Source organism: Aulonocara sp. 'chitande type north' Nkhata Bay, linkage group LG16, assembly GCF_057382095.1.
Source record: "Aulonocara sp. 'chitande type north' Nkhata Bay isolate Kocher_YH1m ecotype deep benthic linkage group LG16, A_spYH_male_GT1.1, whole genome shotgun sequence".
NCBI classification, from domain to species: domain Eukaryota; kingdom Metazoa; phylum Chordata; class Actinopteri; order Cichliformes; family Cichlidae; genus Aulonocara; species Aulonocara sp. 'chitande type north' Nkhata Bay.
This window is the reverse complement of record NC_141359.1, coordinates 29,324,487-29,376,119: the sequence shown is the minus strand read 5'-3', so window position 1 is coordinate 29,376,119 and position 51,633 is coordinate 29,324,487. Positions and strand designations below refer to the sequence as shown.

Sequence of the window (51,633 nt, the reverse complement as noted above, 5' to 3'; positions counted from 1 at the left end):
TATAGTTAGAAGAAGCTCTGTTCATAACCAACAGATGTGGCCTTTGTCTTTTTGTGAAAAGCACTTCAAATGCCTTTGTCTGTATGGACATGGGGTACGTTATTGCAGCCTACAAGTCTACAAGTTTAATGTGGAAACTGTTGAAATAAATTGGGCAAACCTGCGACAGGTTCTGTTTGAGGAAAATGCTATAGTGCTTGTAAGTGAATACAACTGGCGGGACTGACAATTGGAATGCCCTGATGTTCTACTGGGACACCCACTTGCAGTGTAACGTAGTCCATCTGGCAGGAATTCTAGCTTTATCAGCTCTCCCAGTGAGACAGTGCAACTCCTCACTGACTGACACACACACACACACACACACACACACACACACACACACCGGAACATAAATGCATGTAATTTTGAAGAAACAAGTGCGAAAAGATGCCATTTAAACATGTTCTTTCCTATGCTTAGGCAACATTTAAACATGGTCTTCATCATGACATGAACAGTGTTTATGATGTAAGTAAAAACATTATCCACAAACATTTGACACAGAGAGAACTTGCACAGCAATGCTTATTTCTATTTACTTTTATTTGTTTGACCGATGAGAGTAAGTGAGCAGTATTTTCAGATTCATGAATCTTGTTGCTGTAGCATTGAAAGACAGTACTAACCAATCAGAGTGTCTTTCTTCTTGCCACAAGGGGGCACCATCAAATCAAAATATGGAAAATATCCACTCTATTCACATTAAACAGTAAGCAGACTGATGTAATATAGCATAATAACATTAATTTACACATACAGCTTATCATTGGTATTCCTGCTACCATTTTCTCCATACATACAGGGAATATGGTGATACTCTCTCCTTAAACAATTACTTAACTCGGAGAAGAACAGGAACAAATATTTCAGCTGTGGACCATTTATTATTGATTATTTAGGCAGTGAAAAACAAAGGAAGAAACAGCAGACTGGTCATACTGTCAGAGATCTATATACGTTTATGGAATGCCTTATATTATCTCATTGGTATACAGTACACCCTCACACTTGACTCATCCACATCCATCAACATATCATGTGCCCTCTTGAAACCAATAAAGAAATAGTAGTTCTATTCCAAGTACTTGAGTGGGAGTAGTATAATGAGGATTTCTCCACCAGTGACTCTCACCTTCAATTAATCTAATGCTAGCTATGGTGTGGGAGTGAAGCTAGATGGGGTGTTGGTTCCACTAGATAAATAATATATAAATACCATAGGAAATAATCAAATGATGTTGAAAAAAAATCAATAAAAGTGGCAGTGCTTTGTATAACTTGTAACAGTAGACCTTTTCAAAAGTCTTAGGGTCAAGTTTATGTTGGTACCCCAGTATTTTGTTGTTATTTATGGTATGACTTAGCCCTAGATGTTAAATTTTTTTTCTTTATATTAATTACATTTTACGCTGTTAATTGTAAACATTTAAAATATTATTTGTTAAGTTCAGGCATTGACATCTTATGAAAGTTAGACCATATCTTCCCATGTCTTTTTAGACTGTCAAGTAAATGAAGCCAGTACCTGTACCATTAACTTACAAGAAGGTCAAACCATCAATCAATGGAGGTTTAATATTTTTGGAATGTTTTGCAGGGCTAAATATATACTAGTTCTGCTAACAATCATTGCAACAGTCAGAAAACAAGTCACCTTTCATAACATCACAGCCACAAAAAGCAACAACTTGGTATACTGTGGTATTTTACACATGTCCAATATTTAAGCCAGCAGCGTGGACTCGGCAGAAGGGAGGTCATTAGATGAAACAGACATAATGGTCAGCTATTTCAAGACGTATAAATGGGGCTGATCACTAATGCTCAGAACTCAGGCCTCAAAAAAGGTCAGTGATGGCACATTTTCTCAGTGTCCCTTTACATACTCCAATTAACATCAATGAGGTCTCAGGCTCTTCTATAAATAGCAGGACTTGATTTTCAATTGGGAACTCGCACCATCTCATTGCTGAGTCGGTGCCATTTAGGCTGCTGAAGTGGCTGATGAAGTTTCTTTTCCAGTATCAATCCTTTTGCTCTTTTAAATTATTCTTTTTCAGACATAATAACTCAGTTATTCAGTCAGTATTTTTGACCTGAAGCCATTAATTTTGTTTCCTCTCATATATAGATGGTGTACAGGTTTGATCATGCATAAATAATCATCAGAGGTAATGACTGCACCTCACAAGTTTTTGGAAGGCTTTTTTGAAGTCTTCATTGAAGATGGTGTAGATCAGAGGGTTGATCAGAGAATTAAGGTAGCCCAACCATGTCAGGAAGTCAGCCATTTCCCCTGAAGTACTGCAAGAACCGCAGGTGTTGACAATCAATTCCTTGACAAAAAACGGCAACCAACAGACGACAAAGGCCCCTATTATCAACCCCAGCGTGGATGCCGCTTTGCGCTCTCGTGAGCCCGAGATTCGAGGTCCTTGGTATAACTGACTACGACGTGATTCACTGCGTGACTCGTGCCGTCGTGACTTGCACTTAAAGGCCTTTACAGACACACGGACCCGTTCACGTGGAGTTTCCTCTGTTGAGGGTTCAGAGAAAGACTTTTCCGGTGGGCTTACAGGCTCAGGACTTCGAGGCCCGCCATCGGCATCACCATCTCCAGCAGGATAGGTAGAGGGGATCATGCTGCCATTGGTCATGCATGAGTGACGGCTAGCCCGGCTAGCCTCCCTCCGCATATATAGGGTCTGAGCGGCCAGGTAGATTTTATAGTAGAGGATGAGGATGAGCAGCAGTGGAATATAAAATGCTCCGAGTGTTGAATAAAGGGTGAAGGCCATGTGAGGATGGATGATGATGCACTCATTTTCATGGTCATTATTGCCACTGTAGTGTTGCCACAGTAGAGGAGGGAGTGAGATGAGGATGGACAGGAGCCACACCACTGCCACCATTGCACCAGCTCTGGCTCCTGTACGTTTGCGAGAGTACTCCACTGCGTCTGTGATAGCCCGGTAACGGTCAATGGCGATTGCAGCAAGATGCAGAATGGAGCATGTGCAGCAGGTGACATCCACACTTAACCAGAAGGTACACACCACCTGACCCATGACCCAGCTCTTCTTTTGGATGTAGATGATACTGAAGGGCATGACCAGCACAGCCACCAGTAAGTCGGTCACTGCTAATGAGCAGATGAGGTAGTTGGCTGGGTGGTGCAACTTGCGAGTGACTGCAATAGCTGTTATCACCAGGCAGTTGAAAAATGTGGTGAGGATGGCCAGCACAGACAGAGTTATAGTAAGCAGGATTTCACTAGGGGGAAGTTCAGTGGTCTCCAGTGAGTCATTCCTGCTAACGTTGCTTGTGGCAAACACCCCTTCAGTGTAATTGGGGAAATCCATTCTGCAAGCAAAGAGAAAATGAAGAGAGTGAGACATCAAAGGGGCTTAGGGGAAATTGTATTTTACTAAATTCCTTTTCAAGAAAGGCTGCGCAAGTCTAAATTTATTTTTTGCCTGCATGTATTAATTGTTATTAAGCGATAGGGCTACAATCTCTGACGGAGTTTAAAGACTTGCACTATTATTTTTCTTTTGAACTATCAGTCAATTTTCTCGCTTTTTGGACTTCATAAATTAAAGATGTCAAAATGAATTAAGTCAGTTTTCTTTTAATTAAAAATATGCTTTTAAAGTCTGCTAGGGTCTTGAAACATTACTTGGCTGAGAAAGCTTGGAGAAACAGCTGCCTTGCCCACAAAAGTCTGGCCAAATCTTTCATTACATATATATTACTCCAGTCCTACCTGTCTATGCTGTAACGTGTTGCATCCAGGTGGTTCACTGTGCAGCAGACAGTCTGCTCTGATCTGTCTAACCTGGCAGACCTGCTATCACATCACTTCTGTCAGTCATCAACTCATCAACACCTGGGACACAAAGAGAGGGAGATGGAAATGTGAAAAAGGTGAATATTGAGAGAGAGAGAGAGAAAAAGACCCCAAAACAGTAGAGATGCATTTCAAGACACTGCACTTTTTTGCACTTTTTAAAAGTACAGTGAATTACACTTTAATATAATCATGTACAAAATATCTGTAGGTTCTCAGTCATCCAGGATACAGTAGTTCTCAGTACCTAACAATCAATTCCTAAGCATTTCAACCCCCCATTTACATCTTTCCTATCTTAATAGCTCACATGATGGTGGACTGGAACAATAATGATGATGGGAATGACCCAAATTTTTTTTCACACCTTAGCTCATGTGGCAATTCACGCGATTAATACTAGGTCAGAAACTCTCAGGACCCCCTCTAGGGGAACACCCCCGACTAGGGTTTAAATACCTGCGACTCTAGGCTATTTGTTTTAAAACTGAACAAGCCTCATGGATAAGAAGCGAACCTTCACAAACCTAAAAAAATTAAGTTGCCTTCTTATCAAGCACTCATAATCATGTACAAACATGCAACAACAGTACCACCAATGATTACTACAGTAATATGGTTCAGTTCATTGGTTGTTAATATGATTAATTTATGTTTCATGTTATGATTTGTTAGTGTATATGTTGTTATCAAGGCTTTTTAAAATTAATGTGATTAAAAAGTTTTATAAAACATAAAAAAGCACCAGCAGCATGATCAGAGAGTTGTAACCACGATCAGCAACTTCAGTCCAAATGGAGGCCTATTTGCAGGTATGACCATTACACCCAATGTGTAATGGTCTGCCATTAATTTAGCAACAGCCACTGTGATTAAATTAAAAAGCATAGATTTGGCTGCCATTGCAGCTCTCCTCCACCAATTGCTCAGTATCCCAAAGACGAGAGTGGAAACTGTTGCTATAGAAACACAAGAAGTACAGTACTTTCACTTAATGTGGTAATCAGCAGAGGCAGCCAAACTCTGACTGTCAGGTCTCTATTGAGACTGTTCGATTCCCAGGCGGTATGTCCGGGGCTCTGTGGGTGGGTGAGTGGGGTGGCAAGACTATATAATGAGTAAATGAGATAAGAGATTTCAGTTCACAATACCTCAGTCTTACTGACTTAGCACAAAATATTTTCAAATGTGTCTTTACCTTGTCCATAGTTAGCTCTTACTGGTGCCATACTGTAATGTAATCTAGGTGAAATCCCCATAAAGATATAATATGTAGGTGAAATTCACTAAGAACAGTGCAGAGGCAGGCTTGTGCGATGAGTATTCTTCAACTGCAGCATCCTCCAAGGTGTGGGCACTGGCCATCCCTTAGTCAGACTGTGCCACTGCTGCTTAGTGTTATTGTTTTACTGCATAAGATAAGTACAGATTTCTATTGATAAAGCACACTGACACAAACCCCTTGTGAACTATAGTTATTTTATGACAAATTGTGTACACCTCATTTTTGGTGGAACAGAGTTTGAGAAAACAAATTTTGCCACACTGACTGAAAGTAAATCCTGATTAACTATGGACAGATTTTGTCCAACGAAACTGTCACAACTGTGTAAGACACAGTCATGAAACTTTACAGGTGTGTAGCTGATATCAAAAATGATGGGTGGGCGATTTGACTCCTTAATATAGAGTAGCTAATACCCCCAGGCACTAGTACGAACCTTAATTCATCCTCTGTCCTCTTGATACTTTTCCTATCAACTAGATTTGTCTAGTAAATCAACATACAGTGATGAGAAAAACAACATTTTCGCAGGAATCTATGCAGTCAAGAGGTTATACCATACCATAACGTGAAGTAGTCTTTTAATCAATCATTGTGGAAGAATTTTGGCTCACTCCCCTTTGCTAATTAATTAATTAATCATTTGATTGTCAGTCTGGCTGCTACTTCTCTTCTTAATTCCTATGGAAGCATTAAGAGTATTCTTAATTTTTCACAGGACTGCGTAGGGTCTTGTGGAAACATTCTTATTCACATGACTGTATATTTTTTTTAATGGTGGTCTAAAAACTCACTTGCATCGCAGCTGGTATAATCCCATTACAAGATGGTCTCTACTTCCTTCACACCTTTGATATCAGTCTTTAATGGCAATGAAATTTCCTTCCTCTGCTTAATGATGCAATTGTACACTCCTTCCCATTTACCCACGGATGAGTTTGCAAGAAACCCTAACAGTACTTAATATGCAGATTACTCAGTTAGATAAATGATAATTACCGCTGCACTTCTGTCGCACTCTGTGTTACAGCACTGCCATATTTTCAGCTGTGCATCTGAAAATAGTTTATTTTTTTCAGTGTCTTTGCAAAAATGTATATTTAGACATAGAGTATGGGCATTTCTGTGTGCATGCACAATGGTTGACGTATGCAAAAGCAGTGTCAGCCAGTTATTATATGCAACAAAGAAAACATCTGCTTTTGCCTTGAAATGTTCTATAAGACAGGCTTTCAGTCCGAGGTCATCTGAAGATAAGCTCCAGTGAGCCAGCATGAATCTAGTCTGATCTGCTTTGTTAAAAAAAAAAAAAAATACCAGTCCCTTTGCTTGAATTTGGCAAACTGTAGAAATAGCAAACTGCAGAAAGAACTTAATTTACTGTATCACAGCCACATTGTTTCAAAATTACATAGTAACTTTTTAATCCATTGTTTGCCCTGTTGCTCCATTATTTTCGTTATTTACTTTCAGTCTATATATTATGAATAAGTTGCGATAAGATATAAGAGACCCAAACACTGCAAAGTTACTTTTAATGATCTTTACATTTGCTAATATTGGACGATTTACACAGCACCCAATTATTATATAAAACTGTGCTCCAAGATTATTGTACTCTTGCAGTCTACTACATTCAGGATGTAGATTGCTTTGTCACCTCGAGGCTGACAAAGCAGAAACGCGCTAAAATCGTTCTCCAACTTTCACAGATGATGTCATAGAGATCAGTATAATCCAATCTTAACCAGAGTCTTTCAGTAATACTTAAAGACATACGGTAAAAGCATTTACAAACCAAAACAGTCAGTGCAGTATACTATATGTATACACACAAACATCAACTTTTAAGGATGGCAATCAGTGAAAAAGGTGTCATTCCCCTGACATTCAATCCTTCTCTTCTCACTCTCTCTCTGTTTTCTTCTTACAGCTTCATGGAAGCTGCATTTACCATGTGGATTACAATCTCTAAAACACAGTTTGGCCCAGGCTGGACATCAAGCTGCCAAGTGTTGTTGTGAAGGATGAGAGTTGTGAAAAACCAGATTGTGTGACTGACAGCTCAGGAAAGATGCTAAATAAATCACTATGAGGGCAGAGCAGTATCTGTCTGTTTATTTATTTTCTTGTTCTGTATCTGTTTAATTTTGGGGTTGAGGTAAATGACAGAGTTAGCCAGAAGTAACGCTGCAAAGGAAACTGTTTAAGGAGGTTAATTACTGCTTTTATTGCTGTTTGTTTATTTGTTTCTAAGTTGAATAAAAGTACAATTAAAAGATTAATTCTGCATTCTGGGACAGAAAAATACTTTCCACTACAATATTATAATGATAAAGTAACTTACTAAGGTGTGGGACGGGGCTATCCCGGCAGACTTTGGACAGCATTGCTGGGCACAGCCTGTATAGCTTAGGGCATTGAACTAAACTAAACAGCTCTAGCCTTATTTTTAATCAAGTGACGAGACTTTTTTATTTAGATAAAGAATACCAGTAAAAAAAGTGTAACATTCAGGATAACAGTGACAAAGACTAAAGGACATTTTGTGCCAGCTACTAATGTGATCTAATTCATTGATTTTATTTTATTTATTTTTTTGAGTACACTAAATTACTGTCATCTCTATTTTACAGCAGTGTTCTCGCTCACTGACCTGTGTCCTCCACGTGTCTCGTGGGTTTCTGTACACAAGCGGATACACACCATGTCACCGGCAGCTCTCCCTACCTGCTTCATGGAGATAGATATATTACCTGGCAAGATGCCCACTGAGGACTTAATTTGATGGAACTGGTTCAGCACTCACCAGAGGCAAATATAGCTGCTGTAGTGCATTTGTTGCTGTTGTTTTCATTTCATTTGGCAGGTAATGCAGTATTGGTTATTTGGTGTTCACTGTTACAGATCACCTCCACACATTTTTTTTTTTAGAAACACAAACAAAATACACCGATAGGTACAATAATTTGTGATATTACCATCTTAAAGTACCTCATATATCTACTCCTTCTCCTTCATTGGACAATTCATGAACATATGACCTTGCAAATATAATTCACACACTCACGTCTAAGTGTATGTGTGAATATATATGTGATATGTGAAATATATTATGTGATCAGGTTCAACTTCTGAAGTGTTGGCTTGGAAGTTAAAGTGTATATTATGGACTTCCTTTTATATATACATTTTAGAATAACCCTGAAATACTTTGTTGAGCATCCATATCAAGTAAACATGGCAGCTTGGGGCCCATGTGGGGCCACTCGGTCTGCACACAGATGGTTAAATGTACTGCACATTCTAGCCCTACAATGGGGGGCACAGGCATGCTCCAAATTTCACAATTTGTTACCTACAGACTTTCCTTATAGGAACCCAAACAGGCAAAACTAGTTGTAGACTAGCCCCTACTTAAGCCATATACACTCTCTGCCCTAAAGGGCAAGATTGCTACCTAATCATAGGAACCTGAAGAAGTATTTGTAGCAATAAATGCCAACATTGTCTGCACTTAGTTAAAAATGAATGGGTCATTTCTACCTGTATCTGTCAGTTACAGTTTATTGTGAATGAAGGTAATCCATTTCAGGAGATTCAGTCCCTTTGAAGAACACATGGCTAGTAGCACGTTTTATTGGGGGTGACGAAAGTGCACAACAAATGTTTAAAATGTTTCTAGTATCTTCCGCTCACAAAGATACTACAAAACAACTACACAAACATCTGAGCGTGGGGGAGCGACACAAGGCCTCATGACAATTTACAGCATTTTCCTGTCAGCATCACTGAACATCCTGGCAACACAACCTTGTCTGCCCAACCCTCCTCTTTGGTGTCCTTATCCGAATTAGAATGCTACTGAAGGAGACAATTAGGTGAGTCTGTCACTGTTATTAGTTTATGAGGTAAAGCAAATACAGTGTATGACATACCTAAATTGAGCACTTCATTAATACAATGACAGGAAGTAAACAGGAGAGCAAGTGGGGGATAATACTTCTTTTCCTAGATTTAATGTCAGAAACTGAAGACTGACACTAGTATTTACTTCAGAGAAATCTAAACTTAATGGCGGCTTTGTTAGGTACGCCTGTTCAACTGCTCATTGATCAACTAATCATATGGCATCAACATTTTGGTATGTAGATACACTCAAGACGACCTGCAGAAGGTCAAATTGAGAATCAAAATGAGGAAGAATGGGGATTTTGAACATGGCATGGTTGTTGGTGTTAGTGCCAGTAGCGCTGCTCTGAGCATTTCAGAAAGTGCTAATCCACTAGGATTTTTTCCACACAACCATCTCTACAGTTCGCAGAGAATGGTGCAAAAAAAGAGATAATGTCCTGTGAGCTGCAGGCCAAAATGCCTTATTGACACCAGAGGTCGGAGAAGAATGGCCAGTCTGCTCCAAGATGACAGGAAGGCAACTGTAGCTCATTGTTAAAACCAAAATATGCAGAACATACAACACATCCACCCTCAAAGCAGATTTAATTCAGACGACACTGGGTGGCACGCATTACTATTGAGAACACAAAGCCTGAGGCTAAAATTTACATAGATTTACTAAAAATTTACAATGTAAGACAGAAAAAATGATGTCTGTTCTAATGTATCATGTGAAATTTGAATCTTAGAGTCAGAATTTAAGACACAAGCATGGATCCATCCTTCCTTGAATCAGTGGTTTAGGTTTGTGGTGGTGGAACAATGTGGGGAACATTTTCTTGCCACACTTCCTTCATACCAGCTGAGTATCAGTTAAATGCTACAGTCTACAGTTTTGTTGCTGACTGACGATATGCATGCCTTATTCTCCACATCATACCCATCTTCCAATGGCTGCTCTCAGCAGGAAAACTTGTGCAATTTCACAAAACTTGAATAAACTCAAAAGTTTTTTTTGGCCCACCATCAACAGATCAGAAATCTAAAAGAGCAACTTTGGGATGTGGTAGAACAGATTTGCATCGTGGATGTGGAGCCAATAATAATTTAATTGTTTAATAATTTAGGATCATTTTAGGACCTTTTGGGTTTTTGATCACTTGGATATGGTAAAACTGAAACTGTTATTTTTAAGTTAAGGTTAAAGGATTAAAAGTGAACTTGTCACGGTTTGCGAGGCAAGCCGTGTGGAGTTGTAGAAAAGGACCCAAAAGGCGGCAGCTCTGGTGCAGGTGAATATTTATTTACAACGGTGGGCACAAAACAGCACTGGTGGAAAAACAAGAAACCGGAAACCTAAACTGGGTAAGCTAATAACACAAACCAGAAACGAGGATGCAGGGAGGGCCGGGGAAATACACAAGAGACGCAGGGAGACCGAGGGGAAACAACACAGACGAACCAGCAACTACCATAACAGAAGACACAACTTAAATACACCCAGAGAACACAGGGAGATTACACACAGGTGGGGAACACAGGTGACACTGATAAACATAACGAGACAGGGCAGGAGTGAACACAACATTACGCATACTGACGAGAGACTGTCAAAGTAAAACAGGAAGTACACAGAGGTTCAGACAGGAGGAGAGAAAGCACGGGGAGAACACAGACATAACAGGCTGGGGGAAACATGGAATAAACACAAAGAGAGACGAGAGCTCATAAATAGACAGAGGGGCACAAGGGGGTAAGAGTCACAAAGGGAAAAAACACTTAGGGAACACCACAACAGGACACCTGAGAAAACCTGGCCTAAATAAGGAACGAAAATACAAGGAACCAAGAATACTGGGCCAGCATGGCCCAGGACCATGACAGAACTGAATCCTGTTTAGAAGATACAATGCCGGTTTTTCAAAGCTGTGAATAAATCTTAGAGGGAAAATTAGTGAGGGTTGAAGGAGTAGAACAGGTTTGATTTTTTTGATCTTTAGAAGAAGTGGTTATAATGTAGGCGTACACATACAGATATTACATAGGTTTATCTTTAGGATAAAGGGGAGAGCTTGTAAATAGAAATGATTTTTATACATATTGCATTTTGTGCTTTTAAAGGAGTTGTGGCTCAAATTTGTCTCTGGAGGGTCACGAGCCTTTGGCTAGCGCTATGATTAGCCAATCTACTGTGAGGATAATATGAGTTCATGAAGGATTGCACATGCTTACAGACACAGAGTTAAGAAACACACATGACAGTATTGATTCCAGGCAAAAGGCCTCAAATTCATTTAGCTTTTAACTGAACTTAAAGAAGGACCAAAGAGGAAGGAAAGCATATATTTTGGTTAAGTCTGATAAACTAGAATTAGGAGGTATTGTTACATTAAAGGAGCAAAATGAAATAAAGAGGCTATACCAAAAACAGGTGATAACATAGGAAATGTGAGGTTTTAAAATGAAGTTAGTGTTAACACACAGGAGTTGTTTCAAGGCAGCATTCAGCTATGATGAAATGTATACAGGAGTAATTGCTTATATGCTTAAACTTAATTGATTAAAGTGGTTGTTTTCTTTTGGATCTTTTAGAGTAGAGGAACTTGCAGCAGCGACAATTTGTGCACAGGATGTTGATGATCAGATAAGGGAAAAATAGAGCGAGCAACCGGACGTGAAAGCAGGGCTTAAAGAGTTTTAAAGGGATGAGTAACGTTGAAGAGTATACATAAATACAAGTCAATAAGTTAAGAAGATAATTAGGATCAGGCTTTTGATTAAAGAGTCCCAGATAGGATAAGTTAGGGAGGTGCAGGAAAAGGTGTTTTGTTTCCTTTACAGAAGATCTCGGCGACCACAGGAGGGACGAGGATCCTGGAGATCTCGAGGTCCGAGACCACCAGAGAGGGTCTGAGCGAGGACACAATGTATTGCGACCTCTGGTGTTCCAGAGGTCGAGAGAGGGAGTGTGGAGCAGGGAAATTATTTTACTGCTATTGTTAAATAATTGTCATCATTACCATTGCATTAATAATATAATCTGGAGTTTATATTGCATTCAGATGTTTAAACAGTGTGTGTCTTTCAGAAAGACTAAGTTGCAGGCTGACAGGAAGTTGCAGGTTTGCAGAGTGTGCCTTTTGCAGAACTGAAACCGAAAGCAGAGTCTAAGTGCAGGTTATTTTGAGGAGCATTTGAGGACGAGACACAGACAGTAGGTGAAGAGGTGACACAAAGAGCATGTGAGGTCAACACATACACACATATTAGTTAGACTTATTTAGAGGAGAGATCAGTTAGACAAGAAAGAGGAACAATTCACTTTGAGACAAGAACGGAAAGTACCAAGCCATGAAAATAGAAGATGATTTTCTGGGTGAAAAGTCATGATGATGTTGATCTGATCTATGTATAAAATGTACCGGTGACGCATGAAGGGGCGTCAGTAAACAAACCCTGATGCTATAAAATATCTGTTCATGCTTTGATTAAGTCGAGGACTACTGGCTGTCTGCGTACAGAGTGTCTTCCCACACGTGTGTTCATTAAAATCATCGTTTGACTTCACCCGGCCGGATCGGTGTGGTTATTCTTCGATCACCTCTTGTACCCTTCCTCAATATTGAACCTTAACAATCTGCAGCAACCGTGTGATGCTATGATGTCAATATGGACCAAAATCTTTGAGGAAAGTTTCCAGCACCTTGTTGAATATGTGCCCCAAAGGATTAATGCATTTCTGAAGACAAACAGGCATCCAGCACAGTGCTGGTGAGGTTCTAATGAAGTGGCCAGTGAGTGGATTTGCCTACAGCTACTGCCAGGAAACAAGAGTGCTTATCTCTCATCAATTTACAGCTGAAGAGCCAAATGTTATTTGAGCTGATGAGAGCATTGATTGAAAAAGTAAACATTACTGGTGAGTAGTTACGACAAAAAAGGAAAAAAGTTATTCTTATTTCACTTATCACGCTGTGGAGAAAAGCAAGATTAGAAAACTCTCAAAGAATATGCAAGCAGTTAAACTTTTTTTTTTTCTGGTTTAATTGCATTTAGAGTGGAAAGTACAGCACTGTGATTGTTAATGTTTAACTGATAACTGTGTGATAACTTTCGTCTCACCAGCTTTTGATCCTAAACATGATATGTGCTGATTATATTTACAAACTGCAGAAAACTTAGTACTACTTGGCTTCTTTGTACATTTAAAAAATACATATTATTATGATATTTTATTGCAGTACACAATTTTAAAATTTATGTGACTTAAATGACTTTTTTTTTTAGTTATTTAAGCCTTGAAAAAAATATTTTAAATGAAAGGCCAGATAAATTTAAAGTTAGTCAGCATGGTTAATAGGGCTGTTCGATATAACGATATATATCGGATGACGATATAAAAACATCTATCATTTCATATTACGCTACCGTTTGTTTCGTGGTGTTGCAAAATAAACTGTTTACGGCAATATTTTTTCATCGTTTTGATGGTCACTGTAGAATTTCTTGAAGTTCTCTCTTTTTCTTATATTTAATATAACCACACTACGGACGGACAAGCGACTGTTTTTATGCGTTGTCGTTAGCAACAATGACAGTAAATCCATTGCGTGGCTCCGCCGTCCGCATCTTTATTTTCCACATACCGGTAAACCTTTCACAATAGATTCTGTTGAGATTTTTCAAAATAAACGTAATCACGTGAAATAGTATGCAGACTGTTTACGGATGAGAAGCTAAAAAGAGTCATCAGGTGCTAACCCCCGTAGAACAGGCTTTTTTCTGCAGCACGCCATGAAATAAATACTCACAAAGAAAATTTTTGCTGTTTCAATGTATGTAACACTAAACTCCAGGTACAAGACGCCCAGCTGAAAACACTTCACGCAAGTCAAGTTGCCCAAGATTCACCGAATTTACAGAAAATGTGGGTTTTTTTTGTCATTATATATCGTTGTCGGGACGATCAATGTTGCGCAGTCCTAATGGTTAAAGAGGTTAAACACATTTTGTTTGTGTTTAAGTTTACAGCCACAGTTAATCAGTCTACAATTTCACCACCTCAGTTCCTGCCTATACCCTTGAGTAAAACACCATGTAAGGCTTTTATTTTGAATCCTGGTGGGGGTGAGCCTTTTCTAAGATCTCTCATGCCATTTTCTGCACTGCACAGCTAATTTGGTGAGAAATTCAGCATAGAGCTTTTAAAGAGTGCTTATGAATTTGTGAACACTTTGCCACATATGCATACTGAATCTATATTTAGATAATTAATAAGTAGCTGTAATACTGCATAATCAGCCAAATGAAATGAATCCAAGTGCATTCATAGTTCCTCAAACCAGCAGGAGCTAATATCCTCCGCCGGTGTTCATTAATTCTGCAAGAGTTACCTTCTAACACGACACAGTTTAAATGGACCGGGTGGGAGATTGGAAGCAAATGGCTAAAGTGATGGGAAGTCTTTGAGAAAAAAGTGTTCATGTGGAAGTAAGTTATTTAAAGATATGTTGTCCTTTTTCTAACAATGGCAGTCTTGACTTGTTTCATACTGATTATTAAATTTTTTTTTTTAATATAAGGCATTGACTTTTTAATTTCAAATGTACATTAATACAACAGCACAACTAAAAATATGGAAACCACATTTTTGACAACATGAGAATTGGTTTGAAAACTGACCAATCATTTCAATAAGATTATTGTTTTTCCTATAGATCATGAATTAACTCCTAATTAAAGAGATCTATTACAATCTATTACTGAAGTACCAGAAGTGGATAAATCAATGTAAAATTATTTGTACACTTTATACATGACTATTATAGACACATTTCTTGAGAGATTGATGTGTGTATTAGTAATATACTGTCAGAAACACATGAAATTACTGAAACTTCCATCCTGCTGACTCAAACTGCATGTTCTTCACTGTTGAAAACAGACAAGTGATTTGAGACTGCAAGGTGAAAAAAAGCTTTGAATTCTTTTGTATGCAGCTTTAAAATCTGAATACAGTATCAAAAGGCTGACATAACTGTAGGGGGTTCAAAAATTACTATGATTAATAATATAACTCTAAGGTGTTAAGCTTTCAAAACAAATTTTCAAGCAAGTCAGGGAAAAAAACTACAATATTTAATCACATATTCTTGCCGTCTCCAGAGTTTTGAGTGGTGAATTACTAGGGTTAATTTCTGCTGAGTACTAAGTAAATTGGGTGTAATTTGAGGAGACTTTTGCTCATTTTTAATTTGATTACTTTTGGAGTTTTAAGTATTGCTTTTGCTGGAAATGGCACTTGTATAAAAAACAGTGTTAAATTTGTAATATGGGAAATCAATTGTGGATATGTACTTGTGTAAAATATACAATGAAATTTAAATGTATTGTATAATGGCTCTTCTATTTACATACATTAGTAAAAACCTCAACAAATGAATATTTATTGTGACCCCGCTTTGCCTTTAAAATCGCAATAGTTTCTCTCAATACTTGACAACACAATTAACACAGTTCTTCTGTGGATTTATCCTGCCTCAGTTTATTTTAATTTAGTGCCATACTGACTAGGTAATGTGGAGATCAGGGCCCTGTGGGAGTCACACCATCTGGTACAGGACTCCTCACTCTTCCTCTGCTTGTTCTCCGTGGCTCTGGCTGTATTTTTGTCATGCTGCAAAGTGAATCTGTGAAAATACTCCATATATGGCTCTGTGTAAATGTATTTGACCCTTTTCTTATCACTCTCTTTCTTTTTGCAGTTTTTGAAAAATATTTTTACACACTTATGTTTCTGATGATCAAACAAGTTTCAATATTATACAGAGATAACACAGGCAAATACAAAATGCAGTTTCTAAATGTTGATTTAATTAAATCTATCCAAACTTAAATCGCCCTATGTGGGGGGGAAAAAGGGTTTGCCCCCTAAACCTAACAACTGGTTCTTCCCACCTTGGCAGCAAAAACGTAAAATCAGGCGTTTGCAGTAGTTGGCAATGAGTGTTTTATATCTCTGTGGAGGAATTTTTGCCCACTCTCCTTTTGCAGAATTGTTTTAATTCAGCCATACTTCAGGGTTTTCAAACATGAATGGCCTGTTTAAGTTATGCCAAAGAATCTCAAAGGCATTTATGCCACTTTTGACTAGGCCACTCCAAAACCTCTATTTTGTTTGGTGGACTGGTGTACTCTGGATCATTGTCTTGCTGCATAACTGGGGGATTTTCTTTTTGGAATTTCAGAATTTCCCCATACCATCACACTACCTCCATGTTTGACCATTGGTATGATGCTGTTTTTATAAAATGATGTGTTAGTTTAATGTCAGATGTAATGGGACTCACAAAGTTTTGTCCCATGGAATATTTTCACAAAAGTTTTGGGAATAATCAAGATGTTTTTTGGCAAGTGTGAGATAAGCCTTTCTGCTCTTTTTGGTTAAACAGTGCCTTTTCCCTTTGAGCTCTCCTATGGGTTTTTGCCAAGTCTCTTTTTTATTGGTGAAATAAACAGACCGTAACTTAGAGAAGTGAGTCCTTAATTTCTGTAGTTCTTTTGTGACCTTGATAAGTTGTTGATTTGCTCTTGGAGTAATCTTGGTCTAGCCAATCTTGGGAAGGTTAATCACTGTTTCAAGTTTTCTCCACTTGTGGAAAATGGCTCTCACAGTTGTTTGCTGGTGTACCAAAGCCTTAGAAACCCTTTGTAACCCTTTTCAGACTGATAGCCAATAACCTTGTTTTCTCAGTTGTTTCTTTAGAGTGTTGATTGTTCCTATTTGAGATCTTTTAGTCTATTTCACTTTGTCAGAACAACTTGTTTTTAAGTGATTTCGTTATCCACATGTCTAGCAGTAATCAGGCCTGGGTGTAGCTAGTGAAACTGAACCCAGCTTTCCAAAAATGTGTCTCATCACAGCTGATTCATGAATTAACAAGGGCAGAGATTTACTTTCCCCCCCAAATACTGACAAAGTTCTATTGCGAGACTATCACTGTGCTCTAAACTGCTTTAGTGGGAGGAGGCTTTCCTGCAGACTGAAGGGTGTCATATCAAATGTAGGAACGTAATAAGATTAAGTAACAATATTTCTAAGAGTGCAATAGAATCTTTTTATTTGTCTTGTTTTCAACTAAATGCTAAAATATTTAAAAGAATGTGATGAATCTCACGTCTACTCACAGCAGCAAGCAATTGGTTTATAGACACACATGCACTTCCTGCTGTATTTAATCAGTTCATGATGCGTAGGCAAACTTTGAGGTTACAGAAAACAAAGCTTATCAGAATACATTTTATATCCCTGTCTTTTATTACTTCTTTTACTGCTTATTAAAGTCTACTTTGGATTTACCAGAGAGCACATCACTGGTAATTGTTTCTGGGCTTCTACATTCAAAGCTACACAGAAATAAGAAGTTTACACCAGTACTACAGTACACTGTGCTTCACGCCACACTCAGACGTAATATAAAAAACAATTCTGGATACAACTTAAACTTTTGTGACACAAGATTAGATTACTTTTGCCTTTAATGATTTTCACCAGTGTAATGATGGATACGGATATTAAAAAAGATGAAGATTCAAATACAGAGATTAGTCAGTCCCTTGTAAAGCCTAAAGCCTACACCCCAGAGTGATCTAAATGCCCTTTTTATTTTACTTTATTTTGATCTGTGATCACACCCACCTGTTATTCAAACAATTTTCTAACAAAACAACCAGTTAGAAGAACACTGGCTTGAAGGGAGGGTGGCCTTAAACACATAGCAGCTAAAATAGCTTCTTTAATACAGTGGGTGAACTGAGGGGGCCGCACAGAGGCCCAGAATGAGATAAATCAGGACTTCTTGAACAGCTATACTCTAGTAGACACCAGGAACAAACATAAGATGTTGGCTACGTTTCTATTTTAAACTCATACTAACGCCAAAAGTCAACACAAGTTTTACATCTACAGTATTTTATCCAGTGCAATGCAAACTGAATTTAAAGATTTCTGTTCTCAGTGAAAATGACTAATTTGATAGTTGCTGTTAGTAAAAACAAAATGTTTGGGGTCAGGAAAAAAGGAAGCTTTAATAAGGTCAGAAAGTCATTTTATTATATCAGTTTTCAGTATCATCAGTTTTGAATAACTGTGACCTGCAGTTCAACATTAATGGCTCAGTGTCACTGCTTCTTTTTTGTTTCTAATTATCTCTGATCTTCCAATCAAAAATGAAAAAAGGACTACACTCCTGTTCTGCACCTCAGATGTCACATGATTATGCCATATTGAAAATCAGTTTGTTTTTCCATCCGTACATTTCCACAAATTTCCCTGCTCTGACCAGCCCTTTAGAGGCATTACAACCAAGTAAACACTTGCATCAGTGGACATGCAGAGAAGAGTTACACCAACTTGTATACACCAGAACCTGAAGATCTAGTTCAAACATTTTCTTTCAGGGCGAGCTGGAGCCCTTTTCCAGTTTTCATGGGGCAAGACGAAGGGTACATTGGGCAAGTCACAAATTTGTCATAGGGCTAACACAGAGACGCAGACAACCATTCATGCAGCCAAATGAGAATAGCCAATTACCTAAAATGCTTCTCTTTAAACTGCAGGAGGAAGTCAGAATACCCAGAGAGAACCCATGCAGAGCCATCTCATCTACAACACCTCTGTGGTAAAACCTTTTAATGTGTGTGTGGACTGAAACCTTTGATGGAAACATCCCTACAGACAAATATGGTAATTTTAGATGCAGTTACAATTTTGTTACCTTATTTGGAAAAAGTGACTTAACAGACATTTATGTAAATTAAACTTTTTGAGATTGTCACATCGGTCACTGTGGGCTGCAGAATTTGCAGTAGAGAGTTGCAAAAACAGAAATATCATGTATTTTAAAAAAGTGTCTTGCCATTACAGTCCTACCAATACATTATGTTTAAGCTTTCATGTCATAACAAATGAATTGCCGAGATAAATTCTCTGACCAATTTTGACATCAGGATGCTCGAGTACATCGGTACAGAGCAATCAAAATAAAAGCTTAGCAAATCTTGGTATGCATGTTTTGAGCCTGAGACGCACCGACAGCACACAAATCCATTGTGCTTTTTGATCCTTACTCTGAAGTATGCACATTTCACAAGCAACAATACTCACAGTTACAGTGTAACTCACAAACACCTAAACACACAAATAATAATGCAACATTATTTTACTTTCCTGCATCTACAACCCTCCCACACATACAAAGTTAACAGCTCTGGAAGTTGCTAGAACGAATCGATGAGGTCACTGCCAATTCTCACTGGAAGAGTAAAGGACAAAAGCTGCACAATCGGATCACAATCAAAATCATTTCAAACACCCTTGCATCAGTGATCTGTCCAGGGTGTACCCCTCCTCGCCACATAACAACTGGGATATGCTCCAGAGGCTCTGTAACCATGTAAACTGAACGAGCAGTTAAGGGATTGGATGGATGAATTTAGTTTGAAAACAATCTCACCAATGTGACTCAGCTGGATACTAATTTAAGCCACATTGTTTTGGTAACATCACAGAAAACACTCCTGTTTTTCTTTTTTAATAAATCAAAACTTCGTGATTTATTTAACAGGTTTGTCCTCAATGAAGAAATCCTGAACTGACACACAACTTGTGTTCCCAGTGGTGAAAATGAGCTGAAATTGAACTACAAGCAGAGGGAATTATTTGACCTTTTAAGTGGAGGATGTTTCAACCTGAACTGAAAAAAACCGCTAGGGAAAAGCCAATTAGAAATTTGTATTCAGACTGCTGGTGCCTGGATGAACAGCACTGAAAATCCCTTTAAGCTGCATAACTTGCAGTACATACCATTCAAGGCTCTACTAAAATGCTGTACCCCTTTACTCCTGTCTGGGTCCCCAATTCACAAAGCAATAAACTTTTAATGAAGATTGTTCAATTCTGCAGGACAGTGTGGCTAAAACCACTAAAAACCAGGACTAAATGTCTTTGCAATGTTTTTCTTCCGAGGACGGATGCTGTCGGCTGTCTTAGACAGAAGCGTTTCTGACCCGAGCACCTACAGTTATTGAATGCATCATAAAAGAAATCTAAAGATTGAATTTGATGCTATCAATAACATTGTTTCATCACCCCACTCTTCTCTACAATGCTTCTCTGTCCATGGCGATAATAAGTTTTTTACTCTTTTCTTGATAAGGTTATGGTTATGAGGAGCAGTATTCGTCGTGTGACGTATCAGCTTCATCTCTGACTGTTCAGAACTTATTTCAACTTATCAGCTTTCAAGCTCTGATGCCATTGATTAGCAAAATGAAGTCATCTTCTACTAATACTGTCCTCTGTTAAAAGTTTTGTCAGTGTTGGCCCTGCTAGAGTAGCAGTAATTAAGCCCTCATTGTCAGGATTTACCTACCCCTATTTTACTTAAGTAGTAGCCTTGCTTAGACCCTGCTGTGTCCTTGAACTATAGCCAGCTACAGACAGGCACAATATTTATGATGATATTCAGCCTGGCTTTTGGAAAAAAGGTACTTTTCCTCATGAGAGATCTGTAGCTGCTCTTCTGAGAATTTAAATGATCATTTAATATCCTCTTATCCGCGTGATTGTTCTGTGTTAATGCTACCTGACCTCTGCATTTCACTCCTGATTATGAAGTTTGCAACTGGTTAGCATGTCAGGCAAAGGTATATACTGGTTTATTTCTTATCTTAAAAATCTGGGGTTTGCTATGCATTTTTTAAACTTCACACCTCCTAATTATCTCATAATCAGAATTAGAATCAGAATACTTTATTGATCCCTGGGGGAAATTATTTTTTGTTACAGTGCTCCATTTTAAACCAACATTAAGACAAGACAGACAATACACTAACTAAGAATAGTACAATATATACATATATATACATACATACATACATAAGTCACTCATAAATAAATAGTTGGAAAAGAAACATGTGTAGCTGTAGCAGCAAACAGTGTGTTAAGTGGATGCGTTGTACAGGGAGATGGCCACAGGCAGGAATGATTTCCTGTGTCGTTCAGTGGTGCTTTTCGGTAATCTCAGTCTCTCACTGAACGTGCTCCTGTGACTGACCAGCATGTCATGGAGTGGGTGGGAGGTGTTATCCAACATTGTCTTTATCTTGGACAGCATCCGCCTCTCCGACACCACCTTGAGGGAGTCCAGCTCCATCCCCACAACATTGCTGGCCTTACGGATTAGTTTATTAAGTGCAGTATTTGCACATAATGTCTAGCAGAGCTCAGTTATTGTCTTTATGTTTGCTGGCCTTGAGACATGTTGTAGAGAGTTTTACAATATGATACCACTTTGATTATATTTACCTTTTCCTTAAGGGGAAAACCTTATAAAGCTTAGAGTTCATAAAGGCTCAAGTTCTTTAATGCTGTCAATAAACAGGTGCCACACAATTTCTTAGAGCTCGCAACAGATAATACAGAGGTTTGCCAGTTTAAAATTCTCATCCTTATGTGCAAATACTGCATCAGCTCCTGTGTATGTGGTCACACAGTTTGCCTAAGGACCCTGGGTAATCAAGCTTTTGAGGCTGTGGGATCTGAACAGTGGAATGCGCTGCCTGCATCTCCAAGGTTTACAGTTCATAAATACATAAAACCAGAACTGGTACACAAACATTACCCAAATGCCTGTTTGAGCAGACATGTATTTAGGAAGGATGTTTACGTTTTAGCTTTTGATTTACTTTCATCACTAGTTTTATTCATTCTTTGAATAGCTTTTAATCTTGGGTTAGATTTTTTTTAATTTCTCTACTGTTTTTTAATTTCAGTATTGTGTAATGGCTCTTATTGGATCTCTCTGACTTTTATCTGTCTTCCTAGATTTTTACATTATTGTGTAATTTTAACTATGTAAAAATTGTAAGCTCATGGACCGTGAAATCATCACAATTATTTGACCTTAGCTATAAAGAGTCATAAAAGTCTCTGTATTTTGGGTCCTTAAACATGTTTGCATTATATGCTTTTCAAAATAACATGCTTGTGTGTTGGTGTTGCATCTTCTCCCTCCCTGTGTGTGTCAGTGTGGCACAAACACAAGAGCGGAGTAGACACATGGAATGGATGCCTTGAGAGACAGGTAAAGTAAAGATAACGCTGCTGAATCTGACTCTTTACATTTGAGTAAAAGCAATAAAGGCTTTCAGTATTTGTTAAGCTGGTTATGACAGTTCTGTTTAGGTTCAACAGCTACCATCTAGGGATGTTCCTGGAGACTAATTTATTGAAGTTAAACAAGAAAATAAATAGACTAGTCGACTAGCCTAAAAGACAGAAAAAACGACAGAAAACATTTAAAACTGAGCCCAGTCTAATCACTCGAGTTAAACAATGGTTTCTTAGTTATATTCTTACACAGACTATATGCAGCCACATAAAAGTACTACAGAAGCATGCCAGTTGGCAACTTGAATTTCTGGTGTCAAACAGCAACATTTTAATGTAGAGTTAATTAGTCGCACTCATCCCTACTATATCTAGGTGTTATCCAAAAAACCTGTGGCACTGTCGGTGCTTTGACGCTTCCCATGATTTCTTTTCTCACTTGACCCACTAGAACAACACCCTCACTGTGTACCGGAACTCCCGATTTCCAAAGAAAGATACTTGGCCAAGCATTGTGTCTTTTCATCCTGTTAGTGAAGTGCTCAACATGGTTGTGTGTTGGTACTATGCAGAGCTTAGCACAGCATTGTCTACATGCTGTAGCTGTGTACTGTCCGTCCATCCATCCATCCATCCGTCCATCCATCCATCCATCCATCCATCCATCCATCCATCCATCCATCTATCCATCCATCCGTCAATCCATCCATCCGTCTGTCATCCATCCGTCCATCCATCCATCCGTCCGTCCATCCATCCGTCCATCCGTCCATCCGTCCATCCATCCATCCGTCCATCCATCCATCCGTCCATCCATCCGTCTGTCATCCATCCGTCCGTCCGTCTGTCCGTCCGTCCATCCATCCATGTCTAGCTCACAAAGGCAGTAGTCTAAGCAGAGAACCCCAAACCTCCTTCTGCCAGGCCATGTCCTCATCCCATCTCAGAGGATACTGACGCAAGCCTGCTAAGAATTATTAAATTCTCTCTTAGAAAACCTCCCCCAGCTTCCCAAATGACCAAACTCCTTATCCTATTGATAAGGGACAGCTCATCCACTCTTAGGAGGAAACTCATTTCTGCCACTCAAATCTGTGATCGAATTCTTTCCATCAGTACCTAGAGTTCATGGCCATAGATGAAGGTGGGACCATAGACTGACCATAAACCTTAACACTCAGCTCCTCTTCACCTTAACAGACTACTACAGCATCCACATCACTACAGACGGCACCAATCCATCTATCAATCTCCCACTTCACTCTCCCCTCACTACTGAGTAAGATCCTGATGTATTTAAACTCCTCCACTTGGGCAGAAACTTGTCCCTGACCCAGATTCAAAGTAATATTTTTTCAGAGTTTCTTCCTCTTCACTTTTAATTTTGCTGTCATTACCTTACCCGTACATGACAACTTTTCAACAGTACAGCATTCTACCTACATAAAGCATCAACGCTGTGGGCTTACATGTTGTATTTGAGTTGGAAGACTACATGCAAGAACATCTGTATTTACATAGACAAACACCTTTGCAAACGTATACTAAGGTGTAAAGCCTGCGGGAGGCTTATAGATAGGGAATGTTTTCACAGATAGCTGTCAGAGTCAAATTTAAGCAATTTTAGGCTTTGAAAGGCATCAGCAGTTATCTACAGGCCACTTTGCCCTTTGTTTCTAATGGTGATCCACTTTTAATAAACCTATTAGAGCAGATGAAAAGGGAACAGCAGAATGCAAATGCAGCGTGAATTTCTTTATTATATGGTACTTCCAACAAACAATCACCCCCACTTCAATAAAAACATGTCTACCACCATCACTGTTTCATAGTGTATCATCAAATGTGTTTAAGAAAATGAACCAAATAGTGCTGTTTGCTTGCCTTCACCTTTTTCATAGCATGTCCACATCATAAATCTGTTTTTTTTAACATTATCAATAATATTATTGACAGGAATGTTATATAATTTATATAAATGATACAAAAATAACTGCACCTTTTGGAAGGATAAGTTAGTGACGCTTTGAGTTTTCAAAGGGAAGAACTGGCAGAAAAAGGGGGAACTGTGCTACACTATTCCCTTTGGGATGAATGCAAGGATTCTGTGAGACTTTCAGGTCTCCAAAAGACTTTTTGGGCTGTCTCTTTGATGCAGCCCCCAGAAGATATGCAGGCATAGAAAGAGACATAGAATAGAATTGAATACATGGATGGACATATGAGATCCTGTGGTCTTTACTGCATTGCTCTCAGAAAACAAACCTAACCAAGTGATATTGTTACATAAGCTTTCAAGATGAGCATATAAGTATGATGAGTTGTTTATTCCTTAAAACACTCTGTGTAATGGACATTACAGCCTCTAGGTGCCGCTAATGGGTCTTTATGGGTCCTCCCCCCCTGTTCCATTAGGAGTCAATTTCATATAAGATGCCATAGGGGAGACCATCTTTCAAGGTCCAGGGCAGAGTCCACTCAGTTAGATATGACCAGATGATGGACTCTTCAGGGCTAATAACAAACCCCTGTTTTTCTTTTCATTTTGTATTTTTCTTTTAGAGTGTGCATTCATCACCCTTGCAAAGTCATTTAATGTCTAATGGCTTCAATTAATTTTTAAGAATAAAACAAGTAAATAGGTGGCTATTTTATTGTTTCTGCACACTTATCTATCTCTCTCTCACACACAAAAATGAGAGTGTGCAATATTGCTATGTTTGTTCTCTGCTGTCATGGTTTTGAGCATCGCCTTCAAAAATCCATGAAAAAAACAATAAGAGCTGTCAAGATTTCGGTTTCTTTTGGCGGTTAATGTAGGCATAAGAACCCTTAATTTGAATTTTCATCTGCCATGTACTGGTGACAATTAATTAAACATTGATTCGGGGAGGCCTTGGACTTTTTAAGGTAGCTGGAAAGCAGTAATGCACATCTTTTTAGGACAGGCAGAGCTATGAGACAGAGAATTCAACAAGATATATTTTCATTGTCTGGTAGCAATTGGTCAGATGTGTCTAAACAGGTTTTGATTGAGGCTCTTGATTCTGTGACATGTGTCAGTGAAAAGATGTACATCAGCTATGTGGCTGGGCTTTGTTAAGAGCCAGAGGGAAATGGAAAGAAGACAAGATAATGCTTGTCCCAGAAGTCTTTCTTTAAAACGATTTAAGCCATTACATTTATGAAAAATGTGCCAGCCCTCATCTGATTTACTTGGATCAGCTGAAAGAGAAATCTTAAAAGCTTCATTTCTCTAATAAAATTATGTTTTGAGGTAAAAGACTGGCCACAGGTAAAGGATAACATGTGTATTTAAGAGTAAAGACAGCAAACAAATACCCCTTCAGGACAAACAATATAAGATGTTCTATTTTGCTGATATACTGTCTTTTGCACTGCTGATACTATCAAATAATTCAAAGTGTAAACAGAAACAGCAGGTCTTGTCTGCATACCAATCACAAAACTACAGATATTACATACTTTTAAATATTTAAAGAGTCTTATGTTAGATGAAGAACTCTCAGCTAAGCACTGAAATCCACTGTGATGCAAAGAAAACAAGTTTATCGGAGCATGACATAAACAGAAGGGGAACACAAGGTAAATATCATTTTTGTAGTGAGCAAACACATCCGCTACACCTTTTGGTTTAGTTCATCTACTCAGTGCTGTTTGCTAGTTTCCTTTGAGGGGCTGCAAAAACTCAAACTGTAAAATATTCAGAGCACAATGCATCAACGCACAGGTTATTCAGTATTGCCATAGAGCTTTGCTCTTTACTGCTCATCCCTTATGGAGTAATTATAATAATAATCCTGCAGCCCAAGCTTACAGCCTAAAGTTTACCAACATTGCCTCTCAGAACTTCTCAGAGGCATATTTTTCAGCTACCTTTCAGCGTAAGGGAAATATTAATGTTACATTCACATTTACATAAAGTTGCAGGGATGCTTTTATCATTTCTTACACAGAATACCGTGATGCACTCTGGGTGAATTAGCAGAATGTGTGACATGGGTGTCTGTTTTATTGTTGAACCCTTGTCATTTTGTGTTTTGTTTGCTTTTTCTGTTGCTAAATGTTTATATATATATATTCTGCTCATTTTCCATGTTTTGTTTGCTTTTAATGTTTCTCTTTTTATTGAAGTCTTTGTAAGTCTCTCCAAGCCCACCCACCTCCTTCCCCGAAGGTCCCTAAACCCTCGTTAAGAAACACAGAAGTAGTGTAGTACCATTGCTATTAAAACTGTGACTATTAAAATGGGATCTCATAAATTTCCTATCTGTAAATTTGACCTTTGACCAAAATCAAATGTGTCAGCTAAAGATGTATGAAGCTTTAATAATTTAATGAGGTAAATATGTTCTTGCAGAATCAAGCATGATCACAAGTAAGGATGAGGTAGGACAAACTGTCAATAAAAACTAGCCTCAGGCAAAATTGATTCTATTGCTGTACTACTGCTCTTATTGATATTTAAAAAATAAAATCCTACTCTGTCTTGCAGTATATGTTGCAACATAAATTTTAGAATGGATTTTGCAATGACTTGGATCTTTTTGTTAAGCATGAAATGGATAAAGCATCACTCTGGTATGTGATATTGTATCTATGGGAATCAGTTAGCATGAGCTACACTAAATACTTGCTACTCCGGGGCCCTCAGACCATCACGAGCCACGACGTGTCCTTGGTCTGACTCTGCTACTCATCACTGAGGTCCATTATTTTTCTTTCCAAGATAACTTCGCAGCTGTAATTAAGTTCCATAAGTAAATGTGTCACCTTGACCAGAAAAAGAGCCCAGCGTGGAGACCTTCTCAAATATTTCATGTCATTTAAATGAAAGAGTCCTTAATACTGTCCTCAAGCTTCTGAAGGATGGTGTGGCACTTTGCTGTGCGTGCACATGGACCACTCTAGTATCCTGGGAGTTATATCCATATGTACATCTTATCTCAATATTAATGTCAGTGGAGCAAGATGTATATCCTTTATAACGAGGCAGGAAGTCAGGGGTGGATGAACATTTACTGTGTCCAACTGACATGTAGCCAGGACAAGCCCTGCGATTAGCATTGATATTTCCATATCCTGAAAACACAGACTTTCACCATTAGCCAAGTCATTGTATAACCTTACTATAAAATAACCTTGCCATATTTTCCATAAAAAGACTCAGCCATGTGCACACATCAGGGAAGAAATACTCTTTTTTTCAAATGTTGTTAGTAGATATAAATGTTGCCAAATTGGCCCATTAGGATATTGACATTCACATCTGCAGATGTGCATGAACATGCATGCAGTCAGATATGTGACCATGCTTGGTTCTCACAACTATATGAAAAAGCAAAGCCTCTCCTTTGATGCCATCACTGTTTCTCACTCTCTCTTTATCATACCAGCACATAATCCTACACATATGCTGTAATACGCACACAAACACATCCACACTCCCTTCACATACAAGGCTCTGCCTGTCTCTACCACACATCATCCTCCTCCTTGAGCACACTTGATGTAATGCTGTAGGTTTGATCTTCCATGGGTTGGTCCAGGAACACCAGTGAACCTGCTGATGCTGCTGGTCAAAGAACTATTTCATTGCAGCAAAAAAGCCTTGTAGCTGAATTCCACCAGGTATTTGGAAACCTGATTGCCTGCTATAAAATGTCCTTCTGATGTGAAGCGCATTATGAGCAGCCAGAGAATATGGCTGTATTATATATTCACAAACACACATGTAGCAACTCGAAAGCCTTTGCTTTCAGAAGAACATTTCAAGACAAGATGGTTTTTTTTCCTCATCCTTTTTCACTCTTGATAAGCCATGAAGATCCAAACAATACTCAGTCAATGCAAAAACAGCCTGTACCAGGAGCAGGTACATTAATTTGTTGCTGTCTCTTATATAATTAAAACCGCACGCTCATTATGAAGTCACTGTGTTAGATCTGAGAGGAGGGTAAACTGAATAAAAGAAAAGAAAACGAAGGACTGTAACTTTATCAAAAAATAGAAAGGTACAAGTGTAAAGATGGTGCATCGTTCCTGAGTCTTTTTGAACATCCAGTTCAGACTTTATCGAATTATAAGCGTGGAAATAGTTGTGCTTTGCACATATGTGGAGGCAAAGTGGGAGCTCTGCTTTGATTTATACATGTACAAAGACAACGTTGCAATATCTGAGTGACATTTCAAAAAACAATTAGGGTACCAAGACTATATTGATGCCACATTAATTAAGCTTAATATGCACTTGGCACATAGAGATCTGTCTCTGTCTAGAAAGTCCTTCCTAATTTCGGTCCATGAATTCAAAAGCTGAACACAGTCTGTCTCTCAATAAATGCACAACCTGCAGAAAATAAACTTACCCACTCTTCCGCTGCAGCGATTAAATAACAGACGAAACCAGTCACTGAGAGAAGTGTATTACATTCCCCATTAATGTCCATTCACAGCTCAACGACGCTCACGCCGACACCCGTCCGTGTGCCGACGGAAGGGGACGCGCAAGCGAGAGCGCGCCTCTTGGCCAGCATAGACAGAGCTCTGAGAGATGCGTCAGTAAGGAGGAGGTGTGAAGACAAGATAAGAGTAATAACAGCCCTCCAGTAATGAAGAAAACGAGTATTATTGTGGCATTTTGTATATAACTTTGCCAGATGCGCAAGAACGTCGCCTAGCCTGCTACTGGTTCGCTATGACCTTAGTGTAATGCAGCGTAATTGGGTATCTTATACGATGGAAACGGGGTAGTGGATACAAAACAAGGATGTTTGACTGCTTAAATGTGTTGGAGCCACACGCAAGTTGTGAACATGCATGCATCAGGTGGAGTACAGAATGGTTATAACTTCTGTAACTTGAGTTTTGCACCAACATTTGTGCTGAACATAAATAGTTAACATTAACATGGGGAATTTGTAGCAGCAGTACACAGTGCCTAGAATATGCATCATTGGTCACATTAGCAAGAAAACTCGCTGTATTGCAGAAACACACTTATTTTACAGAGAAAGTGTGAAATCTGTGCAGGTTTCATGAGGAGGCGATGAAAGCCTTCATTAAAGAATGCAAACAAGTATGAAGCCACTAGAAAAAAATAATGGAAAAAGTAGATGTCATTTTGGTTGTGTTGGTGGTTGAGATGTTGGTCATTACTAGGGAATTGGAAAACACTGAATATAAAATGAGCTGGCTTGTGATCTAGAGCTGGAGGTGTGTGTTATCAATCTCTCAACTCACCTCCCTCTGAGCACTGCAGCTCTCTGCTGTTTATTTAGCCGGGTGTTATGTAAATGTGTAGTCACTATGTTTCCTGTAAGAAACCATTGGTTGATGTTTAGTCTCTTATGATTGACTGGTGGATGTAGATTGGCTTTATAGCTGTTATGGCAGGGTGTGGAAATAAAATATGGCCACTTTGTGATGTGTTGCATAGGCTGATCATGCACTGTGGACTTGCATTTGCTTCATTTGATTTAATAAGAAAACATAAGACTGGAAAATGAAAATAAATTGGTCTTAAATTTTCTGCACTGCAGTCTACTCGGCTTGGCCACAGTGATAAAGAATTATCATTGCTGCTGCCTACAACAACACCTGTGAGAAGCTGAAGCTCCTGTTAGTCACTGAGAATAAAGTATTGGTTGCCAAATGATACAAAACCTTTACTGAATCACATATAGACAGAGTGAAAAATTTGGTTCTTGTAAGTGTTGACTTTTGGATAAATGTTCCATTTCCTTAGAGATAAATCTGTGGACAGCCTTAATCTCTACAATATCTACATCAGGTGATTCTATGCTCCTCAAAACAAACACTGGCCACATGTAACAAACCTCCTTTATCTATTTAAAAAAGCTCATTTGTGAAACTGACATTTTATTTGATATGCTGGCTCTTGGGTTTCTCCAGTGGGGCGATCGTGGCTCAAGAGTTTGCACTTCGTCTTGTAATCGGAAGGTTGCCTGTTCGAGCCCCGACTCCAGCAGTCTCAGTCGTTGTGTGCTTGGGCAAGATACTTCACCCATTGCCTGCTGGTGGTGGTCAGAGGGACTAGTGGCACCAGTGTCTGGCAGCCTCGCCTCTGTCAGTGCGCCCCAGGGCAGCTGTGGCTACAATGTAGCTTGCCATCAACGGTGTGTGAATGGGTGGATGACTGAATGTAGTGTGAAGCGCTTTGGGGTCCATAGGGACTAAGTAAAGCGCTATACAAATACAGGCCATTTAGTCTATGCATAACAAGTGGCCTTCTGTGGGAAAGGAGAAATACAATTAAGTAATTCTGGGAAACCACAAGCCTATTAAAGTGGAAATGTCCCTTCTTTTAATAAACCCTCCGGAAAGTAAACCAATTTGATCAAAGTGTTGAACCTTTGGGGGAAGCCATCTATGTTGTTATGTTTAGGTAGTACAACCTGCAATGAATCTGCAGTGAATTAAGGCAATTCAGAGGCCAAAAGAGGGTCCAACACTCATACTGGTAAGGTGTACCACTAAAATACAATTGAGTGTATATTATGCTGTTTTAATGCTAAAACAATTAATGGATCTATGAGAATGCAACCTTAAGTGGATATAATTTATTGGAATTTATTGGCCTGGGAGCTGCTGCCATTCCCCTTTGAGACATTCTACAAACCGCAGCCTCAATTCATGCTCAAGACATCTGCCATTATCTACTAGAAATGGTGTCAAACCTAAAATGAGGATCTCATCCCAGGTAGTGAACTAAAAACAAAAACAAAACCTTAACTTAGCGATCGATCCATTTCAAAGTGTTCAGCTTAGATGTTCAAAATGCAGGGTCAATTCCCTAATTTGTGCACTCAAATATTCTTAAAACAAGTGCGTACACAAAATTATCAATCGGCGAAACGTGTTTATGAGCCAAATCAATTTCAGTTATTCAGTGTAGTGAATTAGAATGATTCTAAATCAAGAGCAACATGCTCACTCTTTGCAATCAAAGGCTCGGGCTGCAATAATTAAGGTGTTGAATGTTGTGTCCCCTAAGGCAAGAACTGTCGCCGAGGAAGGAAGCAGGTGGAGGACAAGAACCGCCTGATCTGTCAAACCAAGATCAGAGACTCAGTGCAATAATTTGACAAACCTCCATAACCTAGGTCTTACAAAGAAATGAGAGTGAAAGTGATGAAATCCAAGGATGGAAACTGAATAAATTTTATGGTTATTTAACACATTTGAAAGCTGATACAAGCAGTAAGGGAACTAATGGTATTAAATGTTGTTTTCAGTCAAATCCCTTTCAGTCATTGTTTTAATATGCTTTATATACATTCATTTAAAATATATGTTTTACTATTTGGGGATTCGGTATTTGTCCATATTACACAATGTGAAAAATTTCACACAAGAAAATATTGAGTAATCCCGGATAGTAAACCACAGATTTGTGCGTACACAGGTTTGTAAAAAAATAAAAATAAAAAAAGATATGGGCAACATTTTCTTTACCATTACATCTACATGCACATATGTGTCCATTTCATTAGGGTTTAATGATATAAGCTGGTAATTCTGTGCTTTCATATGCAAGCAGAGTGCATGAACGATTTACATTTGAGCAGGCTGCTCTTAAGGGTAAACACCAACAAACTGCTTTCTAATTAAATCAATTTCTAGGGAAAAATGTAGGAGTCCAGTTTCAGGTACCTGCAAGCGGAGGCTCGGGAAGTCTATATTTTACGTCTATTGCTGTTGTCTATCTATCGAAACCTAATCTTCCATCATCTTTTTTTATCTGCTTTAAATAACTAAAGCTTCATATTTAAACCAGCTCAGGCTCCTATTTTTATTCCGCATTATAGAGAGACTTTATAAGGAGCTCTCAGTAGAGAAATTACAATCACAGTTGTTGTTTTTAATTAGCAGTGACTTTTTTGCCATCTTATCAGTGTGAAGATTAAACTGAAAATTTAATGAACCTTCATCATGCTTTAGTCATGTGTGTCTGCTTATTGCTGTCTTCGACTGCAAAACCTGCCACTTTTAATGTTGTCTTGCTTGTTAACGATCATACACAGCAAGTTAAACAGAATAACGTTTCTGAACAATTAATATTTTAAGTCTTCACTGAATTTAATATAGTATCTGCTGCATTGTCTAATCTTTTATCTTTCTTTTATAAAAAGCAGATATCCATTTAAAAAAAAATAACACTGGCAATTATTACAAGCTTGCCACACTTTAAAAACACCACAACATCCCAGTGTGCTTGCTTGTCTACGCCTACTACTGTACAACCTATTTTACTCATTCTTTTATGTCGTCATGAATGTTATGTAACAAGGTCAACAGATTTGACACACAAATTCGGCAGGTATTCTGAAGGACTATAGAACTGGTATGTTGTCTGCCATTTATTTAGTCATGATGGGATATCTAGAAAGCTCAGAATAAGCGGAGGTTACATCAGTATGGCCTTCTCACTGGGAAAACTTGTGTTTTATTCAGTGTTGTTTTTGTGGCCATACAATGTATTTGTATATTGTTACACATATTTAAAGCAAGAAGGTAGGAAAAACTGAAAAACTGTCTCAAATGGCACATGTAGCACATTTTTGGTAATTGGGTATCACAAAAAATAAGTTGTGCGTAAGATTTTTTTTTAAATCCAAATGGCCACATTTACTGTATTCTTGTACTCCTGCAATCTTATCTGCTCACATTTGTAGTAAAATTACTAAAATGGGGAAAAAAGTTTGCATTTAAAATTCAGCCTTGTTTGAAAGGGGGGGGGGGGGGGGGGGGAGGAGCCAAATTAGAGCACATGTGTTGGATGGTGTGTTTATTCTCTCTTTTTTAGAAAAAGACGCAACCTGTTCTTCAAATGCACGACTCATCTCTGGCTTTGCTTAACACCTGTTCCAATTTTCTGAATTATAATCACTCCAACTGACTTCCATGTCTTCAAATTAAGGAAAAAAGGCTTACAGTAAGAACATAATGTTTGCAGAGTAGGGACAAAGGTTTGAAATTTGCACTGTTCTAACAGATATACACTCCCCCCAAATTTTTTTTTTGTTGTTTTCTCTTTTTTTGGTTTACTTAAAAAAGTTATGCCAAGCGGTTTCATACAGCTGTGTTAAGTAACTCCCAAAAAACATTTATTTTAGTAATTTTCATTATTTCAATATAATACAGTGTTTTGGCAGTATCTCAATGGCTTTTTTATTGAGTCAGTTCAACATATTTGAATAAAACATAACCAGTTTATTAAGAGTTATGTAACACAGTCGCCTGAAACCTCTTGACATAACTTTTTAAAATAATTCCAAAATTACTGCACTGGGCCCCGGTCTGATGGGCCTGGGCCCCCCTTCCCTGGCGGGTCGCGGAGGGTGGGAGTGCCTACTGGGGTCAGCGGGGGAGCTGGCCCCAGGGAGGGGTTACCTGCCCCTCCCTTCCTTCCCTCCCCATCTCCAGCTGCCTCCCTCTTCCCGCTCCTCCACAACCACCCACACATGCAGGGCCTTGGAGTGGGGGTATGTCACCAGGGTGCAGAGGAGGCTACCCCCCCCCCCCCCCCCCCCGTCCCCTTCTGGCTGCCTCTGCCTCAATTTTATCCCACAACTTAGACATTCACATTATTCACACTCTCATTACACATACATATAGGATCTTGGGGGTGGGCACAATCACGGAGTCCAAATCACCATCAGGGTGTATACCTCACCCCTGACGTCGTTGCCCACCTCTCAATTTTAAATACACTTAGTCATTGAGGGTTAGCAGGAGGGACTATGCGCTTACCTGCTGCTCCTTGGCAGGTAGCTCCATGCCCTCCTGGGTTTTAATTGCACCTTAGAACACATATGCATCAACACTACAATGAGCGGGTGGAGGGAGGTTTGGAGTCTTCTCCCACCCCCATTCTCTGCGGCCTGCTGGAGCGGGAGGGCTAGTAGGAGGAGTTGGCCGTCCGACTGCGGTCTGGGGTGTGGGGCCTCCCTGCTGCTGCGGAGTCGGGGTGGTCTGCCTCTCCCCACCGCAGGGAAAAGGGTAACACCACCTGGGTCTGGGTGCAATTCCCCCCTCCAGGGGCAAGGGTACCTAGACCCGGTTTGTAGAGTACGCTTGGGGAGTGTGATTGTGTGTACAGCGTCTCTTTATGTCTGTCTCCACGTTGGTTGAGTGTGGAGTGAGTGCATATGAGAGCATGAGGGTGGGAATGGATGTTTGTATCTGTGGGTGCCTGTATGTCTGTGTCTATATGTCAGGTTGGGTATCAGACGCCACCTCTCTGGGGACACCTCAGGCCCTCCAAGGTTTGGAGGCCTATCTCCACCCACCACCACTTCCCCTGCCGGTGGCGGACTCCCTCAGGTGTCGGTGTGTTGGTGGTTCTTTGTGTCTGGGGGTGGGCGTCCGGGTACACACCGGCTCACTCCTTGGCGGCCGCTTGTCGGGGCCTGGGGCCTGGGGCTCGCTCGGGCCCCTTTGGAGGTGGGGTGCCCCCGGCCTCTCGGCCTAGGGCTCGGTCACTCAGGCGCAGCTGGGGGCCGGCGGAGCTCACGGGCGCGTCACTGCAACTCCCCCTGACTTCTGCTCCGCGGCTGCTGGGCGAGCCCTCATCTGGGACTCTCCTCGGCTCTTACTGGAACAGTGGCGCGGCTGCCCCTCTGTTGGTCTTCCATGGTCTCTTGTGTTCTGGGGGCCTCTGGATGTCTGGAGTTTTGATCTCCTCCATACCCGCTTCACACCCTGGAGGACGGGGCTGTGGCCCCCCCACACTCCCTAGCAGATCATTACATGGAGAAACCTTTGGAATGCAAGCATGCTGATCCACACAGGTATGCACACATGGGTATTCACAGACGCGGACTAAAGCTTTCTTGGCTGCTGCCTCAAAGCACACTGTGCGCTGTCTATCTTGCGTGCTGCACAATATCGTTTTTTACTTAGTAAATACTGATATCTATGACTAGCTAGTTTATTGTGATGGTGCTTTGTTTTCTCTATTATTATGTTGCTCTTTGTTGTTTGCTGTCTCCTCTGTTTGTTTTTGTTTGTTTGTTGTTGTTTTTTTCTCCATACAGGTGACCCAGGAGTTTTTTTTTTTTCTCTCTCTTCCCCCCCCCCTTCTCACCGTCTCTTCTCCCCTTTGGTTTTCTTTCTTTCTCTCCCCCTCTCTCTCTCATTCATTCCCCCTGTCCTATTTATTTAAAAAAAAAAAAAAAAAAAAAAAAAAATGACAAAGGATGAACTGAAGCTCTGCCATCACGTAATGTCGCATACTGCTGTTTCTGATGTCATTTAGAAAAAATAAATAAATAAATAAAATAAAATAAAATAAAATAATTCAAAAAATAAATACTTTATTCATGGAATCCAACTAAAGATGATTCTTTAAAATCACCAGTCGTGAGGTTACTTTTTGTGTTTTGAGTGTAACCGAGTCAAATTTTTAGTGGCTTTGCAAAAGCTTACATTATTGTTGTTTGCTGTCTCTTTCAGTTTAGTGTTGATATCACACTCGCTCCTTGGGTTTCAGAGATACTTCAGGCAAAGATCAGTAGAAGATACTCCAGATTTGATGGCACCCCTGCAGAGATATAAACCTTTGCTGTGTCACAACATAGATCCACTGGTGATTGCAGCTCATTGGAATCATCAGAGTGTGTCGCGTATTCTATCTAACATATCTTTTAATTTAAAAAAGAGAGAAAAAAAAAAACAGACAGAGGAACATCTGTTCTCTGAACTTAAAGTTATTTTTTTCTTTTTCTTTGTGCACACTTGAATACTCCCACTGCCTGCTTTCGACGAGATGCAGTGCTCTTCCACTACAAGAGCAATAAATTGGAGGTTTAAGGATGAAGGAGCACTTGGTAAAAGAGCGTTCAAATATAATTTTTCCTGCTTTACTGAACTGCAGTCCATTATTTCCAAAACAAATCAGCTATTTCACCACCCACACAATTGAATATCAAAAGCAACACAAATAATTTGAACCAAATGTTCTGTGCACAGCGTGGGAACTATAGTGAAGGTAGACAGTGCGAAACAACCCCGGGTCACACTTGTATAACATGCCAATACTCTATTCTCCACCATCGGCTATTAGTCATTTAAGAGAGACAGATGGATGGCACGGCTTCTTTAATGTCATCACGACACAAGCATTACCTAATGATTTCCTGCCCTCGAGTTTACAGTAAACAGGCACAATTAGGGCTGGCAGGGGCAGCGATAAGTGAGAGCAACCTGGAACAGTTGTATTATATTATTGCCTGAGAATATTATGGGAATGATTTTGACACTCATGTTTCAAGATTCTTAAACAATAACAAGCACGGTGTTATTCTAAACCACCTTTTAATTTTCCATTCACAACAAATGTTCTCATATTTTCCATCTTCCTTCCGAATCACCAAGCCCTCTAATCACTGTGGAGAGGATGCAACAAATAGCCTAACAAAGTTGTTTCAGCCTTACATCTGGCATCCTGCATGCTCTGACAGAACAGCATTGTAGCACAATTCAAAGGAAATGTAAACTAGTTGTGGGAGTAAACTGTCACAACACAAAGTATATTGTACCCTGCTGTGCATGAGGCTGCGTAGCCACAGATCAGTCAGAGTACCCATGTCAATAAACGTCTACTGTGCCTTCACAGGGCATTTCTACCTTGGAGCCAAACAAGCTGTTTTTGACAGCTGGGTATGTTTACACAAAATAAGCCCAGCTACAGCCAAGTGTTTGCCAATGGGGAATACAAAATTTTCTCTAGTGACCACTGGTTACCAGGGGTCTCTGTGGCAGTATCGCTGGTGCCTTGCCTCAACAGGAAGTAGACAAGTGTCACGACAAGTTGATGTAGAAACAGATGGAAATGTTCCTGTATCAGTTGACCCTTAAACATGTTGTCCTATTTAGCACAGTAATGCTGAAGACGTTTAAGATTATTTTTTCTCAAATGGCAGATGCTGCTTTGAAGTAATTGTAAAACTGAATTAAAGGGATTGAAATTTAAGAGATGTATCTACAAGCATTTCCCTGGTACATGTTTTATACAAACATTTGTGGTGAACATAAGTTACAAGCTAGCAACCTTTTCTGTTTCATAAGTTTCTGCTTTCTGTTGCTACAGCTGCTTAAAAAGACCTTAAATTATAAGCATAAAAAAATATAAAACTGCAGTTCAGTTATGTTTGTTAAATTGCACTCTTTGTTGGAAAATGGAGGTTTTCACTGCTTAGTCACCTTGGTTGGTTCCTGCATTGTGTTAGTGCTTTCAGATACAAGTTTATTAACCTTCTTTTTTATTAGCGATACTTAAGCTGTGGGAATATTGACATAAACATACACACACATAGAGAGAATCTGATACAAGCATATTCTTTTTTAAATTTTTAATGACAACAATCTTCCCAAATATACTGACACTTTTGCCTCAAGATCCAACAGAATTTGTAAAGAAGAAGTGGAGGCAGGTTCTAGCCAAAAGTGCCGCCGCTGAAAGAGCTTTTAGTCATTATCACAAATATGTGTGTGTCTCAAGGATTTTAGCTATGAATATAATGTGTAATGTTCAGGAGATTTCTTTTCTCTAGCAGCCTTCATTCTCAGGAACACCTTACACATCAACACCACCACCACAAGCTTTGAAAATGACCAGCAAGCTGAATCACCATCACTCTGGCACAATCTCAAGTGACAATAAAAGATTCATGAAGCAGAAAAAAATTGGTTTGACAGCATTTGATTTTGGTGATATCACGTGTTTGTGTTTAGATATTTGGTACAGTATTTGGCTGATGAGAGTATTTTAATTGTTTTTAATGTGTTTGGTGAAATGACCATTATTTGCATTCTTTTGCTCAGACTTGTAACCATTGTTTGGTGAGCGTTTTAAATCATATCCATGGACTAAGCATTTTTTTAAGTCACCAGGCAGTAAACTAATCCATAAATACCCCAGTTTAAACAAGAAGTGGAAGTTGTTCAAACACTGTAACAGCAGGGTTGTCAACGCTATCAGCTGTTGTGCTTTGAAGCATGCTAAAACCCTCCCATTAACAACATAACACCACCAAAATAACAATTGTAAGTGCTAAATTGTACATTTAGGAAAACGTACATTCCTTTTATTGTTGACGGTATTAATTGATGCTTTAAAAGATTAGATTTATGGCTGGTGGATTATATAAGTTTTTACAAGTATGCCTTAATGCTACCAACCTAACATACACCTACCATTATGATCAATGAAACAGGACATCTCAAACTATTATATTCTAAATCTGAAGAGGAATATGTCAGAGGCTAGTCTTAGCAATCAATTTGACTTAAATGCCATCTTATTTTAATGAAATTAGTGGAAAATATTCCAGCTACTCCATATATGGAACACGAGCTGGTAAATAAATAACATCAGCTGGCACTGAATTAATAAACTACGTACTCGGGCAAACCTGGCAGACATCTGGGATCCATCAAAGAGGGTCTGCAGGTCGGAGTGGTTGGCTGAGGAGGAAAACTTTAGTCCTTCAGTATGTCACCAGTAACAAGGTAGCATCTGCTACATCTTTCAGCTTTCTGAGACATTTTAATGTCATTATTTCTTACATCATGTTCACACAACATGCACTGCCAACACTAACGTGGTCGAGATATTTCAGTCTGGACTAAAGTAGTCGACCAACTGTCACTGCCATCCGTCATCCCTAGAGGCATGCTGCTTTAGCTGAAAACATTTTTTTAAATACATAAGACTGGGCTCCAAACATAAATAGTGGAAATTCTCCAAGCTAAGCCAGTTTCTCATTGCCAGTTGTGAGAAAGGTTGTTCTGAACATTTTATCCCACAATAGTACCAAAGCTCACTCTGGATGTATGGAACTGTGTGTGCAGCCTCTGGGTCACACTGGTCTTTGAATGCAACTTAACCACTGCAAACAAAAGTTTTTCACAATGTGAAATTTTTCACATTGTGTAATATGGACAAATACCGAATCCCCAAATAGTAAACAAAATCTGTCTTTTACTGGCATGTCTAAGTGTCCTGTGATGCTCCGAAAGCTGTTTCACATCTTGGCCATGAATCCTTGTATTTTTGGAGTATAAAAAGTAAAATCCAAGTTTATTGTCTGTCAGTGCAAAAATTCTGGCAGTCGCAATCTAAAAATTGACATGGGTATCAGACATCTGAAAGCACTTATCAGTCAAACCCTGTAAAGGTCTGTGCCAGTCTACACATTACCGCAGATTGAAGTGGGTTTGGCCTCCGCCCAGTGTTCCCTTGGTCCAGCTGAACAGCGTAAGTGATGGAAAGTGCCATCTGAGGGCGAGCTCACAAACAGGATAATGGAGGATCCTGGCACACGCTAAAAAGATCATACACATGTAAACACGTGCGCACAAGCCCACTTGAACACAAGCAAAAATATGTGTCTGGTTCAACTAATATAGCCAAGGGAAGATGTGTCACTCTCAGAAAAGCAGTCACTCTCACGTCTTAGCGACAACTGAGGCGGCGCTAAAAAAGACAAGCAGATACAGATAATACCAGTCCTATCTGATAAACAGCAATGACAATGCACGCTGCTATTAAACACACTCGCATAGGCTAACTCACTGAATGGGAAAATGAGGGCATCTTTGCTGATACGTTATAATGGGCAGAGGAACACACAGTACTGATATGAGACAATAGATCCTGAGAGAGATGGTTGGGGTTTTTTTTCTGCTCTGCAGGAGAAATAATTATTGTATAAGCCCAAGTCAAAACCTGGCACTCTTTGTTTCTAAATCTGGTCATTGGCTCAAGTGACTTCTACCTCTCAAGCTTGATGTCCTTGAGGTCTTAGCCAAACTGTCCATCTTGTCATTGAATTAATAGAAGTGAGGTTTCTTTTATTATTTTTTTTTTAATTTTGTTTTTACAGTGCCTACATAATTTAGAGCCTGTTTGGCTTTTAGTTCACTGCTTGTCTATGCAACCTCTATGCAATGTTATCTTGAATTAATGCTCTTAAAGAAAGAGGGTCACAGCATTGTGGCATGATTGTTTGCATTTAAAATAGCACATCGCACTAAGTGTACAGCAGTGATTTCTTTTAAAACAATGTGTTATTTCAAGGTGGAATAATATAAAAGAACAAAAAAGTGTGGTGAACTTGCAGTTTCTGGATTGTTTTTCCAGTCTGTGTCTCGCAGCCAAAACTGGTCAGTAAGTTCCCTGATTGGGATTTGTTGTGCAAACAAGCATCAGTTCTGTTTGTGGCAGCTTGGGCAGATTAATCCCCAAACTTGCCAGCAACTCTGTGTTCTCTTATTTTCCTCCAGAAATTCACTTTCCCAGCCTAATCTCTGTTCATTCATAGAGTCTTACAACAGCAGAGCTCTAGTGGAAATTGAAATATTTTGGATGTTCACGGTGTTGTTAATGTCTCTTTTTCAGAGCTTTTCAGATTTATTGGTGGGTTTAGATGAATTGCTCCCTAGGCTTGGTTTCAACAGCAGCATTTAGGTCTTATTCATGAAAAAAAAGCTTTAAAAATCAGCTGTATGCTGCCTGCTCATAGACAAAAATCAGACAAAGATAGCAGCCAGCTGTGGTGACCATAAGGGTCCAATTAATAGCCAGAGTTGGTGGAGATCAACAAATAATAAGAGCCACGCTGGACTAAGCCAGTCATGTCCTTAGATGCTGAATGATTGCCCAAAAGGTTTTTTTAAAAAAAAAAAGTGATTGCGGGTGTAAAAGAGATTTGGGGATATTTAAAAAAGACATACAGGGAGTGCAGAATTATTAGGCAAATAAGTATTTTGTCCACATCATCCTCTTCATGCATGTTGTCTTACTCCAAGCTGTGTAGGCTCGAAAGCCTACTACCAATTAAGCATATTAGGTGATGTGCATCTCTGTAATGAGAAGGGGTGTGGTCTAATGACATCAACACCCTATATCAGGTGTGCATAATTATTAGGCAACTTCCTTTCCTTTGGCAAAATGGGTCAAAAGAAGGACTTGGCAGGCTCAGAAAAGTCAAAAATAGTGAGATATCTTGCAGAGGGATGCAGCAGTCTCAAAATTGCAAAGCTTCTGAAGCGTGATCATCGAACAATCAAGCGTTTCATTCAAAATAGTCAACAGGGTCGCAAGAAGCGTGTGGAAAAACCAAGGCGCAAAATAACTGCCCATGAACTGAGAAAAGTCAAGCGTGCAGCTGCCAAGATGCCACTTGCCACCAGTTTGGCCATATTTCAGAGCTGCAACATCACTGGAGTGCCCAAAAGCACAAGGTGTGCAATACTCAGAGACATGGCCAAGGTAAGAAAGGCTGAAAGACGACCACCACTGAACAAGACACACAAGCTGAAACGTCAAGACTGGGCCAAGAAATATCTCAAGACTGATTTTTCTAAGGTTTTATGGACTGATGAAATGAGAGTGAGTCTTGATGGGCCAGATGGATGGGCCCGTGGCTGGATTGGTAAAGGGCAGAGAGCTCCAGGCCGACTCAGACGCCAGCAAGGTGGAGGTGGAGTACTGGTTTGGGCTGGTATCATCAAAGATGAGCTTGTGGGGCCTTTTCGGGTTGAGGATGGAGTCAAGCTCAACTCCCAGTCCTACTGCCAGTTTCTGGAAGACACCTTCTTCCTGTACCACTGCTTGAAGAAGTCTGCATCCTTCAAGAACTGAACCCCATTGAGAACCTGTGGTCAATCATCAAATGTGAGATTTACAAGGAGGGAAAACAGTACACCTCTCTGAACAGTGTCTGGGAGGCTGTGGTTGCTGCTGCACGCAATGTTGATGGTGAACAGATCAAAACACTGACAGAATCCATGGATGGCAGGCTTTTGAGTGTCCTTGCAAAGAAAGGTGGCTATATTGGTCGCTGATTTGTTTTTGTTTTGTTTTTGAATGTCAGAAATGTATATTTGTGAATGTGGAGATGTTATATTGGTTTCACTGGTGAAAATAAATAATTGAAATGGGTATATATTTGTTTTTTGTTAAGTTGCCTAATAATTATGCACAGTAATAGTCACCTGCACACACAGATATCCCCCTAAAATAGCTAAAACTAAAAACAAACTAAAAACTACTTCCAAAAACATTCAGCTTTGATATTAATGAGTTTTTTGGGTTCATTGAGAACATGGTTGTTGTTCAATAATAAAATTATTCCTCAAAAATACAACTTGCCTAATAATTCTGCACTCCCTGTATTATTAGTTATCATCAATCTCTGGTTCTCTTCTACACAATGTCTTTGTGCATCCTTCCTCTGCTCATCCTTAACTTGTTGCTGCAGATGGCTGCCCCTCTCTGAGCCTGGTTCTGCTGGAGGTTTCCTCCTGTTAAAAGGGAGTTTTTCCTTCCCACAGTCGCCAATGCACTTGCTCACAGGGAGTCATATAATTGCTGGGAATTTCTGTTTTCTCTGTATTATTGTAGGGTCTTTACCTTACAATATAAAGTGCCTTGAGGCAATCTGATTGAATTGAATTGAACTGATTGTTAGATTCTATATTAAAAGAAAACCCCTCAGTATAACATAACAATGTGTAGTTTTAAATCTATCTGTCACCTACCTGTTGTAAATGTACTGCTTGTCCCCGAGAGGTTGCCAGGCTATTCTATCAAACTAACATATGAGGGTGAGCTAATGCTTTAAGGTTCACCTGAATAAAGAAGGAAAAACAACATTTTGTTTGCTTTTTCACAGTCGTGTCACTCATTAAATGCTCAGTTTACAGATGGGATCAAATGCCATTGTCCCACCATGGTTTTAATTCTCTAAATAGGCCTCTGCTTATCTTGTACCCTTGCCTACCTTCTGCCTGCACAGATCTGTAAACAAATATTGGGTCATGCAAGAAGAAAGAAAAACTGCACCAAAATAATTTTCTCTGTCCAGTTTCATTTAGCTCATATGCTATGAAATAATGGAGGCACAGATAATGCCTGGTGAAGAGCAGACAGGATTCTGGCAGGTAATTTGTTTGCTTTGTTCATCTGACACTGCCTTCCTTTTGTCTGATGCAGGGTAAATAATCATTTTCAACTGTAGCAGAAATCTGTATGAAAAATACAAAGACTACTGTATATGGCACGTTTTTCACGTCACTGACCCCGTGTAAGATTTAACCTACTCGATACCCCGGAGAAACGCTTTGCCACCCATTCAAGTGTTCTCTTTTGGTTTCTACCATGTGGACACTGAATAGCATGGCTCTAATTCCCCTGATCAGGCCAAATCAGGAGTAGCAGCTGCAGTAGGCTTTTATCACAGGCATAATTATTGAGGGATTGCTGCTAGGTTTGTGAAATAATTGGTTTTTGAAGAACACAACAACCTAAGGCCAAGGGAGAGAGTGACTCAAGTTTGGAATGTGAAAATGTGAAAACCTTTTTGAAACCTGGTGAGCTGCCAATGTGTTTTTTACCATCAACCACTTTTTTTTGTCTCAGCAACATTGAATGAATGTTAGGTGAGTGTCAGTAATGGTAATGCCTCAGTTACTGTTACGAGACAGAGAAGTAACAAAGGCAGGATTCAGGTATGATTTGCAGAATATTGAAACTGGAGAAATTTTACCAATCCAATTTTGCAGTTTTGTGTTACTTTTAAATTTGTATAAGGAAACTGACAACACAAAGACTAAGATGTTGCATGAGACAGACATGTAAATACACTAACAGATATGGTACTATTAGCATTATTTCTTAATGCAAATGTTTATGTGACCACTAAGGGCAAACATGACCAGACAGAATAACTGCGGCTTCTCATGGTTTTCAAATCTATCGCCCAATTTATGTTCCGCAGAAACAAGATTGAGACGCTTTACTGAGTCCTGTAACACTTATTCAAGGATGTGCATTGTACAGCTGCTGAGTGCGTGGTCAAGGCTTCCTGTATTATTCATTACAAACCCACTGCAGTTCAGAAAATTGCAGGAATATTGTAACTCATTTTGTTCGAGCACAAGTAAGTCTGATTGAGGCTTCAGTATACATGTAGGTGTATGCGTTTGGGCTGTTCATCCCTTAAACGAATGCTATTGTATAACATGTCCTGTTGTCAAAAAACCCCCCACAAAACCCTAACTTTAATTACCAACAGATGCAAACATGTCAGACTGAAATGTAATACTTGTTTTACGGTTAATTGAGAATGAAAAATTTAAAATAAGTCCCCATTATTCTTCTCAGCGACATGAAAAAGAACTCCAGCAAGTATTCACAGTTTTAGTTTCTTACTTTGCTGCCTAGAGCTGTACTTTTGAGAGCAAATAATACCTTTGTAACAATGAGCCATTAAACAATGATGTTCTTGAACCTGTCCCAATTCGATGTGACAGACCTGAAAGCAACCCATCCACTCATCCATCCATCAATTCATCCATGAGGAACATATAGATATATATATGTGAGTGAGCTCCTATGAGATGCCCAGAAGGCATCCTAGTTACATGCCTCGTCAGTGAAAATTTTCCATGGTGCCAGATTCAGCCACCATGTACCGCCATCTAACACTAGCATTAGAGAAAGACGAACCCTTAATCCTTAAACTTTGACCAAGCAAAGTACTGAGAACCTTATTACTTCTAAAAGACTCCATTCTTATAGCAAATCACTGTCAGCTCTGTGAACGACTTACATGGTATCCCAACTTTTCAGAAATAGGCAGTCATGCTAGCTTAACCAGTATTATAATCTCCTTGCAAGCATATGTTCATTGCTAAGACAGAAGAAGAGTAATTCTGCAAGTCAGATTGAATAGTTTTGAATAAAATTTAATTTAGACCTATCAAACAGATAAATCACTTTACTGGTTTTCAGAGGTGGGAAGTAACAAAGTACAAATACTTCAGAAAAACTGTGTACTATAGTCAGGGGTTAAGGTGATGTGAAACAAGTGAAACATGCTGCTAAACAAACTGAGGTAGACTTACTGTGTTATTTAAAGGTTGCATGAGCATAGTTTGCTGTACTGTGACAGATATAAAGTAAATAACAGTGTGTGGCTGTGGTTTCATGGTCAGAGTTTGGTCACAGAGCCTCATAGCAGAGATTCATGTGCATTTTAACCGATGATGCTTAGCTCCATTGACTGAACTCAGCTTTATGCCATCTAGAAAAAAGATAGCTAAACAGAGTACTGTCAGTGTGGAGGATGGAAATCAGCCAGGACAACTCGTGAAACATCTGCTGACATCTGCTTGAATTCGGTTGTGTAAATCCACAGAGAGTAGCACGTCAGCTGATCACAGCCTGTACACGAAGAACATCTACTGAAGCACTCAGTGGTGACTGTGAGTCACACTGAGCCATTACAGCTGATTTTAGGGGTCCCCTACCTGCTGAATTGAAGACCTGCTATTAGCACAAGGTTCACTTTTACTTTTTCACCTTGAGTACATTTCAGAGCCTGTACTTTTTTACTTTTACTTGAGTAAAGAAGTTGATTTAGAACTTCAACTTTTCCTCGAGTATTTTTTAACAATAGTATTTGTACTTCTACTTACGTATAGAATGCCTGTACTTTTGTCAACTCTGCTGGTGTTGAAATGCTTAAATAAAAATCAAAGCAAGTACTGTCAGAATAAGATGTTGCTTCCAGTGTACTGATTAAAAAAAAAAACTCACAAAAATCCATCCAAGTTGAAATATTTCAATTTGAATGCCAAATGTCAAAAATGCGGTTGCACATGATGAAAAGTCAAGGCATCTCCAAATACTCTAGAGCATTAGTGTACGGGCATCTGTAGTTCGAAGGTTCCATTTTTCATTATCTTTAAAGGGAAAGTGTCTACTGGAGTTTTGAGTGAGCAGCTGCACATGAAAGAGGTGTCTTGCCAGAAAAATGAGTCTGTAGATCCTGTTAAATCAGCCAAGGGTGTGAAAGAGTACCTGAAGATGTGATAAAAAAAAATGTCCCACATTCTCCCACAAAACATGTCACCAAGTGACAGCATGAACAAGTGAAATTATCCATTGTGGATAAATTAGTCATTAAGATGATAATGATGGCATACAGAAGAGAAAAACATATATTCTTCCAGATTTAGGTCCAATTAAAGTTGTTCGCCGAGGTCTCTGTCTGACACTAGTTCGGTGGTGAGGATCTTAAATATTCTTTGTTATTTCTACTGTAATTCACTTAACTGATCTCTCACTCTGTGTGAATTGTAGCAATTTTCCTTGTATTTGATTTATTCTTTTCTCATCCATGATTAATTCATCAAGCACTCGGGTTGTTGTCCATGCAGGGTTGTGTGGATCTGTCAGAATTTATGGCCACGTTGGACAGTGTCTGTCCTTCCTCAGTGGACTATGACTGTGAGCCAAAAACATACTGCCAGATTAACCTCCTCAAAAGAAACAGAAAAGACAGCCTCTTTATGGAAGAGCAGACAAATGCTTTTGTAGAGGAGCTTACAGTGGAAAAGCAACAAATACACACAGGTGAAACGCTAGGATAAAAGAAAACTTGCTGCCTTGGATATTGACATAACACTCTTTTATTGTTGGAGGGTTAGGCAACCAGAAGGGGCAGGTGATGAAAACAATGATCATCCTATACTATAAGATGTCTGGGGATATAGCGAGCCCTGATTATCAGCACACAGAGTGTGTATTTTGTCATTTCCACCAGTGCAGGATTATGTCTGCTTGGGTGACTTTCTGCTCCAGTCTCATTCCAAAAGAACCTGTATTAATTTCCACAGTGCCTATTACCCAGAGAAAGGGAATGACACAACCTAGCAATTACAGAAAAAAATCTTCAAAGCCCAGAGGAGTAACTTTCTGAAACTGAACATTTCTTTTAAATTTAATTTATCCATGGCAATCCAGCCCTGGATCATTACTGTTTTTCATCACAAGTGGTTACAGCCTTTCCCTGTGCATTTTTAGTTTTTACAGTGCAACGTTCTGCCCAAAATATTGCCCTATTACCTCAGTACTGATAGTAGTAGTTGTTACAAGGCACTGCTTTTCGCAGAAAGCTAGATGTTGAGAAAGAGCTGAGAAAAAGTGTGTGTGTTTTTGTTTGCTTGTTTGTATGTGAGTCTGTGGGCCAGAGGGAGTTATTAGAGTCAGGCCATCCTTTTTACAATCAGATGCTATCAGCTCTCCAACAACAAAAGCAGACTCACATGTACACTTTCCCACCTTCAGTTGGTCTAAATGTCAACTAAGGGCGCAGACGTAGAATGGTATTTCATGATGTCAGGAAGAGGCTGGAAGGAAATGAGGTGCACATACAAATGTCCATTGCTGGATTAGTCAAGCTACTTTTCCATGCACAGTACGGAAAAATAAACCCCCACCAAACGGTTTATTGCATTATGGCTATGAAAATTGCATTATCTTTAAGTATCTTTAATGTTCAATAATAGGGCAAACTGAAAATATTTGTCTCTCGCTCCCTGTTTTGTCTCAGAGCAGCAACAAGAAACAAAAAGCAGAACGCATTTCATTTCTACACAGAAAACACTCTAATTGGCCGAACATGCTGTGTGTTGTAACATAACAGTGAGCATGAGCTAGAGCTGTGGTAACTCGTTGTTAGTTGCACTGGTCTGCTGTGCTCATTAGAAAGCCCACAGTGAAGAATATGCCAAACAGCCTAAACCATATACCAAGAGTTTCCTCACGGCTGAACATGTCCAGATTCAGTCACCCAAAACCGGCTTCTTTAATCTAAACCTGGCAACGAAAGCAACTTCATGAACTGCAACTAAAAGTATTTGATTTTTAATTGGTAAAATTTAAATAAAGCAAACTTCAATGCATGAACTGACAAACTGCCTGTAGCAGATTCCTGCTTGTAGTTAAAAAGTCTAAATTCCTGTTGTGCACTGCCTGCTCAGCACCATGCAATGGGCAGGCGGTCTTCAGGGGACAATCTTGTGAACATAGCGGAACATTTAACAGCTTAATAGCTAGAGTGAACACAGACAGGTGCTTTAAGGAGCAGAATAAATTCATCGCATCTCCTTCTGTTTGAATTTACTTAAAAAGAAGTTTGTGATGGACACAAAGTCTTTGTAAGTGAGTCCTGACTTCCAGTGGATGACAACATCTCTTGGAAGTCACTGTCGTCTTCACAGAATCAAACGAGGCTTAGCCATCTTATTTAACTTTAAAAGTAGCCCTTTCCTCACTGATGCTTAATTGATTGATCTCAATATTAAACCTTGTGTCTTGATCATTTAATAAATATGTTCATCCACAGAAATATTTGAAACATTTCAGTCTGGTTTACAATCATTGAAGGTATACAACAATCTCCTCCGTGTTGATTCATGGTCTGGTGGCGTTTTAGTCATGCCCCATGTTAGCACAAAGTTTGATAGTGTTGACAATATTTTGTGACTCTGCTTTGTTGGTTGGCAGAGACCAATTTCACACTGGTTTCCTTCCTGTCAGAGATAGAAGCATCTCTGTCAGAATACAAAACTGTTCTCCATCCCCTGCTTTCATTAAAGGTGGCATCCCTCACGCTTTAATTTTAGCCCCTCTTATTTCCTTTATACATTTTTCCTCTTTGATTCTTTCAGAAACAATGTTCACTGTTGCAGAAGATGCTTAACTTAATCTACTCAATTCACCTAAAGTCTGGACTTACAGTGCTTAACAAATTCATTAGACAACTCGTCATAAAAACAAGAAAACAGAAATATTTAGAAATCTGACAAATATAGATTTAATGCAAATATAAGATTTTCTGTTGGAAATGCCAGTTTCTAAATGTAAAATGTGCTTTATTTTGTCTGTTTTCTGTAAAACTTCATGAATAACCACAATAATTAGTTTTTAGCATTAAATATTTGATCAAAGGGTTAGCACATGCTGGTGTATTAACCTTTACAGAAATATAAAAATGGATTTTGGTAATATCCAGTACTGTTAATTTAGTGCAGCTGTGGCATAAACCTGAGATTAGGTGCTAGTCAGATGTAGATGTTAAGTACTGTATTTCAACAAAATGAAAACAAAACTTAACCAAATTACTCCACCTCCATTCTGTCATTAAGCTAAAAAACTGGTCCTCGGTCCCCTGTCCACATATCCACAAATACAGTCATTAAAAATCTTGGAGTTTGCCTGACATTCAATGAGAAAAAGCTATGTTTTTAAAGAGCAGCTTTTCACCAACCTGTAAAAAGGAGACAGATTATAGATATTTTCATCTAATAAGTACTCAGAGACAGTTTCCCATATGTTTATCACCTCTCAGCTGGACTCCCACAGTTTCCTCACTGAAAGGTTACTCGATTCTACACTTTCTAGAGCCTGGTTCACAATGTAGCCATCAGATTTTTAATCACTCCATGCTTTAGAGCCTGCTGATCTGAGTCAAGGTGTTATTTGCTATAGAAACAGCATGTTCCCAGCAAGTTTTATAATCATAGCACATTGACTAAAGAATCATTACACTACTATGACAAAAACAGATGTGGCATTATTAAGCATCATTTCTGCTGCATCAAACCTGGTGCAGTTTAGAACTTAGCCAACACCGAAGTGAGTTAAATTTTTTTAGACCTTTTAAAAGGTCTTAAAGTGTACAAAAAAGAGCACCACTCAGTCTTACTTAGTCATAATTCAAAGGCAGAACTGACTTAAAAATGTTCCCATGCCTTAGCTGCCAGGTCACTTAGGTCATCCTGTTACCTGGGTTAAATGGTAAATGGCCTGTATTTATATAGCGCTTTACTAGTCCCTAAGGACCCCAAAGCGCTTTACATATCCAGTCACCCACCCATTCACACACTGGTGATGGCAAGCTACATTGTAACCACAGCCACCCTGGGGCGCACTGACAGAGGCGAGGCTGCCGGACACTGGCGCCACCGGGCCCTCTGACCACCACCAGTAGGCAACAGGTGAAGTGTCTTGCCCAAGGACACAACGACCGAGACTGTCTAAGCCGGGGCTCGAACCGGCAACCTTCCAATTACAAGGCGAACTCCTAACTCTTGAGCCACGATCAGGTTAATAAGTCTCTGTTTACTATTGTAACACTTACATGATTTTTTTTAAGGGGGTGGTCTGGTCATAATCACCTCTGAACTCTGGAGCAAACAAGCCTAATGAAACTGCTGAAATTTGTCAAAATAAACAAAAAAATATAAAATTACAAAATTAAAACTTAAGAATGGATGCTTAAAAAAAGAAATATAAAGCATGGGAAAAAATACTTACCCCTTGCAGTAGAACAACAGACAACTCTTGTGCATCCTTTTTACATCCCACTCAGTCTATACTCTGAATTACCTTCACCCAGGTCACCACTAGGATTCCCCTCTGCATACAAGAAAAACAACTGACTGAAACAAACTGTACTAGCAGGTGTAAAAATGTAAATGCAGTATATCTCAAATGCCTGCTTCATTCACAGCCCAGTACACTGGAATCATTGAGGAATAACAGCTAGAGGGAATGTCAGCGTCAATCACCTTCAGCTGCCTACTTCCTCCACCCATTAGCCTCAAGGTGAAATAGCCTTTAAGGTGAGACACCTCACCAAACTCATCTCAGTCTTCCACTCTTGCCTTCAAGCCAGAGACTCCAGACTCCATATTATCTGAGTCTCCCCTTGTCCTTGGTCATGTCATCCTTCATCCCTCATAGTTGTGTGTCCTCTTGCCAAATGTTTTCCAGACTTCTGTTAGTAAAATAATCAATTCTCTGCAGTGAGAAGTCCCACCATAAATACAACCTGGTGTTAACACTAAATCCAATTAAACACTGAATGTGGCTCAAATCCAACAACAAAACAAAAATCTGCCATTACTTTTGCTTTAGTTTCTTATTTTTTCACAACTGTTGGAGAAGTGTTCAGCAGAGAGCGTCACCGGCACTCTCGCTAGCACTCTGACCTGATGTGGCGTTCTGATCCAATACTCAGTGAACTGATTACTATTTCTTTTTTTTTTTTTTTTTTTTTTAATAAATAGGACAGGGGGAATGAATGAGAGAGAGAGGGGGAGAGAAAGAAAGAAAACCCAAGGGGAGAAGAGACGGTGAGAAGGGGGGGGAAGAGAGACAAAAAAAAAAAAAAACTCCTGGGTCAGTAATCAATCAGGTGACTGATTACTATTTCTAACTGCACCAAGGGAAGATGCAGTAGATGACATCTGGACAAAAGAAGCACTAAGCAAGCAGTTGTGAACCCCGTGGAAGCTTGTTGCCATGGATTTGTAGCCTCACGCACCATCAGTTTACTCTGTGAGTTTTAGGATTGCAACTTCTAAAGCACCCAGTAAAACTCTGGATTTAAAGAAAAGACACACAGGTTGGAAAACTTGCAAATACACCTAATGGTAAAAAAAATCCTAAAGTCAGACATTGTGAAACACAAGGGGGAA

The 51,633-nt window shown here is 39.3% G+C and overlaps 1 protein-coding gene across 1 annotated transcript; it reads right to left on the bottom strand.

Annotated features, from left to right (window-relative positions):
• Window positions 1-487: 487 nt before the first annotated feature.
• On the bottom strand, window positions 488-28,718 carry htr1fa (5-hydroxytryptamine (serotonin) receptor 1Fa). Its single transcript, XM_086266248.1, has 3 exons — window positions 28,638-28,718; window positions 3,812-3,934; window positions 488-3,408 (listed from the first exon to the last, which is right to left on the bottom strand). The coding sequence occupies exon 3, from the start codon at window positions 3,405-3,407 to the stop codon at window positions 2,208-2,210; it is 1,200 nt and encodes a 399-aa protein (XP_086122374.1). The 5' UTR covers window position 3,408; window positions 3,812-3,934; window positions 28,638-28,718; the 3' UTR covers window positions 488-2,207.
• Window positions 28,719-51,633: the final 22,915 nt, after the last annotated feature.

Excerpts from the sequence above, each read along its gene's own strand:
- htr1fa (XM_086266248.1), bottom strand. The coding sequence starts at position 3,407 with ATGGATTTCCCCAATTACACTGAAGGGGTGTTTGCCACAAGCAACGTT.